This window comes from Fusarium tjaetaba (assembly GCF_013396195.1).
Source record: "Fusarium tjaetaba strain NRRL 66243 chromosome Unknown NRRL66243_c0000150, whole genome shotgun sequence".
NCBI lineage: Eukaryota > Fungi > Ascomycota > Sordariomycetes > Hypocreales > Nectriaceae > Fusarium > Fusarium tjaetaba.
In genome coordinates, this window is record NW_023501346.1 from 1 (window position 1) to 65527 (window position 65527).

General features: G+C 49.6%; 17 protein-coding genes across 17 annotated transcripts; 8 read left to right on the forward strand and 9 right to left on the reverse strand.

Annotated features, from left to right (window-relative positions):
- Nucleotides 1-545: 545 nt before the first annotated feature.
- Nucleotides 546-1250, forward strand: FTJAE_7376 (orotate phosphoribosyltransferase; the record flags this gene model as incomplete). The annotated part of the gene is made up of 1 exon (XM_037354086.1): nucleotides 546-1250. The coding sequence occupies one exon, from the start codon at nucleotides 546-548 to the stop codon at nucleotides 1248-1250; it is 705 nt and encodes a 234-aa protein (XP_037205498.1).
- Nucleotides 1251-1508: 258 nt separating this feature from the next.
- FTJAE_7377 (acetyltransferase) lies at nucleotides 1509-2634 on the reverse strand (the record flags this gene model as incomplete). The annotated part of the gene is made up of 4 exons (XM_037354087.1): nucleotides 1509-1613; nucleotides 1664-1750; nucleotides 1804-2214; nucleotides 2284-2634. The coding sequence occupies 4 exons, from the start codon at nucleotides 2632-2634 to the stop codon at nucleotides 1509-1511; spliced, it is 954 nt and encodes a 317-aa protein (XP_037205499.1).
- Nucleotides 2635-4846: 2212 nt separating this feature from the next.
- Nucleotides 4847-7046, forward strand: FTJAE_7378 (DNA damage-inducible 1; the record flags this gene model as incomplete). The annotated part of the gene is made up of 3 exons (XM_037354088.1): nucleotides 4847-4851; nucleotides 5655-6253; nucleotides 6313-7046. The coding sequence occupies 3 exons, from the start codon at nucleotides 4847-4849 to the stop codon at nucleotides 7044-7046; spliced, it is 1338 nt and encodes a 445-aa protein (XP_037205500.1).
- A 339-nt stretch (nucleotides 7047-7385) lies between these two features.
- On the reverse strand, nucleotides 7386-8867 carry FTJAE_7379 (ribosomal RNA-processing 8; the record flags this gene model as incomplete). Its single annotated transcript, XM_037354089.1, has 1 exon — nucleotides 7386-8867. The coding sequence occupies one exon, from the start codon at nucleotides 8865-8867 to the stop codon at nucleotides 7386-7388; it is 1482 nt and encodes a 493-aa protein (XP_037205501.1).
- Nucleotides 8868-14454: 5587 nt separating this feature from the next.
- FTJAE_7380 (UPC2-like regulatory protein) lies at nucleotides 14455-17460 on the forward strand (the record flags this gene model as incomplete). The annotated part of the gene is made up of 6 exons (XM_037354091.1): nucleotides 14455-14593; nucleotides 14664-15572; nucleotides 15626-16247; nucleotides 16299-16361; nucleotides 16414-17062; nucleotides 17116-17460. 6 exons carry the CDS (start codon nucleotides 14455-14457, stop codon nucleotides 17458-17460), a joined length of 2727 nt encoding a protein of 908 aa, XP_037205502.1.
- A 413-nt stretch (nucleotides 17461-17873) lies between these two features.
- FTJAE_7381 (proteasome component PUP2) lies at nucleotides 17874-19080 on the reverse strand (the record flags this gene model as incomplete). Its single annotated transcript, XM_037354092.1, has 3 exons — nucleotides 17874-18047; nucleotides 18102-18640; nucleotides 19017-19080. 3 exons carry the CDS (start codon nucleotides 19078-19080, stop codon nucleotides 17874-17876), a joined length of 777 nt encoding a protein of 258 aa, XP_037205503.1.
- A 388-nt stretch (nucleotides 19081-19468) lies between these two features.
- FTJAE_7382 (spindle pole body component alp4) lies at nucleotides 19469-22356 on the forward strand (the record flags this gene model as incomplete). Its single annotated transcript, XM_037354093.1, has 3 exons — nucleotides 19469-19859; nucleotides 19920-21877; nucleotides 21934-22356. The coding sequence occupies 3 exons, from the start codon at nucleotides 19469-19471 to the stop codon at nucleotides 22354-22356; spliced, it is 2772 nt and encodes a 923-aa protein (XP_037205504.1).
- Nucleotides 22357-22972: 616 nt separating this feature from the next.
- On the reverse strand, nucleotides 22973-26521 carry FTJAE_7383 (helicase-like transcription factor; the record flags this gene model as incomplete). The annotated part of the gene is made up of 3 exons (XM_037354094.1): nucleotides 22973-25803; nucleotides 25856-26377; nucleotides 26509-26521. 3 exons carry the CDS (start codon nucleotides 26519-26521, stop codon nucleotides 22973-22975), a joined length of 3366 nt encoding a protein of 1121 aa, XP_037205505.1.
- A 1649-nt stretch (nucleotides 26522-28170) lies between these two features.
- On the forward strand, nucleotides 28171-30161 carry FTJAE_7384 (signal recognition particle subunit SRP68; the record flags this gene model as incomplete). The annotated part of the gene is made up of 3 exons (XM_037354095.1): nucleotides 28171-28361; nucleotides 28421-29563; nucleotides 29615-30161. The coding sequence occupies 3 exons, from the start codon at nucleotides 28171-28173 to the stop codon at nucleotides 30159-30161; spliced, it is 1881 nt and encodes a 626-aa protein (XP_037205506.1).
- Nucleotides 30162-31624: 1463 nt separating this feature from the next.
- On the reverse strand, nucleotides 31625-33774 carry FTJAE_7385 (heat shock 70 kDa; the record flags this gene model as incomplete). The annotated part of the gene is made up of 3 exons (XM_037354096.1): nucleotides 31625-33432; nucleotides 33489-33687; nucleotides 33748-33774. The coding sequence occupies 3 exons, from the start codon at nucleotides 33772-33774 to the stop codon at nucleotides 31625-31627; spliced, it is 2034 nt and encodes a 677-aa protein (XP_037205507.1).
- A 1691-nt stretch (nucleotides 33775-35465) lies between these two features.
- FTJAE_7386 (wd containing protein) lies at nucleotides 35466-37488 on the forward strand (the record flags this gene model as incomplete). The annotated part of the gene is made up of 3 exons (XM_037354097.1): nucleotides 35466-35533; nucleotides 35586-37352; nucleotides 37404-37488. 3 exons carry the CDS (start codon nucleotides 35466-35468, stop codon nucleotides 37486-37488), a joined length of 1920 nt encoding a protein of 639 aa, XP_037205508.1.
- Nucleotides 37489-37794: 306 nt separating this feature from the next.
- Nucleotides 37795-39215, reverse strand: FTJAE_7387 (FAD dependent oxidoreductase; the record flags this gene model as incomplete). Its single annotated transcript, XM_037354098.1, has 2 exons — nucleotides 37795-38934; nucleotides 39114-39215. 2 exons carry the CDS (start codon nucleotides 39213-39215, stop codon nucleotides 37795-37797), a joined length of 1242 nt encoding a protein of 413 aa, XP_037205509.1.
- Nucleotides 39216-39805: 590 nt separating this feature from the next.
- On the reverse strand, nucleotides 39806-40926 carry FTJAE_7388 (FAD dependent oxidoreductase; the record flags this gene model as incomplete). Its single annotated transcript, XM_037354099.1, has 4 exons — nucleotides 39806-39939; nucleotides 39990-40422; nucleotides 40480-40739; nucleotides 40797-40926. The coding sequence occupies 4 exons, from the start codon at nucleotides 40924-40926 to the stop codon at nucleotides 39806-39808; spliced, it is 957 nt and encodes a 318-aa protein (XP_037205510.1).
- Nucleotides 40927-46973: 6047 nt separating this feature from the next.
- On the forward strand, nucleotides 46974-49478 carry FTJAE_7389 (peptidase family m20 m25 m40; the record flags this gene model as incomplete). Its single annotated transcript, XM_037354100.1, has 1 exon — nucleotides 46974-49478. The coding sequence occupies one exon, from the start codon at nucleotides 46974-46976 to the stop codon at nucleotides 49476-49478; it is 2505 nt and encodes an 834-aa protein (XP_037205511.1).
- A 959-nt stretch (nucleotides 49479-50437) lies between these two features.
- FTJAE_7390 (uncharacterized protein) lies at nucleotides 50438-51130 on the forward strand (the record flags this gene model as incomplete). The annotated part of the gene is made up of 1 exon (XM_037354102.1): nucleotides 50438-51130. One exon carries the CDS (start codon nucleotides 50438-50440, stop codon nucleotides 51128-51130), a length of 693 nt encoding a protein of 230 aa, XP_037205512.1.
- A 640-nt stretch (nucleotides 51131-51770) lies between these two features.
- FTJAE_7391 (positive regulator of purine utilization) lies at nucleotides 51771-54877 on the reverse strand (the record flags this gene model as incomplete). The annotated part of the gene is made up of 4 exons (XM_037354103.1): nucleotides 51771-52532; nucleotides 52588-53509; nucleotides 53566-54408; nucleotides 54534-54877. The coding sequence occupies 4 exons, from the start codon at nucleotides 54875-54877 to the stop codon at nucleotides 51771-51773; spliced, it is 2871 nt and encodes a 956-aa protein (XP_037205513.1).
- Nucleotides 54878-58457: 3580 nt separating this feature from the next.
- On the reverse strand, nucleotides 58458-60423 carry FTJAE_7392 (tetracycline resistance TCR1; the record flags this gene model as incomplete). The annotated part of the gene is made up of 6 exons (XM_037354104.1): nucleotides 58458-59121; nucleotides 59173-59700; nucleotides 59761-59800; nucleotides 59851-59909; nucleotides 59961-60270; nucleotides 60324-60423. The coding sequence occupies 6 exons, from the start codon at nucleotides 60421-60423 to the stop codon at nucleotides 58458-58460; spliced, it is 1701 nt and encodes a 566-aa protein (XP_037205514.1).
- Nucleotides 60424-65527: the final 5104 nt, after the last annotated feature.

The following is a 65527-nucleotide window of genomic DNA, read 5'->3' on the forward strand; positions in this document are numbered from 1 at the left end:
GAGGGGGGATCAAAAAGGATATAGAGACGGACGGAGAGAGAAAGTGTCGCTCGTCGCTCGAAGAAGAGGTATCAGAGATGGCAAAATTTAGTTGGATCGAATATTTTTTCTTAGTGGGTCGTGGCGGTCAGTTTGATTTCTTATCGATAAGAGACAAGTCACTTTTTGTGTGATGGACTCGGCAGTCCCAGCTCTAGAGGAGTGATGCTGGCCTCAAAGGATATAGTAATGTTTATACAATGTTATTGATTCCTCACGTGAGTGTTTATTGAAGATAATTGCATTATATTGAACATAAAATCATGTGCTGATTAACTCGTTCCCATTCTCTCTCTGCTAACCGAGACTTTTTAATGGTACTTCTTTATCTGCATCTCCCCCACCTCAACCCCGCCGCCATACATCGAAGGGTCCAAAGCCGGCTCCGGGCTCAACACCACTGAGAACGAGACCTGCAAGAGGGGATCGCAAACTTTGCTTTAGAAACATTCACTCCCAATCTTGACCTCGTACCAATTCATATATAACCACATAAATACCTAATCATGTCTTCTCAACTCGCCCCCTACAAGCAAGAATTCTTGCAGGCCGCCATTGCTGGCGAGATCCTCAAGTTTGGCAGCTTCGAGCTCAAGTCAAAGCGCATCTCACCCTACTTCTTCAACGCCGGCCTCTTCCACACTGCCCGTCTCGCCGGTGCCATTGCTACTGCTTTCGCCAAGTCCATCTCTGAGGCTCAGAAGGATACCGGCCTTGACTTCGACATTATCTTTGGTCCCGCTTACAAGGGCATTCCTCTTGCTTCCTCCATCGCTGTCAAGCTCGGCGAGATCGCCCCTGAGAACCTCGACCGTGTTTCTTACTCTTTCGATCGCAAGGAGGCCAAGGACCACGGTGAGGGTGGCAACATTGTCGGTGCGCCTCTGAAGGGAAAGAAGATCCTCATCGTTGACGATGTCATCACTGCTGGAACTGCCAAGCGTGAGGCCATCGACAAGATCCGAAAGGAGGGCGGTATCGTTGTTGGTATTGTCGTTGCCCTCGACCGCATGGAGAAGCTCCCTGCTACCGATGGCGATGAGTCCAAGCCTGGTCCCAGTGCCATTGGCGAGTTGCGAAAGGAGTATGGCATCCCCATCTTCGCTATCCTGACCCTCGATGATATCATTGCTGGTATGAAGAGCTTTGCTTCAGAGGATGACATCAAGCGAACTGAGGAGTACCGTCTCAAGTACAAGGCCAGCGACTAAGTGCAGTATGGAAGAAAAGAAAATGGTGAACGGATGAGGTTATGATATCAAAGGGTCACAAATAGACGGAACGGGAATTAAAAAAAAACTTGAACGCGCAAATGCGGTTTTTATAGACCAGCTATCTCATTATTTTCGATGATGCGGCTACTTTGATGATATCTTGGTAATGCGAAGTGAGATGAAGCAACATGTGCTTCTTGAGAGGAGACTCGTTGAACAACTGCCAAAAAATGCTAGCAACAAGCCTGTACAAGTCTATGATGGCGATTTCTTCGCCTTGGATGTTGGAGAATCCCCTTCCTTATTCCTCCGTGTAGGTTCCTCCTTGGTCTTTCGCTTAGGACCATGGAGTTCAAGCACCTAACCATATGTCAGTGGCTTTCATTTCAGGCCATAGAGGTATTACTTACCATAGCATGCCAGCCTTGACCAGCAAGGGCTTCTGTGCTTGGGCCAAGGTCTTTGAAACTGAAGCACTTGTAGAACTGAATTGCGTACTGCAAAATATTAGCACAACGCAGTTTTCAAGGTGCTAGGTGCAGTTACTTACCGGTTGGCAAATTATGGCAACTCGATCAGCCATTCCGGATGCATTCATAAGCTCGAGATATGACTTCATCACTGTTTTCCCAATGCCAACTCCCTGGACCTCTGGGCACACGATGAAGGAATGGAGACAGATTGTCCTCCCCGACGATTGATGGCCTAGAGGTGAGCCTTTGCTTGCTTTCGAGTCCCTCCAGTTCTCGGGCATGGCCATATCGGCATCAGTTACGACTGGGTAGGTTCCAAGTGTAGCAAGGACGTGCGCAAACATGACATGTTTGGCTCCATCACATCGTCCTGACTCGATAGGCCGACTGTGTTGCATAGTTGTGAGGGAGATCTTCTTGACATCGCTTGGCCTCACAGTATTGAACAGGCCGTAGCAGACTCCTGATTTTCGAATACGATATTCGATCTGTTTTCCTAGTTAGCAAATCTGACCTGAGCTCGTGGTCCGATTGCCGCCCAAACAACGAATTGGAACCCATATATCATGACTTGCCTTTTCACGTGTTGATCTATACCTCGCTTCTGAAAGTGCGACATTTTCAAGAGTAACACATGTGTCGATATCGTTCTCGGTCAGGGGCGTGAGCATAGGAGCCCAGTGAAAAGGAATGACCTTCTTCAGAAGGCCAGCTTCTGAGTTTCTCTTCTGGATTCTCATTTGGCAGAAGTTCCTTTTAGAATTGACCATGTCCTCATCGGCGTCTCCGTCGTCGATGGCGCCGTCAGAATCGTCGTTGTCCAGGTTTTCGAACACGCCGCCAGAGAAGATCATGTCTCTGGCGGCAGAAGCGAATTCATTGTTTTTCTTCTTTTCCATGCTTCGCATAAGGGTTTGAGTTTCGGTTGCCACGTTGAAAGATTGAGCCCTAAAAGGGTCTTGAGCTGGTGATGGTTACTAGAGGTACTACCTCAGTATAAGTCGTCGGTCGTCAGAATAAAGCTGCAGGTGAGATTTGTGGGCCTTTTTCGAGCAGTGAGAGCTATCGCAGAGATTCTTTCTGCTTCGTCGATTGTCTTGTGTTGAGATTATATTGCAAATTTGATGTTGTCTCTTGATGATATGATTATGATGAGACGAGAGGAATTAAAGCTCACCCGTGCACATTGAGCGTTGGTATGAGGCACAGGCGTCTTGAGGTGTGAAGCGTTGAGGGAGGTTTGTACCTCGTTTGGCTCAAAATCGGGTGAGTTTTTGATTACTGAATCACACAGAAAGATTCAGACTCATTTGACAGTGAATGAAACGTAATGGGACGACGGGTTTTGTTATCCTGTTTGCCCATTCAACTTCTGGTGGACCCACGAATGCCGAGCGATCGGATGATGCAGCGAGGCCGGCGCCGCAATGGGGCCAGTTTCAATCTGTGGGTATAGGTGACAATGGCTTCAGGGCGTTGTAACAGTTGGTTCCAGAGCTTGTGAGAGTGCTGTCTAACTGTCAACGGAGTCACAAACAGTGAAGATGGTGTTGAACCGACCTTCAAAAACTGTATTTTCCCCCAACTTTACCATTCTCGTCCCGATGGGTTCATGAGCGGGGAGAGCTTGTTCCGTCTCCATCGCCAGTGGTAGCTTGGGTCTGGCACATGACACATCAAAAGTCGCGTGACCTCAACAAAGGAGAACAAACAGAATAGGGAAGTCACGGCAAATTGCAGATGAAAATGGGCCAAGCAGCTGCCAGGTCAATAAATATCAAGAAGGAGCTCATTAATGTGGTGATGGTAAGGAGATGCGATCTCAGGTGTCTAGGGTAGTCTGAGTACGAAGACCAGTATCCAACAATTAGTCAATTGTGAACAAGGTTGTTGCTAACCTACCTTTTCAACAGACTTATCAAAGAAGATAAGCATTGACATTGTGTAAATTCGGAATATTAACTGGTCAGGTAACAAGAGTACAGAGCATGGCGGCTGAGAATACTGTACTCGTATGAGAGCTTACACGGTGACTGTCACAGGTCTGGATACCAAAGTAGATAAACAAAGATCCCAACTTGACCTCAACGTCAATCAGTTCACGATAACGATAATGAAACCATACTAGCAGCCCTAACAGTGAAAAAGCTTGCTTGGCCCAGGCAACGGGACACCGGAGCAGCGAGCCTACCTATAGCATGCACTCTGTGCCTCCAGGTGGCAGTCCTGCAGGAGATCATTCTGTGCCTCCCGGGACGACCTCCCTGTTGCTGTAACCAAGACGATCAGCAGTTGGGGGGTCCCTGAAACGGCAGCAGCCGCATGCAATCCCGGGTTCCTTTATCCTGGTATGCCACGGAATCGCCAAAGCATATCCCACACACGTTCTCTCCCCAGTGAGGCCTTCAATATCACAGGAGCGGTTGGGGTTAAGTTATGTATGTAGACCAAGGGGATTATGCATGATGCCTTATTTGGAAACAAAATCGTTGCATTTCGCCCGATCTGGTTACCAATGCTGGATCTGCGAGGACAAGGAGCCTGGGCGTGGATATGTCACTCTCAGGGAGCAAGAAAGCTGCAGACCTTGAACGAGGCGCCAAAAAGGATCAGTCCAAGGCCTGCCGTGCATATAAGAACCCTAACTAAGTCTTTTTTGTCACTTGGGATAGATGTGCCATATTTTATTGCGTCCTCTTCCACGGTCACAACTCCATGACCTACAGAGCGCTCTGTCCCCTCTGCCTGGCTGCATGAAGAGCACCTATTCGTCATCACCAATGGCGCCTGGTTTCTCCGCAATCATGTCCGAACCGAACTGCACTGTAGTCAGCATCCATAGGCTTCCGTCGGCTTCCAGCATTTGCGTGGTCCTTAATTGTGAGCGAGCGTGCGTGCGTATGTGCAGCTGTGCCTAGCGGTACATGAGGGATACAATGCAAGCCCGCTGACTGCGAAAACAGGAAAATATCTGGCCAGAAGGATTGAGATGGGGGTTTTTGAGGTAACCGTAAGAGAAACTTGAATATCCATGTCAAGATTGCTCTTATTATATGGAACTTGGTTGGCTGATGGCCCTCTTGGCCCGCGCTACGGTAGGGCAGAATGGAGGGGTGCAATATGATGTAAGTCGATGACTGGTACTGTTACAGGTACGATGAACCGCAAAGCAACTAACTGTATACCTGCACCGTTACCCTGTGTTCTTCCTCAATTGGGGTAAGCTTTAAAAAAAAACTCATTGTTCTCATGACAACATATGAAACCAGTGCAAAGCTGAGTGATCCCTATAATTCTTGCGGTTGTCTCGTAGGTATTGCTCTTTATTAATCAAGCGGCATAACTACCCCTCCGGCGGAACCTAAGCGGCAGCGGAAACGGCCCCTCCTATAGCTCCAACGTTAGAGGTTAGTAGCCAGTAGCTTGCTTAGAACTTTATGTGCAACTGCCTGCACCAGCCTGCACCTGCATCTATCTCCATCTTCATCTGTTCTTTCTTCTCCGATCGTTTTTTTTACACCAACCAACCTCGTGCACTAAATTCACGATCTTTTTTCACTTCAATATTCTTCAACTAATCGCTAACCACGTCAACTTGCTTTTCTTAGGCACTTTGGGCTCCTATTTTCGAAGATCCCTAGTGGGTACCTCACCTCAGGAGCTGTTACAGTCTTGTGCTTAGGTAGCTAGTTGTCTGGGCTTTCTTTTCTTAGCCACCCTCGTGGCCACGCCTACTCCTCTCTTCTCACGACCAGCCACTTTCTCGAGAGCCCTCGACGACTTTCTTTCGTCCTCTCTGGCCAAAACTTAAACATTTCAAACATACTCACGGAAAATATCAGACGAACAACAACAGACACCACAATGTTAGTTCACTGCCCGGCCACATTTACGTCATCTTCGGCTATTGGATGCTAACTGACAACAGGCGCATCACCCTTAACATATTTAACCCCCAGGCTGGGGAGCAGGATAGCCTGCTCACCCTCGAGATCTTTCCCGACATGACACTCGCTACCCTTCGCGAGTCTATTCAGGCAGAATCGACTGTTCCTCCAACCTCGCAGCACATCTACCACAACGGCCGCCTAATTTCGGATGATACCCAGACCATGGAGCAGCTGCAGATTGTGGATGGAGAGATGTTGGCTGTACACGTCAGAGATATGCGAGGAAGCACTGGTGTACCCGAACAACCTCGACGCCCTCAACCTAGGAGACCGGCTCAGAACGAACAGGACCCTGAGCTCATCCGCCTTCAGATTCTTGGCCAGCCTGCCCTGAGACAACAGCTCCAGTCACAACACCCAGAACTGGCTGCTGCAGTTGACAACCCTGCCCGTTTTGCACAAATCTTCCGTGACAGCCAGAATCGAGAGCAACGCGAGCGTCAGGAACGACAGCGGGAGATCGAGAGACTGAACGATGACCCTTTCAACGTTGAGAACCAGCGAAAGATCGAGGAGATGATTCGACAGGAGCGAGTCATGGAGAACTTGCAAAACGCCATGGAACACAACCCCGAAGGTACGTTCTTGAAATGACAGCTACCTATGAACTGTAATATTGACATCATTCGAACCTAGTTTTCGGAAGAGTTCACATGCTCTACGTTGATGTAGAGGTAAATGGCCACCCAGTCAAGGCGTTTGTTGACTCCGGTGCTCAAGCCACCATCATGTCGCCCTCTTGTGCTGAGGCCTGTGGCATAATGAGACTGATCGATACTCGATTTGCTGGTGTAGCTCACGGTGTCGGAACAGCAAGAATTATCGGCCGTGTTCATTCCGCCCAGATCAAAATTGGAAACCTGTTCCTCCCCTGTAGCTTTACTGTCATGGAGGGCCGATCAGTTGACCTTTTGCTCGGTCTCGACATGCTGAAACGACACCAAGCGACTATTGATCTGGCTAGAGACAAGCTCATTATCCAAGGTGAAATGATTCCCTTTTTGGGAGAGGCTGAGATCCCCAAGGCGGAAGAGGAGGAGGCTGCACAAGAGCCAACTTTGCCTGGTCCCGATGGCACAGCAATCGGACAACGTACCGGAGCCATTGTGCCTCCTGGCCAGCACCAACAGCAGATCCCTGCCAGACCGCAAGCCGCTCAGTCTGCACCATCCCCTGCTGCAGCTGCAGCTCCCGCCCCCTCCGCCCCCCAAGCGCCTCCTGCTGCACAGCCTGCTCCGACAACAACAAACATCTCGCCACAAGCAATCGAGAGCCTTATCTCGATGGGTGCCACTCGGGAGCAAGCCATCCAGGCCCTCCAGGCCGCAGAAGGTGACCCGGATGTTGCTGCTGGGTTGATTTTCTTCTAGGGACATGGAGGCAACACACTGGACGGTGACAGGGAACAACGAAGAGAAAAAATACAATGAATAACATGGAGGATTATAATGATAGATGAGTATCCAACTCTCCCGTGTTTTAGCGGGCGGATAGAAAGATTTCATGTCTACAAATGGGATAGGATGGTTAAGGAACAGGTATGACCATTTCGCTATAATGCGGCATGATACATTGGAGTATTCAAGATTCAAGATTCAAACGTAGTTATGAAGTACAAATTGCTCATTAGCTTTTGGTGCGGGTATTGTTCGTCGCAGTAACTAACTTAATCTATGGAAAACCCTCCCCTCTCCCTTTGCTGGATGCCTTTACCGGATCTTGTAGACGCAAGGCTTGAGGACAGAAGCCTCGTTAACTTCAGGCTGCTCATCGATGGGATCTATCCTGCGAATAATGCCCCTCTTACCCTTAGGGGCCTCCTGCTCCTTGACATGCTTTCCCTTTGTGGGCGATGCTCCTTTAATAAAGTGCATCTTGACAAACATCTTGTTGGACAGATCGATGGCCTCTCGATCGCCCTGAAGAACAAAACCGCGTGACCTGAGCACTTCGACGAACGCTGAAACGTCTGTCTCACGGCGACGATCATCCATACCGTCGACCTCTACGGCCAGATCTTCATCATGCTCAGCATCGTTATCAGCACCCTTCTTGCCTTTCTTGCCGGCCGTTGCGTTCTTCTTGCGGTTGCCAACACTGTGGGTTACAGGGGCGTTCTTATTTCGAATGGGACCAAAGCGGCTCTTGATCTCAGCAACCCAGAGCTCACCCTTCCAGTGGAGAATACGGTAGGCCTCCTCAATGAAATCAACCCAGTTGGTGCCCATGAGAGCAAGACAAAAGACAGCGACGTTGACGGAGCCATCAGCAAGAGGCAGGTTGGCGATATCAGCCTTGGTGACTAGAGAACTTGGGCTCTGGAGATCGTAGCTTTTGACATTGACCTTGAGTTTCTTGCCATCCGACTGGAGAGCCTCTGCAAGACGAGCATCACCGCAGCCAAGATCAGCGATAGTACACTGTTGTTGTGTACGAGGTAGCGGTGTCTTGGGCAATGGCGTAGGAGGAGCTCCAGGCTTGCCTTTGCCTTGTTGGCGAACCTTGCCGCGTGTGCGGATATCCTTGAGGAAGCTGTCGACGGGGTTCTCAGGCCAGACCTTGACCTGGCGACGGAAACCTTCATGGTACTCGTCGAACATCTCGGGGGACTCATCGAAGAGACTGAAAGCCTCCTCGGAGGGGCGGGTGTAGAGTGTCTCATTGAGGTGGCGGAATCGTGCTGAGATGAGCTTCTCTCTCATAGAAGCTTGTAGGGGAGTGAGCTTGGGAGGAGCAGGAGGCAGAGATGCTGTCTTTGCGACGACGGCCTTTGCTGGTGAAGTGGTGGTTTCTGTTGAGTCCTCGGTAGACTTTTGTTTTTGCTTCTGCTTTTTGTCCTTCTTCTCCTTCTTAGGTTTGGGCTCCTCATCATCACCGCCCTCCTTGGCCTCCTTAACCTCCTTCGTCTCATCGCCCTCCTTCAGCTTCTCATCCTCGCCATCCTTAGCCTTCTTCTGCTTCTTCTGCCTCTTGGCAGCCTTTTCAGACTTGGGCTGCTCAGTCTTCTTTCCCTCAATCACAGACTCCCAAAGATCAGCGACAGTCGAAGCTGTGACATTCTCAGTAGCGTTGTTGTTGTTGCGCTTGCGCTTATTGGACTTTTTGCTGGGCGCGCTGTTATTATTGTTTTTGCCGGGGGCCTCAGACTTGAGACCTTCCGCTGAGACGGACCATCCTGGAACAGCAAACATTTTTTGATTGGAAGTGATTAAATGTTTGGTTGTGGTTGATGAGTGATGCTGATGAAGTTTGGCTTTGATAAATTTCGTAGGTAGATCTGAATTTTTTGCTGGAGGTACGTACCTCAAAGTCTGGGCACCTCCACTCAGATCCGCATATGGCCCGTGCACCTGCCATATTTGGATGCCAACGAACCTCACTCAATAAGGCAATATCATTCAAGCTTGAAGGACAGCGACTTCTATTTTGATATATAAGATGGATACTATATGATCGCTATGTTACCTCTTAAGAAGATTTTAAGATACCTAGAAATAGTTGTTTAAATTACGCACCCATATATCGATGGTAGCAGAATCTTCATTTTTCTAATTGAGCATCCTTAGCTGACAGGAGTAGCAGAACAATTTACCAAGTTCTGACTTTTCTCAGGACCAAGACATAATTTCACGAATAGATCTCTTTAGAAATGTCTCATTTACTCATGTAAACATGGTGTCTTCCGAGCGGGATTCACTGTCCGTATCCCCGATGCTCAAGGTCCTCCACCCAAAATGATGGAATGCTCGCTTGTGTAATGAGACAATATGATCCGCAGTCCCCATACGGTTTTGGGGGGTTGAAAGCTCATAAGTTACTTACTGGAAGTTGGTAAGACTGTGAAAGGCAATAATTCGAGTGGTGCGGTTGTAATTCATGCTGACCAACAACACCCCAGCCAACCAATACCCTACGAAGCATCAATATCCACGGATTCTTAGTTCTGGTCTGAGATAAGCTATGATAGTGAAAAGAGGCCACAGAGTCTTGCAACGGATTGGCTCTTCCAACCTTACGCCTGTCTTTGCGCACGAATCATAGCATCAACTGCATATTGTGTCCTTCGACAAAGCGGCTATATGCAGATGTTGACTCGCAGCTGGTATCATTGCATTATTTAGTCACAGGACACAGTAAAAGAGCCTCAAGACACACATAGGGACACCGAAGCATTGCGGTCCGCCCTGCGTCTGCGGCATTGAATATTTCGACAAGTCCTTGAGTGCATGAGTTCCGACCTACGACTACGCCCAAGGACATGCAGTCCTGTGAATACACGATTGCGGTGATTTGTGACGAGCGAGCATCGCTAACCCCGGGCTCCTTTGTGAATGCCTCATCTGAACACGAGAAACATGCTCAAGAGGCATCGGGGTCGTGGTTCGCAAGATCAAAGGTGGCGCTGTCCACTTTGAAGATTTCAATGGGCACAACAGTTTCATGCCGATGAATAGAAGGCTGCGATGCCGTGACATCAAGCCTAGAATAAGCTGTGCCAGAAGCGCTCACAGTTAATGATCAAAGAAAGCTGATGCCGTGATGATACTACAGATCAACAGCGTGTTGCGGTCCCTTGATCCGATTGCCTGAATACTGAACTGAGGCACCATAGCACCTACAAATTGTCCTTAAGGACTCTTGCGTAAGGCCAGGTGCACATCCAAAGTTCGTACTCGTGGAACGAACACGCAGAGCATGAGGCACAGGTATACCTAACCGTAGGCCTCCAGAGACCTTTGTCGTCACGACGTTATTTTAGAGGCGCCTGTACAACGACTGCAACAGCGAGATAGAGACACTTTTCAACGCCGAATTCTACTCAAGAGTCTTAGACATGTCTCTATCACTGGTCGCAGACAACTTTAGTCGATTTAGGGCGAGGACCTCCACGGGGTTCAAACACCGAAGAAACGAAAGTCCAGCGCCGGGCATCACGGCATGATAGGCAACAAGGATGAGCTTCCAATGGCGATCAAAGCCGGAATGAGACCAGACCTATAGATGATGCAGAGAACCTTGAGGCTACGCAAAGGCAGTGCGTTCTACCGTGCAATGATGATTGTCGTACCTTGGTGAGAGACATAAGAGACTCTAGACAATAGGCAAGACGGGAAACGAAGGGTGTACAACGCCGTGCTCTGCTTGTGTGACACCAAGGTCCCTACCTTGGTTAGCTGATATTTGCGTCAAGAGTTGGCCCATGATCACAAGGATTGGATGTTAATGGGTGTTGGTTACAATTGTACAGAGAAACCCAGAGCCTGGTATGGATGGACTGGGCAATCGAGAAATACATACATGACAGAAACGTTCACCGACCAACGGTTGGACTCACCTGACGGCCCAACGGGCTTGGTATCGGTTGATATCGGGAAAAGGGAGAGGCTTAGACTGTTGACGCTGTGTAACAAACATGGAGATGAAGTTGGTAATCGTATCCATCGCAATAAGGTTGGATTTCCGTTATGGCAGCCGTTCGTTCGGAGGCTTCGGCGGACGGGAAGAGAGGAACCGTCCGAGAAGAGCCCGACCGTAAAGTTAACGTTAGTCTAGAAGAAGGAGGAGGAGGATTTTGGGGACGAGATTGCAATACCAAGTTAGATTGCCCCCTTTTCCACAAGTCATCTCCCATTCAGTAACAAGAGCTCAAGGGGGAGGGATGTTTAGGACGTACGTGAGAGGGTGTGATGGACGGTAGCAGCCAGGTCATCATGGTGAGCCTCAGGCTGGGAATGCCCAAAATAAGAATGGAAAATGGCTGAGCTAGATACGATAGAGTCAGACCCAGCCTGTGCCGTAGGCTTCAATCGTACTCAGAATCTCAGATAGGCGCGAGCTGTCAAATACGAAAAGATCTTGGAGTTCAGCTGAGATCGGAATTGTCGGGCGTAATAGAGTTGATGAGACTTGAAGCTAAACGTTGATTTCTTGACAATAGCGTCTTTTTTGGCGTTGTTTCAACTGATATCATGGTTTAGTTGACGTATGTATTGTCTCCTTGACAACAAACTGGTTGATATCATGGAGTGGCCATTCCCTGTCTGTCCAGTTGATGAAGTCACTTGTGATTAATGAGATATTGAGTGATAGATGCTGGCATTTGCATACTCTCCGTTCCACGACGGGATTTGCACTGGACTAACTGAGTTCTGCAACTCACAGGTCTTATTACACATTGGAAGGAATCCACTCCCACGCTAATTTATAAGACAATTTCTGTTCTACCGGCGGTACTTGTACTTGTCTCTTGGGAGCAAAATAGGGAACGGTGATGGGCTTTTGGTGTCTTGGCCTTTTTAGCGCCTGTGCCTCATCAAGTCCAAGTCCAAGTCCAAGTCCAAGCCATTGGAAGTGATATGATGAAGCGGCAGTTCCCCCCCCTAAGCGCGGCTTTGAAACCCCTTCTCGATGCTACAGTACGGCACAGTACAGGAGCGTATTTGGTATCGGTCGGCATCTGGGACATCTCACCCGGAAGGTCTTGTCCTTGTTAGCCTCTTGAGATGACTTGATCTGTTTGGCTCAGTGATGATCCCTGTCCATTTGCTAAAAAAGCAAACTACCTCAGAAGAGAGATGCCGATGTTGATCACTTTGTCTGTGCCTGTGATTGCTGCAAGGACTTGGGTAGTTTGCTCTCTAACTAGACTCTTGAGTAGGTATGTTTGCTACTGACATGATTTATTACAGATTTCTTTGTCAGTTCTTCTTCTCGAGTGGTGCAACAGTGTCCTTTTTCTCTCTCTTTCATTTTTCAACTCGAGATAGCATCATCATTACAGAAACAGGGCGGACTCAAGTTCTTTGCTGTGCCTCAAAGGTGTTGCTGTTGATCATCCATCCTCGTCTATAAAAAGCAAGTTGATGATGATGATGGTCACCGAAAGAACCTAGGACTTTTTGTACGGAGTATGTTGGATCATATTCAGGCAAAACTACAAATTTGGTGTCTCTCCATCCATTGCATTGCATTTGCATTTGCTTCTCCTGGTGATACCCACCCCTAGACTAGACGGACTAATCCTTACCCTTGACCTGTTGCTTTGACTCTGCTTTTTCTGCCTCAGACTTCATCAGATCTAATTTTGATCTGGGGTAAAAGGCAGAATTAGGAAGTTGCCGGCATTTCCACCGGGGCCCTCGGCACCTTTTTCTCTCTCCTCTCTCTCCACTGAGTCCACTCCATGGATCTTTTATCACCTTTTGGTCTGCCTCTACTGTAGCTACTACTGTACGGCTACTGCATTGTACCCTGCTATTCTTTTACTCCGTGATAGGTTCATCACCTGAAGTAAAAGACCTAACGGAGCTTACCAGCACCGTAAACCGGGTTCTTGTATTCTAATCTAGAGCTTCCTATTATCTAATTGGGCCCCGGCATTTGGGGATCACTGCACTGTGTAAGAAGACATGGAAGTGCGCTATGAGACCTCTAGACTAACGTTAGAGCCTGCCAATTTACCTATGCCCAGACGCTATCACCCATCACCGGAAAGAGCCCAACAAGGAGCCCCCCCCACTAGAGTACACTACAACACGGGGAGAACCACCACAAACATCCATAAACCCCATTCATCCACTCCACCACCGTCCGACCTGGTTACCACATATAGTTATCCTATCTTTGACCTCTCTTTTCGTTTAGATCCAACTTGGCCCTAACAAGCTACTTCTCCTCAATCTCTTGTCGGCCTCGGCACTTTGGTGACTTATCTCCTCCAGTATCTCCGGCTTCCGTGCTGCGCTGCCCTTCCTCGGCCCTTTCTCGTTCCTCACCAAATCACTTTACTACAAACCTGGACACTTTTGGGAAATCATCATTTACTACTACAGTCGAACCAACTGAACCCCTCTTTCTTCCACGCGGCCAGACGTAGATGATCTGTTTGTTTGTCACTTTGGCTATAAAAAGAACCCAAGGGAGATAAACCATACAATATCTATTATAAGAGACAACGGGTCAAACTCAGAGACAGCATATCCTAAGCTCACTGTTCACCTCGCAGATGGGCAAGACAAAAGCACTGAGCACAAGTTCGTCATCTACCTAGTTAGACCTGGCCCGCAGTTGGGAGTGAGTCCCTGTCGCCGGCCATACTTCAACCCACAAGGGGACCAACAACAGAACAGAACGGACCCCAGGCCATACCATACCAGACCAGACCAGACAAGTTCTCGCTCCGACGGCCCAGTTGAATTGGCAAACCGCCGACTCTCGAGTTACACAAGCATGTTTCAGTCGCTCCATTACCTGCCTCCAGAAGCTTCCCCATAAGTCAACTGATAGACGGCTCACAGGCCCTGGGCCGCTGTCTTGTTCTACTCTACGCTCTGCTCTGCCTCTGCCTTCTCTTCTGGCTTTCTTTTCTGCAATCCTTGGCCGACTTACATCACTTCTTCTCCCCCCTTGAGTCAATCCCATTGTATGCAACCTCCCGTTTCCTACTCTCAATATCCCAAGTTATATTTCTGCATCCATTTATATCTCCCGTCCCTATTTGTAATTCCGTTTCGTTCCATTCGCCATTTCCTTGTCCGTCCTGATCAATTTGACTCTAACTTCTAGCCAACAGCGTCTAAGACCACTTCTGTCGGCATTCCATTGTTCGTTCCTCTGCAAAATACAACTAGTGCCGTTCGATAATATGGCTTAAGATTCAAGCTTGAACCACAGACTTTCACACTCATCAACGTCATGTAAAATTGCCACTCAACATAGACTTGTGCGGATCGAGAATTACTTGGAACCTGTGTACTGTGTTTCCTCCCTCCCCTCATCATGGATCAAGAAACTGGATCGTCGTCTGCATCTGCGAACCAAAAGGTCCCTGCAAACTCCAACCAGCAGGATGAATCAAGAGAAGAGACAGACCGCAAAAGGAATAATATTCGCAAAAGGACAAAGACCGGATGTCTAAGTGAGTCGACCCATCTCCCCCTTGTAAGTGTGACTCGAGAACAATGATACTAATGCAAGCTTGACAACAGCTTGTCGCAAGCGTCGAATAAAATGTGACGAAGGAAGGCCGATATGCAACAACTGTATCAAATCAAAGCGCCATTGCGAGGGCTACAATCAACGTGTTGTCTTCAAGGACCCTATGGGTGCGATACAAGGAGGCCCTTTTGGACCTGCTTATTATCCTCCTGGATCTGCGCATCTTGTCCCCCACTTACAAGCGAAGACGTCTCAGGGCCCATTACCCATGATTGCTCCTAAGCCACCTGCCTTTGGCTATCATGGACACCAACCGGCACCCTACGGGCATTATGCTCATGCACAAGGAGCCATGCCTCCAAATCCCTACGATTTTAACGCCCCATCAATGCCTCATCCATATCACCAACCGAACGGTATGATGCCTCCCGAGCCTCCGATGGGATATCCTAGGCCACCCCCTGACGCTCGACAACACTATGAGGGACCTCCCTTCGATGGACAAGATGGTATCCCCTACGCGAGTAGTAACCAGGTGGAACCTGTTACCATTAAGAGAGAAAGGATGGAGGAGCTGAACCACAGAGTACCTGAACCTGACTTCGACTATGACGACTATGAAATGCCGGAGGATGATGCTTCGATGGGTGAATCAGATGATGAGATTCAAGATCCTCGCCAAGTTCTTGGACCTGTGATGAAGCAGTTCAATGGAACGTGGGACACAAACGGCACACGAGTCCGAACCTTTTCGACATTTGCTCAATGCAATATTCTCTCTGATTATACAGCTACAGCTCGAATAACGGAACTTAAGGATCCTGCAATGTTACAAATCTTTATGCACTTTATCCAAGTTACTGGCCCAAGCATGTCATTGTATGAAAGGCATCCTTTTGATCATACTGGCGAGAACTCGTTCGACCCTACCCCGAAAGGGGCTAATAATCTTTGGAGTTGTAAGTCATCTCCTCTTTGACAGCATTGATATCTGTTATTAACTATTACCAAGACACCTTCCCCGTCATATCTTTGAACCATCCCGCGTTGCTTCACTCTATGCTTGCCTTGGGTGCCTTGCAAATAGCCAAGCTGCAAAACATACCAGCCACGGCTGCAATGAAACACTATCACTTGGCAATCCGCCGAATAGCTCGAAACGTCAACACACCCCTCAGACGTACACAGCCTGCAACGGTAGCCGCGACACTGCTGTTGTCGTATTTTGAGGTGTGGTCTTCGGATCATACTAAATGGTGCAATCATCTTCTTGGAGCCAGAATCTTGTTTAGCGAAATACCCCTTAGACAAATGTCACGGAAATATCTGCCAGTCAAGCGTTACAAGCAGGCAGAAAAAGACGCCCAGAATCAGAACCAAATGGACAGCTTCTTCCCGGGTCTGAGTATCCCCTCTCAGAGCGAACTCAATGACCTGGATTACAGCCTGTTGCAGGCAATTTCGGGCCAGCATATGACGGCAGAGGATTATGGACTGGGAGAAAAACAACCAATCGACCTATCTCAGACGGTGACCGATAGAGATATCGAGCACTATGAGAACATCCGAGATTTATTCTGGTGGTATTGCAAAATGGATGTGTATCAGAGCATGCTGGCAGGTACCAGACTCTTGTAAGCCCCCTTCACGCGTTCCTTATTCGATCTTGAAGCTTACTGTTACAGCATGAACTACGAATCTTGGTCTCAGTGTCCTCCCAGAGCACCAATTTCCAAACTTGAAGCTATGTAAGTGGGATTCACCGTATATACCCGATTGCTGCTAACGCGTGGTTCACAGATATGGATCGTATGATCATCTTATGCTTTTACTTGGCAGGCTTGCAGATTTCTCTTCAAAAGATATTTCAAGAAAACGAAAAGCAAGTCTCGCCAGGGGACCTCCTCCTGGAGCTGGTGGCAGTTCACCACCATCATTCCCTGGTATTGTTCCTACGGATGGAAAGTTCCATGTCCCAAGAGGCTTTACACCACCTCGTGAGACATCACCGCAGAGTGACTCTACAGATGATCATGATGCAGACGCAAGCTACCAGGCTGCCCTCGAAGAGTGGGAGTCCATCAAGCGGGGCTTTGAAGCCTATGAGAGCAGCCTAGGGCCAGAGTTTCAACCACTCAAACCAGAGTTCTCAGATAAACGAGACTCGCCATTCGGAATGACGATGCAATATCGGACATTTTCTGTTGCTGGAATCTGGATGAACTTTTATATGGGCATGATAAATCTTGTCCGATGCCACCCTTCGATGCCTCCTGCGGCGATGCAAGCAGCTGGCATGTCAGCACGACAGACAGGTCCATATTCGAACAAACTGGGCAGGATAGCGGCCGGTTTGTCGGAGGATGTCTCACAGGCAACGGAGATCACAACGCTTGTCAGTGCTGCGTTTATCGAGAGTTGCTTCTGCCTTTTCGTGGCAGCGATTGAGGTATGTTTGCCAGCCACAGACGTTTGACAAGACAACTTGCTAACACTTCTTAGTACCAGGATGAGAAACAGCGGCATTGGGTGATACGTCACTTACGGGGCATCACTCGACTGACGGGCTGGCAATCAGCAGAACGTATCGCCACTGGATGCGAATCCTCCTGGATTAAAGCGGCGCAGCTTGGTCGTGGTCCTCCGTACCAGCGTGCCCCGGAGACCGAGCCAGTGCCTGTCGCAAGGTGGCAGAACCCGCGACAGATCGATCGATTCATTCACGAAGTCGAGACAGGCGAAGTTCGTCGTATCTCAATACCCAAGGCAGAAAGGGCTTCGCTTGCGCTGGGCCTGCTCAGTGTTGAGCGAGATCTTGAATTCCTCGACCTCAAGGATGACAATTAAAGCTGCGTATGGCATAAACTGGCGTGTTATATACTATGGATACCATGTTTTCTGGAGCTTTTTGTAATGCAGCGTATGCTCTGCTTTTTGATTAGTGCCTTGAATATCAAATTCAGGTATCATTTAGCGATCTGGAAAATCGGGGAAAAGGGATGGAAGCAATATTCACGATATTCGTCTGACTTCAAGAAACGTTGGAAGTGTGGCGGAACCGCAGTTAGCGAGTGCCCCTACTACATTAATGATACATAATTCCGGCCCTCTTCTCGTGAGGCCCTCGATGTTTTGGTCGAAATCTCTGCGAAAACATCGTCCAAAGAGCTAGACTGGTGGTTTGTGTGCTCGTCAATAAACCCGAAAGTGGGTTTCTCTTGTGTCTATTCGTAATTTCTCTTGATTCATGAGTAACATCCTTAGTTGGCTGGCAGTCGCTCCACGACTGTGGCCATCTCCTCATCTGTGTATATTCTGAAGCCCTTCTCCTTGGTCACGCTGGCCAGCTGCACGTTCTTTGCATCGAGCTTCTCCTCCATAACCTGCTTCAACGTCTTGAGAACAAGGGTCTCTGCGTCTGTGAGCGTCAAAGACTATGAAAATGTCAGTTTCGCTGCCTCTAAATGATTGGATATCTCTAAAAGTACCTTGTGGTATTCGTTCTGTAGCTCAGCCTGAGCGCCTTCGGAACCAGAGCCGATAGCCTTGGCGTCGTAGCGGTAAAAGGTACCACTTGGCTCAGCGTGGAACAGTTGAGGACCATCCTCATCAAAGCCAGCGATGAGCAGGGCCACGCCAAAGGGGCGACTCATGATAGTCTCCTCACCATCAGCACCCTCACCGAAGCGCAGGGCAAGATCGCAGATGGCCTGGGTGCAGCTCTCGACACGGAGGGGCTCGTTGTAGTTGAAGGCGTGGGACTGGCTCTCGACACGGGCGTGCTCGACCATGGAACGGGCATCGGCCTGGAGACCTGACATGGCGCAGCCGATGTGGCGGTCGATCTCGACGATCTTCTCGACGGAGGAGGTCTCGAGGAGGGTCGAGGTGACTCGCTTCTCGACGCCGAGGATGACACCCTCGGATGTGGCTACGCCGATGGCCGTGGAGCCGAGCTTGATGGCCTCGAGAGAGTATTCGACCTGGAAGAGACGACCTTCGGGGGAGAAGGTGTTGATGCCTCGGTCTGGCGCAGATGTTAGTTTTTGTTCTGAGCGTAGAGAGCATTCATTCGGCTTCAGGAGGAAGAGGTGAACATGCCGTATTCAGATCTTGCCATAAACATCTTGGAGGTTTGTGTGTAGTGGTGATAGCTAGGCTAGAGGAGGGTGGAAGATTTCCTGGTATATGAAGAGACCGAGTTCGTAGGTAGAACTGTCCAAGCCGATATAACGAGTTGAATTCGTGGACGACAAGTCGAATTGCCTGCTGAGTAGTCGAGAGTGGGAAGGCTGAGGCTGAGGGAGAGAGCAAGTCAATGGATGAACGATGGGAGTGAGGATGTGAGCTCTGGTGGAGTTGCAGGCAAGCAGTCCGCCTACGTAGCCGCGCTGCACACTAACTAACGTTTGGAGCTGGAGCCTTCTGTAGTTGCTGAGCCACAGTTTCACCGCCACAATTGAACATGACGATAATAGTAGAGGGCTACTACTGTTATAGTACGTATAGCTACGATCTATATCTTAGCAAATCTCTATCTGGTTATAGTGTTGGACTGCTAATATGGTTACTTGATAGAAAGACATATACGGAGTATTTTATATAATTTAAAGTATAACAGCCACTTATACCTGTGCTTTATTGTTTAGGTAGCTGTATACCCCACGTCGCGTCGGAACTCGTCGCGCAATTCGATTGGGCACAAACACTTACAGCTCCCCCAAATCAACAACCTCTATAGTACTAGGCCTGAGCTGACTAGAACTACCACAACCACAACCAAACTCTTTCCCAAATCCTTCGCAAGAGAAATATCACCACAAGTTTCTCTTTTCAGATGTAGCCCGGCCATACAATGGCTTCCGGCGCACCACGAGCATCCGGCCGAACCAGCGCCAACGATTATCGCGACGAAAGGCCCCGCGTATCGAACAACCTCAAGGGCGAGCGCTCCGATTCTCGCAAGGGTCCTCCTTCGACGACCCAGTCCAATTTCTCAAATGTTCATAAACGATCTGCTTCAGGGAACCCGAGGACATCCAGTCGCAACGAGGAGGAGCGCCGCTTTGAGACGAGGAGGGTGACGGAGCGTACTTTTGAAGCTCACCTCGAGCGTGCAGTCCCGAGAAATACGAGTCCAGAACGATCACACCGACGAAATGCTCCTTCAGAGAGTAGGGCTACATCGAAAGCACCTAGACATGACACTCCTGAAGCTCGGCAGTCGAGAGCTGAGACTCCACTGGGTCTGTCTCTACTCTCCAAATCAAAATCAGCCTCAAGGCCCTGAAACTGACAATCTGAAGCACCATGGAACCCCGAAGTAACCCTCCTACCACACACAACAGCTCCTCTAGCCTCACGAGTATCAATACCTCCTCTAGCGTCGACCGTACCTCAAGCTCCTCAACCGAAACCTCTAGGCGAACTGAGCTTGGAGCTGCAAGAAGCTGCTATAGTGGAGGACCTACTCTTTGTATTCATGGGATATGAAGGACAGTACATCAGATTCGCCAAAGGATACAACCCGAATGAGGAGAGAGACAGATTATCTGGACCAAGCTTCAGAACGTTACCAGGCCTTGACCCGAGTCTGCAGGACCTGACACAGTCAATGCTCAAGATGGCAACATATTATTCTGCCCTAGAAGCTTTTGTCGATGTTCAGAGTCGAGAAGAGTTTGGTGCAGTGAACCATGCTCTTTGCGCATCAATACGCAAGTTTCTACATGACTATCTAGTCATGATTGCACAGCTCGAGACGCAGTTCCTCACCAGCGACACTTTTACAGTTCATGTGCTCAACATTCATACCATGTCCACGAGCCAGATGATGCTCCAGCTGTACTCACTCGCTCATGAACTACTTAAAAAGAACGCTCTTCTCGATGATGAAACCGATGAATCTGAAGATAGTGCTGACGATTTTGAAAACATCCTCGAGACACTTCGAGACGGAGGCGAGTTGGTACCAGGCAACATGACAGGCAAAAAGATTTGTAAAGGTGGCGTGGTTCTCGGTCTAATCACAAAACGTCTCGAATCTTTATCAGGCGATCCTTCAGCTCGAGCGTTATTAACGACACTATTGCGGGACGCCAGCAAACCTTACATGGTTATGCTTAACGAATGGCTTCATCATGGTGGAATCCATGATCCTCACGCTGAGTTTCTCATCAAGGAACAAAAGAGCATAAAACGTGAGAGATTGGAACAAGATTACACTGATGAGTATTGGGAGAGGAGATACACAATACGGGATCACGATGTTCCTCCGCAACTCGAGGGTGTCAAGGACAAGGTCCTATTAGCGGGCAAGTATCTCAACGTTGTCCGCGAATGCGGTGGCGTCGATGTGAGCAAAGTCTCAAAAGATGCCCCAGCTTCTTTCGACGACAACCGCTTCCTCGAAAACGTCAACAACGCTTATGCTCACGCCAACGAATCTCTCATGCAACTCCTCCTCACAGCTCACTCTCTACCTGCTCGTCTACGCTCTCTCAAGCACTACTTCTTCCTCGATCCCTCAGACTACTTCTCCTATTTCCTCGAGCTGGGCGCCTCAGAGTTGCGCAAACCCGTCAAGTCTGTTAACACCGGCAAGCTGCAATCTTTACTGGATCTCGTCCTGCGTCAGCCCGGCAGTCTTGTCTCTCTTGATCCGTTCAAGGAGGATGTCAAGGTTGAAATGAATGAGATTGTTCTCACAAAGGCCCTGCAGCGTGTTGTCAACATCACGGGTATCGAGCAGGGAGAGGCACTCCAGCCTGTCGCTAATCAGCCTATTGAGAACGATAAGAACGCTGTTGGCTTCACATCCCTGCAACTCGACTACTCTGTTCCTTTCCCTGTCTCTCTCGTCATCAGTCGAAAGACAGTATGGCGATACCAAGCACTCTTCCGTTATCTCCTTTCACTCCGTTATCTTGAATCGCAACTATCAACTACATGGCAAACACAGACTCGGGGTATCAGCTGGGCACACAAGGGCGCTTTGCGGAAACTCGAGATCTGGAAGCGACGTGTTTGGACACTTCGTGCCCGTATGTTGGTATTTGTACAACAACTCCTATACTTTTGTACGGCTGAAGTCATCGAACCAAACTGGAACAAGTTCATGTCACGTCTAAAGACAAAGGATGAGCCCGTGGACTCGAGTTTAGGTGTACCGACACGGACTGTCGATGAGTTGATGCAGGATCATGTCGACTTTTTGGATACATGCCTCAAGGAGTGCATGCTCACCAACAGCAAGCTTTTGAGGGTAAGTCTTTCTCATGCACCAGCCACTCCTCGTCCAGTATAGCTAATATTTTCCAGATCCATTCCAAACTCATGCAGACATGTACCATCTTCGCTGCCTACACAAACTGGCTCACCCGTGAGCTCGAAAAGTCAGACCCAGACCTATCAGGCAATAACAAGCCCCCTACTATGACAGCAGATCAGTGGAAGAGATTCCAGATGACAAAGACGGTACAACGTGGCTCAACGTCAGCTCATCATGACACCTCTGCCGCCTCGGCTGGTAACGCCGAGGTAGATGCTCGCATTGACAATCTGTTCGAGATTATTCGTAAATGGGAGGGCAATTTCAGTCGACATCTGCAGATCTTGCTTGATGCACTGAATCACTATGCTGCCACTGAGACAGTGGTCTTGTTGAGTCTGTGTGCACGCTTGAGCACTGCGAATCAGGGGACAGAGTATGCTGGACTACGGCAGGAGGATGAGTCAACTTAGACTATGAGACTTGTTAGACAAAAGGTGATGACAAAGGGGCGTTTATAGGGACCAGTAGATTAGGATCATTGTCAAAATTAAGATACCACCAAACAACTTTTCAACCCTGACATGCACCTGATAATTCCCAAGGTCAAGGATCTGCTGAAAATCTTGATTTCATTGTCTATATCGTGAGGCCCCATATTCCCATTCATCTCCCACTGAAAAGCCTGTTTCCCCCAGGTACGCCATGCAGCAAATCCCAGGGTTGTATTTTTGTAGTACCGCAACGCATGCCACTCGACGCTTGCCACTCCATCCCATTCCTATTCCCAGCCCATAATCCCATCCCGTAATGCAAAACAAAAATAAAAGCCATCTCGTGAGAGCCAGGTTTATACCCTTGCCCGAGAACGAAGAACAAAAAAGAAGTAACCCATCCCATGATGCCTGAGCGCTCACACTCAGGTTGATGCTACTCGAGCCCGAAACGACTCACTTCCAGTGAGTTGAGAAAAGGCCTCGCGAGAAAATAACTAAGTAGATAAGGAAGAAAGAAAATAAACCGAAAACTCCTGTCTCATGCGGTCATTAATGCTCCAGTGCCCAAATGGGACTGAGGTTTGTTCGTCACTCATTTGAAAAGACTACGCAGATCCATCAACTTTTGCCGAGCTGCCTCCGCCTTGTCTAAGCTCCTGTTTTGGCCGTCCATGCTCAAGCTGGCCAGCTTCATCTTCTTCTCCTGAAGCTCCAGCATCTTCTCTTCAAAACTGTCCCGCATGATATATCGAACGGTACGGACAGGACGCTTCTGTCCCAGTCGGTGGACACGGTCGATAGCCTGAGCCTCGGCGGCCGGGTTGTATTGCGGTTCCATCACGTATACGCTGTTTCCAGCAGTCAAGTTCAGACCCAGACCACCGGCCATGATTGATACCAAAATCACATGCACAGTGTTGTCCTCGCGGAATCTGTCCATGGCGGTAGTTCGTTGAGTGCGGCTCATACTGCCATCGAGCCTGGTGAACACAATGTCGTTGGCGTTGAGTGCAAGCTCAATGAGGTCCAGATGAGAAGTCCACCCTGAGAAAACTACCGATTTGTACGGAGGTTCAGACGGGTTTGCTTCACTCGCTGCCTTGGACCTTAGGAGATCTTCGATGAGAGCCCGAGTCTTTGTATGCGGGCCGTCATACTTGTCGAAATTTTTGACAGCATTTCGTGACTTGGGCTTGGCTGGACCGTCATGCTCCGCGTCCACCTCCCTTCGGTGAAGCTGTACGAAGGCATGTCTCACGTAGGCATTACAGACTGGACAATATCCACTGTTCTCACCCTCTGGCATCAGAGCCTTGGCCCGTTCCTGAAACGTTTTGATGCAGTTTCGGCAAATGACATGGAAACAAGGCGTCATGAAACCCAAAATGTCATCCTGACCTTCTGTTTCGATATTAGAGCTCTCGTTGGAGCTGATCCTCCTGCTGCATTGAATGCATGCGTCGTTATTGGTCTCCTGCATCAATGTAAACATCTCATGCGCTTTCTGGTCTGAAAGTGCTGGTTTGTCATAATCGTCGTCATCATCAATATCGATTGCCATCTCTGCCGACATTCCCTGCAATGTGTCCAAGTCGGCGTCATTGAGTAGATCTTTTCCATGCGCGCAGAGTAGTCGAAGTCGTAGAATTGCTTTGAGAATGTGAATGTAGGTATTGCCGCCAAGTGCCTGGCCATTATTAGTTCCAGCGAGCACCTTGACTCGATCCTGAGCATTCTTTGCGAACAAATCGTAGATACTGCGTTCCTCGGGACTGAAATCAAGTCTTACTACAAGGTCCTCTCGGGGAGGCAAGTCGATCTTGTCTTTCAGTCGACGTAGCGTGATTGTGTCTACGAGGATTCGGAGTTTAGGCACAATCTCAGGATCGCATGCCTTGAATGGCTCCACAATGTACCGAAGGAATTTGGTTCGATCGTGGAATGGGTGAAGCCGAAGGAAGGCCAATAAGGCAGCAAGATCGTCCAACCGGTTCTGCACGGGTGTTCCGGTGACGGCCCAGCGTCTGTCTGCCTGGAGTCTACAGATGGCCTTGAACTGGAGAGTGCTGTGTTCGCGAATCATGTGAGCTTCATCCAGCACGATTCTGAACCAGCCAATCTGCTCCAATGGATATTGGCCATCCTTCTTCTTCCGACGAGAACTGAGTTCATTCGATACAGAGCCATAGGTGGTGATCACAAGGTCAAAGTTTGCGAGTCTTGCAGGGTCCTTGATCCTGTTTGGACCATGGTAGATGTGGTAGTCGAGAGCACCAGGCCGAATGTGTTGCTTGATCTGTTCCTCCCAATTTGTTACTGTACTGAGAGGACAGACAAGCAAGGTGGTCTTCGCGTTCCTCATCAACGGAGTCAAGGCAAGTGTTGGCTGCTGAGATAGGACCTCGTGCTTCGTCGGTTTCTGCTCGGGCGCTTCTGGCTGGACGGGTGCTTGTCGTTCCCACTCATACGCAGCATCGGTGGATGTCGTGATCAGGGACAAGATGCTAAGCGTTTTTCCAAGACCCATCATATCAGCCAGAATTCCGCCCCGAGTTTCAGCTGGCGGCCTGGCCTGGTTCTGGCCAGTGATGACGTTGAAGTATATCCGCTGGCCAGCGGGGCCATACTTGTCTTGCCAGAAGGAAACCATAGTCTTTTCATAGGCCTGTGCCTCACGGGGCTTTTCTCTGGTCATCATGAAGAACAGACCTTGCTTCTGATGCTTAAGCAGAGGCGTCAAGATATTCTGACTCGGTTCCATCTCTGGCAAATCATCGTTTCGTGTGAGGGAATCGAAGACGCCCATAACTTCTGAACGAATCTCCTCCACGGTTCGGTTGCTGAAGGTGCTGGTGTAAGAGGCATGTTGCCCATCGTTAGTAGGCGCGGTAGAATATACCTTTGGAGGTGGGGGACGGTATTCAAGAACATGAGGGTTCTGAACACGAATTCCCTTCTGGACGAGATAAGGGGCCAGCAGCTTCAGGCCAAACTTGCTCAGATGAGCGCCTACGTTCCTAGCGTACTTGAGGGGCCCATACATGACGATGTCGAGGGTATAGGATCGTGAGGTGGGCTGGCCGGGCTCCTCGCCAGCCTTTTTTGGTTGCGGTGGGATTCGGCTGTCCGTTCTCAGGTGAATGTTTGAGTCGAGAAGAGGCGCAACGGCACGAGCACCTTGGTTCTCTACCAGGCCAATGATCTGTCGTGTGTGGTCGTAGGCTTGTATCTTGAGCGATGTATCACCTACTTGCCTCTTGAGCACAACTTTGATTGCGGGCTGGTAGTTTGGACCCCAGACACTCTGTTGGGTGCCTGGCTTTGGCGAAGGAACTCGGGTGCAGCCCAATGAAGCCTTAATCATTCCGTAGCAAACCTCTTCCTCGCGGGGATCTTGAAGGACTATGTCCTCGTCGTCATTTCCTGGTTGTGTTAGCAACATGCATTGCATAAAGTGACTCTGGACGGGACTTACCACTAGTCAGATCAACTGTCATGGCTGGTGACGCAGTTGAACTATTGGCTTCTTTGCGCTTGTCTGTAACATATTGACCCAAAATTCCACTTCCGCCCTGTGTTGCTGGAGGAGTCATAAAATTGTGAACTCCTTCGCTGTCTTCAGTTCTCCTTCGCTTTGGTTGAGGAACGACAGAGCGATGCTGAACATTATTCGCACGCTCGATGAAGTGGCCTGCACCGTTGAAACCATTGGCATAACTACTGCCTGGAGTGGATGAGCGACTGGAGGGGCCAGCAGATGGAGTGTCATTAGGACTGGAGAACTGAAACACCATGGAGTTGTTGTGCATGTTCATGTTCATTTGAGGTCTGGGCTGCATTCTCTGAGCTGGGTGACCATGATGAAGAGATGGAGATGGCGAGAATTGGCCCTGCCCGGAGTTTACGAGGTTCGGAGTTGAAACCGCCCTCTGGTTCGGCTGCAGGAGAGCAACTGGATTCCATGGTGGGACACCGTTTGCAGAGTGAGATGGTTGACCTGGATGAAGTTAGCACTGATTCTGATTGTGAATCTGATTCTTAATCATGATGAATGAGATGGAACAGGATGAAATGGGAATTTGTTGGTTGGGGAACTGGGAGGAGATTGATTGGAGGAGAGTAATATACCATTTGTAGCCATCCTTTATGAAGGCCGCAGGTGGCAGGCGGCTACTTGCAGGATGCAGTTCAAGAAGGGTGTTGTGCGGGTTGGTTTCATGAGAAGAGGTACTCGTTCTCATGAGAAGTACCTTATATACCTAGCAGTTGGAGGGGGGATGAGTGCTCAAAAACGGGTAAAAAGAGAGTGCAGAGTGCAGTGAAGAGATATTTTAAACGATCACGTGCATGCACTCTCAGTTGAACGTGATTGAGGTTGAGGTTGAGTTGAGTTGAGTTGAATGTGAAGAGGCGAGACGATGCAAGGCGATGTGATGCGATGATAAGCCGCCGGCCTCGTTATCAAGGACGGAGGGGGCAAAGAAGAGAAGGAAGAGCTCCAGTTTGTAGAGATGACAGGAACTGAGATGGATATTTAGAGAGAAATGATATGGCCCTTTTCAATGACCAGACTCTAGGAAAAGAGTCAAGTTTTTGGGTGAAGCACCAAAAGATACCTGCTTGATCTTTTAGTTGGGCTGTACTGTAGATTTGGAAGCACGTCCCCTGGATGGCGCGTGACAAAGCGTGACTTTCACTGAGAGGAGATGGAGATGCAGTGGTCACGCAGCCAAAAGAGCCCACGCTGGGCGCCTAAAACTAAACCAAGACGGGTGAAAGGTGCCCACCTTTCTTGTCAACTGCGAGCACATGATCAAAAGACGGGACGCAATCGAGGCTTTTTCCCTCTCGATTCTGACTACATCTACGGGCTGTTTTATCAGATCTATCTCCTACGGGCCAATAGAAGATTAAACCATCAGGAACAGCCCCAAGCTAGTCGAAAAGATGGTCTCATAACAACCAAGAAACAACACGTAATTCCTGATGCATCCCAATATCCCACGACTAACACGAATCAACCACTCACTCACTCACTCTACCAATATTTTGGTTTCAAAAGCTTCGTACTAATTCTGCATGTGGCTGTTTTGATCCCCGATAACCTCTAAAACAAATACGTTGGATCATGTGAAAGAGGCCCAAACACAAGCCATTGCTTACTCTCCATACCAACTAACAAGACCTACTTTACCTATCGCCTATATCCGTGCTCCCTACCATCATCAGTCCATAATGGATCGATATTCATGATACTGATAGGACAACCTAATAATTCTATACTGAGTGTTTATAGGAAGGTGTATTAAACCTTTTACAAACTTAGAGCAGGGCACATAGCATTGTATGAGAATTATAATGAGATCCTCCCACTATTAAACTCGTTGATCTGTTGTTTAGAAATTATTAGCCTCGCTTTTGTTGAGTCCTTGTTTCTACATATCAATAGAGAATTAAAGTCGAATTTGTACCTATAACAGGGTCAGTGAATAAAGTCGAGATATGATGCAGACTGCGCCGCCACTAACAATTTACTACACCTCAATTAACTTAACTCGACCATGAAATTTTTGTGGATGAGCAAACTGCCCCGCCATTTCGCCCACCTTCCTCTTCCTTGCTGTTGGATCCCCCGCTGAACCTCCACGTCGGGCAAAGCCTCATCAGCCCTTAATCAATCTCACTCCAAAGGCCATCGCAACAAATCTACAGGGCCTCTCCCCTTGCATCGTTAATTGCACTTCTCCGTACCAAATCAGGGCCGTCGAATCGCCCTCGTCACCAGCAGCCATGGATATCACCAAATTCGTCGTCCAAGGCCGCGACCAGGCTCTCCTCTACGGCGACTACTCGACTTATCACAAGAGCTTGTCCAAGAAACTGCTAAGCTGCCGCAAGAAGCTCAACATTGCCACCAAGAATCGCGGAAAGTTTCACGACCATGACAAGGTCACTGCGGAAAAGATCGCAGAGAACCATGAGTAGGCACATTCCGAGACTCGAAATCCAAAAAAAGAAAACTAGCCTGACATGGTACCAGATATGTCCATCTACTTCTTCTGACAAGCGAGCGAGCGTGGGCTCATACCATGAGCATGAAGTCCGGTCATACGAGCGATACCAAGGGAATCACCGGCCGAACTCGATCGCATATTGCCTCTCGTCTCACCAAGGCCACACGTGCTGCCGACGAGCTTGTCGAAGCCCTCTCTCAAACCGACGTATCTGGCGCCTCCCAAACCGATCTCCTCGAGGCAATCGCATACGCTTCTCTCATCCGTGGTACCGCTGCATTCGAGAAGCAGAGCTGGGAACCGAGTTTGCGCAACTATGCCACGGCACGTGTCATCTACAGTGCGCTTGCAACTGCAACCAATGGCGATCTATACAAGGACCTGCTCACCGAAACCATCGATCCGTCTATCCGATACGCCGCCTACCAACTCCAGACACCTCGAACTGTCCCTATTCCCATCATTGCTCGAAAGGCGTTCCCTCAATCTGACTCAAACCTCGTCAAACAGATCAACGATATCGACCCCACTATTCTCAAATCAGACGAAGCAAAGGCCAAGGATGGAATCGCCAGTGCTGAAGGCGCACCCAAGACCCTGACTTGGAGGTCTCGGGAGGTCAACATCGAAGATGCGCAGATTGCGATGGCGTGGGGTGCCGTAATCGCTGCGAAGGATCGATTGGCCAAGGATCTTGCTGAACCCAAGGGGCGAGGACCTTACGAACTTGCTGGTGCCTATGACGAAATTTTGATGCTCAGCCAGGATGCTGTTGATGCTACTAAGCAGGCAATCGACGAGATGAGGGCTGAGGGTGTGGAACAGGGTGATGCCAGGATGCAGAGTCTGCAAATCACACGCACCGCCGTCAACTTCGAGACAATCAGCTGGAGAATTGGCCGCAGCAGAGTTTTGACAGGAGAACACGATGGCGCCCCTGAGGAGTACAGCGTGTTGAGGAAACGAAAGGGCAAGCCAGCTCCAGAAGCAGCCAAGCCTGTAAAGGAAGTTCCTACAGGCAAGAAGCTGGCTAAGCTGAAGGAGAAGGTTGCTCTGTATGACGGTATTCTGCAGAACATTGAGTCCATCACAGAACTCCCTGGTGTGGCCAACGATCAGGGGCTGGCTGAGCAGATTGCCGCCTACGTAAAGTACTTTGAGGCTCTTAAGTAAGTCACATCCTCAACCTAGCATTTGCTTGTTTTCTAACAAAACTCTAGGGCTCTGGCAATCGCTCGCTCACATGCCATCTCTAGCAACCTGGCTGCTGCTCTGGCTCTCATCAACCACGCAGACGGTCTTGTCGATGAGTCTCAGTCAAACATCTCATCTTCTGGCGGATCATCAAGCCGCACCCCCCTCAATCTGACCGTGTCCGCCGAAGACGTCGAGTATCTCCAAACTCTCCTCAACGGCGAGCTTCAGCGTCACCGAGCTATTGTTCACGCCGATACCCTCCGCAAGTATCACGAGCTGAGCACTTCAGATGCCGTGAAGCAACCTCTCATCGGAAGTCTGCATCAGTACCCCGTTGGTGGCGCCAACCTGTCGCACATCGTCGAATTCCCCCCTAAGCTTGCCACCATCCCTGTGAAGCCCATCTTCCTCGACGTGGCATGGAACTACATCGATTATCCCAACAAGGCGCCCAAGCAGCAACAGCAACAACAAGCGGCAGCAGCAGCGCCCGCTCAGGCGGATACACCTGAGAGGACAGAATCACCAGCTCCAGCGAAGAGAGGATGGTTCGGTTTCGGAAGGTCATAGTCAAATATATTCTGCAAAGCGATTTATTGACGTCGCGGATTCCTTAGCACGTTTTCCCCAAATGTCCTATCCACTTTTTGCTAATGGCCGAATTGGTTGTGAAATGTCTTATATATCCATCCCTGTTCCTTGTTGTCGACTAGTTCATGGTTGCTTGGTCTCATTCTACTCCATTCCTGTACAAGACAGGACCTTGGTTCTTCGCCGTAGCCTGCTTCGTGACTGATGGGGCCTTGTTTGTTTACTCTTGAACATCTCGTGATACTTGTAGTGATACTTTCATCCTTCCGTTTTCAACTTCAACTGTGCTTCACCTTTCAATCTTGATCGCGAGATGCTTGTTGGGCCTCTATACCAAGCGGTCCAAGCTCTCTGATTTTTCTTAGCCTCACATTCATTTTTCACTCAGGCTCACATTCTCTTGTCTTTGTTCTCTTTTCTTTACTCACTCTCACTAAGTACCTATTAAAGCTGCGCAGGATGGACCAAGACCCATCCTTGGAAGCGCCATCGCGAAGCTGGCATCCCAAGCACACCTCGATACATCCTTATCCAGCGACTATCATCGCCATAATAATCGTTCTCGCCGTCGTATCTCTCTTCGTTTCAATCCTCCGTCAACTCCTTGAGCGTCGCCTTTCCCAACGCCGCGGCTGGTTTCTCGACACCACATATCCCCCGCCCTCACCAACACCATCGTCATCAGGCGGAAGCAGCAGAAGAAGCAAAAAGAAAAGAAACGATCAAAAAGCGAGACCAGTTTCTGAGGTCGAGATCGAATCTCGCCAGCTTCTGTTTGCGGATACTGCTTTCCGTGGTGAACGAGTACCGCTTCGAAATCCTAATAACCGTGGGTCACTTTACGATACTTTCCAGTTGCCAGCACCACAGACATCAAGGTTAAAGCCTGCGCGTTCGATGATGGAGTTAAATGGAGGGAGTCCGCTAGAGAGTGTGGGGGATAAAGAGGGTCAGAAGAAAGCGAAAACGATTCACTGGCATGGTGTGAACAGACTCAATACTGCTTGGGGATGGATGTCATGATATAACACGATCACTACTATTTCATTGAATACCAACATATTTAACACCATCATAATCATAAGCAGAGAAACGTGCGTGCATGAAACATCAAGTCATATTATGTACCATCAAGGTAAACATGTTTTGAGGGGGGATGTGCGATTAGTCTACCTATAGGCAAGTCATGATACAGATATACAACATGATCCCCCATTCCGTGACATCATCTCAAAAAAACAACCAAAGATCTCTCTCAATAGAGGTTTTAAAGCTCCAACGCCAGATCCGCCAACCCTGAAACATAATACGGGTAAAAAGTGTAAAAGCGGCTAGGCGGGATATGAATACAGTGAAATACAGGACAGGTGGGAGATCTGAGCCGCACAGATCTCCCATCCTCAGATATTGTAACAAGTTTTTATAACACAGAATCAAGACTCTTAAGGCTTGTTCTCATCCTTCTTCTCACCCTCCTGAGACTGCTCGGAAGAGGAAGACTGCTCGCCGCTGCTCTCGTTGCGGGCCTTGTGCATCTTGTCGAAGAGGTTCAAGCTGGCAACCTGGAGCTCATCGGTCTTCTCCTTGATCTCAGCGGCGGTGGCAGTGCCCTCACCAGAGAGGTTCTTGGCGACGAACTCACGGAGAGTGGTGATCTTCTCCTTGATAGAGTCGGCCTCAGTCTTGTCGAGCTTGTCAGCATACTCGTTGAGAGCACGCTCGGTATCGTTTAGGACACTGTCAGCACGGTTGGCAGCCTCGATGGCACCCTTGCGCTCCTTGTCGGCCTCAGCGTACTTCTCGGAGTCCTCAACCATCTGCTCAATCTCGCTCTCAGAGAGACCGGAACCGGAAGCAATGGTGATAGACTGGTCCTTGTTGGTGGACTTGTCCTTGGCGTGAACGTGGACGATGGAGTCAGCATCAATGTCGAAGGTAACCTCGACCTGAGGGACACCACGGTGGGCAGGGGGGATACCAACAAGCTGGAAGTTTCCGAGAAGCTTGTTGTCCTTGACGAGCTCACGCTCACCCTGGTAGACCTTGATCTCGACGGCAGTCTGGAAATCGGCGGCGGTGGAGAAGACCTGGGACTTCTTGGTGGGGATAGTGGTGTTTCGGTTGATCAGACGGGTGAAGACACCACCGAGGGTCTCAATACCGAGAGACAGAGGGGTGACATCGAGGAGGAGGAGATCCTTGACCTCACCAGAGAGGACAGCACCCTGAATAGCAGCACCAATGGCAACAGCCTCATCGGGGTTGACAGACTTGGCGGGGTCGCGGCCGAAAATGCTCTTGACGGACTCAGCAACCTTGGGCATACGGGTCATACCACCAACGAGGATGACCTCCTGGATCTCCTTAGCGGAGAGGCCAGCATCCTTCAGAGCCTTGCGGACGGGCTCGATGGTGCGGGTGATGAGAGGGTCAACCATCTTCTCAAGCTGAGCTCGGCTGAGCTTCATGTTGATGTGCTTGGGACCGGAGGAGTCGGCAGTGATGAAAGGAAGGTTGATATCGGTAGAGAGGGAAGAAGAAAGCTCGATCTTGGCCTTCTCAGCGGCCTCACGGATACGCTGGATAGCCATGCGGTCACCAGACAGGTCAATGCCAGAGGTCTTCTTGAAGTCCTGGACAAGGTGGCGGACGAGGTGGATATCGAAATCCTCACCACCAAGGTGGGTGTCACCGTTGGTGGACTTGACCTCGAAGACACCATTCTGGATCTCAAGTATAGAGATATCGAAGGTACCACCACCAAGATCGTAGACAGCGACAACGCGGTCAGCCTCCTTCTCCAGACCGTAGGCAAGGGCGGCGGCAGTAGGCTCGTTGACGACACGGAGAACGTTAAGACCGGCAATTTGACCGGCATCCTTGGTGCTCTGTCGCTGTGAGTCGTTGAAGTAAGCGGGGACGGTGACGACGGCGTTCTTGATGGGCTTGGAGAGGTAGGCCTCGGCGGTCTCCTTCATCTTGTTGAGGACGAAACCACCAATCTGAGAGGGAGAGTAGTTCTGGCCACGAGCAGCGACCCAGGCGTCGCCGTTTGTGTGCTGGACGATCTTGTAAGGGACCTCCTTGATATCACGCTGAACCTCAGCATCCTTGAACTTGCGTCCTATTAATCGCTTGGTAGCGAAGAGGGTGTTCTCTGGGTTGACGACGGCCTGACGCTTGGCAGCGACACCGACAAGTCGCTCGCCATCCTCGGCGAAAGCAACAACTGAAGGAGTGGTTCGGGCACCTAATTGAGCAATGTTTAGTGGTTGTCCGTGAGACGAATTGGCAAGTAAAACCAACCTTCCGAGTTTTCAATGATGCGGGGGACCTTGCCCTCCATGATAGCGACGGCAGAGTTGGTGGTACCAAGATCGATACCGATCACGGCACCCTGGACCTTGCCGTCAGACTCAGTGGACTCATAGCGAGCGAACTTGGCAGCCAGAGGAGATCGGGTGAAAGCAGCCGAGCGAGCGGCGAGAGGGGAAGCTCGGGGAAGCTGATGCGATGGTCAGTACAATGTGGGATGAAGCGATTGCGGTGTAAGAGAGACACTTACAGCCCTCGACAAGCGCGAAGCCAGCATTTTGATTATGGGTATATGGGTATAGAGTACAGGAAAAGAAACAGGATGAAGGCGCAAGTCGGAGAGTAGATGGGAGGAGGTGGTGTTTTAGAGGATTGAGTCTGAATGGAGATGATGGAATCGAGAGGAACGAATTTTTTTACTCGAAAAAAGCTCTTTCCCCGGTCGGTCATAGAAGCCAAAGGAAAGAGGCAAGCACCGGGTTGTCTCCACTGAACCGGCTAGGTTCGGACCATGGTTATTCCTGTGGAGGCCCACTCCGAACCTACTTGAAAGATCTGGTAGAATCAACGGAACGGCTCCCGGTAAAGCATATCATTATCATGAAAGTCAATTGACGAGAGAAGATTTAGAGTACCTAACGGCTATCTATGCTTAATATGCAACTTTGCACCATGCCTACTCGAACTCCTACGCTTCTCAATTCATGATACAAAACACCCTCTCTTCTCGACCTTGTATCCCGAATATGCGGAGCCAATGGGGATCGGACGCAATGAGAAGACCCGCGCTGCACGCTAATGAGAAGTGCTCCTCTTCCCCCAGAGATGGCTGAGAAAAGCTTCACCACACGTGATGGATGCTTCGGTGTTACCGGAAAAGTAACGGATTTGGCTCGGGCATGTCAAGAGGTTCATAACTCGGGGCCTTGTACGAAGCTGTCTGTCATACGCGAGTCAGCTAGTCTAAGATAGATTGATACTGGTGTCATGATAGAATGCTTTCAGTAAGTATTATACGGTAGCTAGCTGCAAGGCTGATGACGGCATGGAGACAGCCTACCTAGACAGCTTATGAGAGTCAGTGTTCGATGGCTTCACATTTCACCAGTTAACAGTCCTATTCTTTCAAACAGGGGCATAGTATATTCATAGATAAGAATTCCTTCTCAGTTGTTGTCCGTTCTCGTTGGCTATCTCCATTGCAATAACCACCTTCTAATATATCTGGTGGTGACAGGAAGTGATATAATTCATGATGTTTGATGGCCTGTGCGTATTCTCCATTAGAGACACCGAGAACTAGCTTCATCTTAGCAGAACCCTGGATTGAGATGTTTTTTCGTAGTTACAATTCCCAATACTACGGTACGTAGTAAATAACGTTAGCCTGGTGTATCAAGGGTGTTCAAATATCTTCAACTAAGGAGAAAAAAGTGATTTAGTTGACACTGAATCGAGCTATACCTGATCTTGGCTGATCATTGAGTTGGGGTCGGTCCTGAAATTATCCCGTAGACCCTCGCCCATTAAATCAGATCAAGCCAGACGTCATTCGCGCATGCAACCTTCATAACCCACATCAGTAATCGCCCGACTCGGCCAACGACATTTCTTCTATTACGCTCCCGTAACCGTCATTTCACATCGGAAAACAAATACACAACTCGATAGTCTCGCACTCCCCATCATCCGCAATCTGCCTGTCGCATTGTTCGCCATAACCGTGCCGCTCGCGTTGCGCCCACTAGCCGCCGGCGAAATCGAGAGCTCGACAACTCATACGCAGGACAAAGCCTCATCGTATCGATATCCAGCCACCCGGTAGCTCGTAATTCTCCGCATTGTCGCTCCCTTTGAGGGGCGGCGTGGTCCAAGATGGCGATAGATGAGAATGAGTATGGCGACCCTTATAGCCAACGAGCTTATCAATCATGACCATTGATTGTATCAATACTAACATCGTCCAGCATGTACCCGACCGATGCTCTCGTTTCGAAGCATGCGCGGAAACATTATCGTATCCCCGTGCGCTCACAGTATGTCATAATTCATCTTGTTGTGGCGCCATCATGCTCATGATATCTCCAGACATTGGCAGCTACGGTCTCTCGTTAGCGCCGAGAAGCAGGACATTGTCTATTTTCCAGGTGGCAATGGCAGTAACCATGTCCAACGACTGAACACGACAACCCGAGAATGCGAAACCATCAAACTCCTCACCTTTGCGCCTCGGTGCCTCGTCGCCGAGAAAGGATGGCTATGCTGTGGGAGCGAGAGTGGCGATTTCGTGGCAATTCGACTCGATGAAGGAAACGATGATGGCCAAGGAATCTTATCAGAACTCGATCCAGACACTCGACTTAGCCTAGGGCTCGATTCGTCCCGTGATGACCCTATACTATCTCTTCTGAACCGCGCGAGACGGAACAACAAAACCCTGATCGCGAAAAGCATGAAGTTGGCCAAGGACCGGGTAAACTGCATCACACTTTGGTTCCCGCCAACAAGGATGCCAGCACATGATAAGGCGTATAAAGAGCCTGTGGCGGTATTGGCCAACAACGACCGTACTGTTACACTCGTGAGCCTTAACGATTTTGACCAGAAAGAGAAGACAGAGGCATTGGATATCATCACTTACCCAGACTTCGTGAACCGCGCACTCATCTCTCCAGACGGCCGGCTTTTAATCGCCATTCTCGATGACCCATATCTGTATGTCCATGAGAGAGTTAGGAGCGTTGCGGAATCTCCAGCGACGAGGTCAAGTGAAAGCCCTACATATTCATGGGAACAGACACAGAGAATACTTCTCAAGAGCCAAAAGAAAGACGACAGAACAGATAGTCGAGGAAGCTTTGCCGCCTGTTTTTCTGAATCCGGAGCATATCTCGCTGTTGGGACCCAACATGGTACCATCTCCATCTTCAATGCTGCACTTCTGGCAAATCCTAATGCCGATCCCCTTATCACAACTTTCCCGTCCTCACGGCCACACAGTGGCCCTGGTGCTATTCGAGATATGGCCTTCTGTCCCGGACCATTCGGAATGCTTGCGTGGACAGAGGACAGAGGCAATGTTGGTATCGCTGATATGAGGAGCAATTTTTATGTTCGTCAAATTGTGAACATCGAAGAACCGGTGTTCGAGCACATCAACATCCCTGATCGAAACACCATTGATCCGCGGCTTTTGGATAGCCGCCGCGAGAGAAGAGAAGCTGCTCTCGGATCAGGCGCTACAGAGACTGGGAGACGCCGAGATGTGATCGACAGCCTAAATACTCCTCTGTCTGCCAACGAGACACTTGTACTCGAGGCTATGCAGCTTGGTAGGCGTAGTCGTGAAAGAGCTGCTCAGAGAGTGGCGGCGGCGGCGGACGAGAGGGCTACAGGTGGTCCGACTAACTTCTGGGCGGCCAGGTCAGCCCGTCGACCTGTTGGTAGCGATGACAATGAGCGGCCTATGCCTCGGAGGAGCAGTAGTATCGGTCGTGCCATGGGAGAGCTGCTGGGCAGCAATTACAACAGACGTCCAGTGACAAGAGCTCCACGTGAAGCCTCCGACACCGCGGAAATTGGAAGAAGGCCAGATCGGTTGATGGAGAGTCTTGGTGAAACAGTGGCCATGCTTCGGGAACAACGGCAGCGCCAAGATTCATCCTACCTCACTGTGCTTGAGATTCTCCAGGCACGAGAGCGAGATAACGACCGTGACCCCGACGATACAACGATCATAGTGCCGCTTATCAACCAGGTGGTGAATCGATGGGAGGATGACCACGGTGTCTTCGAAGTCCCGCCTTCGCCGGACAACACTGCCGGGTTGGCGTGGAGCGAAGATGGTCGCACACTGTAAGTCTGCTTTTGGTCATTCTGTATACGCTTTTTGCTAACATGACGTAGCTTTGTTGGTGCACAGAACGGTATTTACGAGCTCCACGTGGACACCCAGAGCAGGAAGTTCTTCCCGAGCGTTTCGATGAGGTAAAGAGCCAGGATTCAACGAGGGGACGCGAACCTTTGTGCTGGCGCAGGTGGTTTTTAATAGTAGCTTTGGGGTGATATCTTGATATACCAAAAGTGATGACCAGTGACGACGGTTCAGTATTAGCATGGGCAAAGGATACCTTGAGTACATTCCTACCTCTTCTTGACATGGCGTTTGCGATGTTTTATCTAAGTCACATTACATTATCTTTCGCTTCTTACATGCTCACTTATAGCTTAGCTGTTATCGATGATGGCTTGAATATAATTCAACGAATTCTAGCTACGACCAACCAAATACTATGCTTTAGAGTGACTTGCTGGACCCGTAGAGCAATTCTTGTACCATCTCAGCGATTGCTAGTGAGCTTGTCAATCCAGGACTTTCGATACCCAATAGATTTACCCAGCCCTCGTAGCCCTCTTCTCTCCTGATGATAAAGTCGTGGAACCCTTTGCCTTTGAGCACAGCGTCTTGGCCAGCTAACTTGGGTCGAATACCAGCATAGTCTGCTACCAAAGCTGAGGCGTCAATACCCGGAAGATAACGCTGGATCTCAGTGATAGCCTGCGGCAGTCGTGCTGCGTTGACAGCTAAATCATTGGGATCATCAATCCATTCCACATCCGGACCGAAACGTAGACGTCCCGCAAGATCAAGCGTTAAATGAGTGCCTAGACCTGCAATGCCAGGCTCAGGAACGGGATATATGAGACGCGAGATCTTGGGCTGAGAGGCAGAATACGAGAAATAGTTGCCCTTGGCATAGTACAGCTCCTGTCGCTTCTCAGACGGGACGATCATGTTGTGAATAACCGCAGCTCCCAGACCAGCAGCGTTGATGAGCGTCTCAGCCGTGATACTCGACGTCTCACCCGTGGCAGAATCCTTAACATCAATCTCCCAACCTTCACTGCCGGGTTTAGATCCGAGAGCTTTGATGTTCACGACGGGTGAATTGAGCGCCGAAACACCACCAGCATCCTCAAATAGACCTTGGAGACACAACATCAAGCCGTGCGAGTCGACGATGCCCGTTGTCGGACTCTCAAGCGCACAAGCAGCATTGACGCCTTCACCGTCTCTCTTGACCTCTTGACCGCTCACCCATCGCGTTGGGACACCGAGGTCGTTCTCGCACAGAGAGTGAATCTTTTCAAGAGTTTCACGCTGTGCGTCGTTTTGAGCGACGATCCATTTGCCCGTGCGGCGGTGGTCTATATCGTGCTTCTCACAAAGCTCGTATAGCAGATTCTTACCACGGATGCAGAGCTTTGCTTTCAAGCTTGATGGTCCGTAGTAAATGCCAGCGTGAATAACTTCACTGTTACGCGAGCTTGTCTCTGTGCCAATCGCATTGTGACGCTCAATGAGAACAGTTGAGGTATCGTCCCGTTGTGCAAGTTGACGGGCCACGGCAAGCCCAACGACACCGCCACCAATTACCTACTGCAATGTTAGAGTCATAGTCTCGAGTTGATTTGAAATACATCGTGGCAACTCAATGGCGATTGTCCCCCGCTCAATACCTCGTGATCCGGCTACGGGATCGATCGGAGACTGAGGCTCCGGGGCCGGAGTCGGGTCATGATACGGGTCTTACGATGACGATGAAGTGGACTTACAGCATGGGTAAAGTCGGCTCTGGCAGCTGATGTCGAACTGAAGCTATTTCTTTGAATAGTTCGTAGAGTTGTGGGAAATTTATGTGCCAATGGTCGAAACATTATGATTGTTGTTTAAGTTGAGTTGTTTGCAAGAGTGGGAGGATATATATCGAGAATTCGGCCAAGATGATGCATACACCGAGCTGGCCAACGACGCAACGCAGACGGGGAGTTATACCATGCGCCGATCGAAACACATACAAATTGACAAGCAAATGTAGGGATATACTCTATAAAGGCTTGTATATCTTTTGGTGACACTATAAGTGTGCAGAGAGCTGCTGCTGAGCTTCATACCCTACAGGCTACTATCAGACCTGACTTCAGGAAGCCGTAGAACTTCAAGACCTCGATCTTATGATACAAACACACTTTAGCCGGTTGAAAATAGCTTAATATGGGATGCTTGTGAAGCTTTTGGAAAATTCAATTTTCATCATATCAAGTTCATATGACTACCTTATTCTTCCTCTCGAGTGATCAAACTCATGATAATATACATAGATAATCCATAACGCCGTATTTGTCTCGAGCTGGTTTTAATTGCCGCTGGAAAACCGGCTCCCATCACTTCCGTCTCGATCGCTTAACGCCATAAGATTCAATGTGCTTCGTGTTCTAAGTATCATATAACATATGAGCCAGCGCCTTCAAGGCTTGACTTCTTCAGCGGTAGACTTGTCCTCTTCCTTATCTACAGTCGTAGAAGATCTTGTCAGGTTTGAGGGGTGAGGTGGCTCATGAGGAGCCGGCGATCCAGTTCCGAGGTCTGTAAGTTGTTTCTCTGGATATGTGTTAGCAATAATCCAATCCAAACAAGCTAATGGTACTTACCTAGCTCTCGTACTCTGTGACGAAGCATCTGGTTCTCACGAACCAGCATCTGTGTCTCAGCCTGATAAAATGCGCTTTCATCGCGGCCACCCAGAACCCAATCCTCGCTATTTCCACCTATGGAAGTTGCGCGAAGTCGTGGGGAGGCACCACTACGACTCGGTGTTCGAGATCGTCGTTGGAGATCGGCACGGGCTAGATCGAACGAACTTCGAGGGTGACGGTAACTATTAGAGCGAGAGCCAGATCCGCCGGTTGGAATAGGAGGGATTGCAACATGAGGGCTGGAGGCGTGAGGGGTTCCGTGACCTGACCGCTCGGAAATAGCAGAGCTATCCTCTACAGCTGAGCTCTGGTTCTGGTTATGGGGGTTGGCAGCTTGAAGGCGCTGGAGTTCGAGCTGCTGCTGTCGGATCATCTGCAAGAGGCGATTCTATCAACGAGAAGTTAGCCATCGCTGTTGCGTATGACATAGCATCATATTTCGTACCACATGAGCTTCTTGCTCTGCCTCAAGCTCTTGATGCAGTTCACCCAGGCTGGGTGCTCTATGATGATGGGGATCACCCGTGAAGGGAGATCCAGAGAGAGGTTGCGGGCTCGCAGTCCGTAGGCCAGACGGTTCGTTGACCATCTCACCCGGCGAGGGCACAGAAGGGTCGTTAAGTTGGAGGTTCATGAGCACGGTGGAACGTCGTCGACCGGTATTTGGGGAGTGTTGGTTTCGAGAGATGGAGCTGCTTGACGATCCTGTTGAGTGTTAGTGGCCGAGTTGATCGTTTAGATACAAATCAGTAGAGGACGTACTTCGTGGAGATTCGTGTTGAAGTCCAGCATTCATGGTCGCGGCTGCTTGCAACGATATCGAAGCTGATCGCGGGGATCTTGTTGGCGAGTCGCTGCGGGGAACAGCGGTGTTGAGTGGTGGAGACGCCATGATGGATGCTTTCCTTGTATATATCACTTGGTCTTGGTTGTTCTTATAAGGTACAGCTAATAAAAGGTTCCAAAGAACGAAGAGAGGCTCAAAAGAAAGTATATGAGGAGAGTCGGTGAATACGTCAGAATTAGGAAGACGTTGTTAAAACGATTGGTCGAGTTACGTTTGTCAGTTTGTTTGAACCGTTGGTGTGGAGGGGTTGTAGCAAACAGGCAGATAGATAGAGGGTATGCATGTACTACAGAGCAATTTATGCGTGCGTATATAGAAGAATACAGGTTAAAATAAGGATTTATGGTTATTTGATAGGACGTGAATACCAGAGGAGAGTTGATTCAGACCCGAGGTCCATCGTGATCACCGAAACCAAATCGCAATGAGTAAGTCTGCGGCGGAGTTGCTGACGAGTGGCCTGCTTGTGTGCTGATCACGACCCTCCAAAACCAAGCTTCCAGGCTCGGCGATAGAGGTCACAGGGCACATCAGTCGATTGCGGGGGCTGGGGCAACTTTGCTACAGTGAACGATTACTCCGCTATCGCTCTCCAGCTTGAACTTGAACTTCCATGAGCTTCCCCATGGGCATGTGCTGCTTTCAGCTTGGTTACACATTCTGTATTCATGATTCCAACCAAAAGGTCACGCAGACATGGAATTAGACTCATTAACCGTGATGACCTGAAATCACTGACGCATTTCGTGGTCGAGGCCATCGTGAACAATTTGTTGCACAAAAGAATCATTTTGTTGATTCAACTTGGAGAGTCGTGATACATGGTTTACTCGCAATGACAGATGACCACGCATCATGATTCCATTCCAAGCCCAAGTCTCACAACTACAGGCTGCCGCATCTGAATCTTCAACAGTGTAAAATAATACCCACGGCGACCATAAAGAATCACAAGTCACTGACAACGGTATAAACTTGTAACGAACCCTCAATACTCTTGAGACAGAAACTAATGTAATCATCCGAACATCACAACACACATGCAGCTCTACTCACTGCACCGACTCATTTGCATGTTTCATGTGAATCTGATACAGAAGCCTGAAGGGACCGACAGTTCTAAGCTCAACAGACAGGACAGGCCTCAACGGCCAGGATTTTGAGGGCGTTGATGATGAAACATGACTGCGTTGAGAACACGCCATTCTCACAGCCATGACCCGCAAGACCCCTTCAATTGACTCAAGGACATCAATTTTTTTCTATCGTTGGTTGAACATGTGTAAGACGCATGTCAGTGGCTTATCTTATGGCTGAAGGGTCCTGCAGGAAAGTTCAGGTACGTTAAATGAGTCTACGGTGGCTGATTATGAAGGAGGGAAGAGAGAGCAAGCGCCTGAGTTAGTACTGAGGCTGAAGATGGTCCCTTTCACTGCCCAGGCTCAGACTCAGGCTCAGGCATTGATGCTATCTTGAGATGTCATCTCGTCTGCAATAACTCACAAACTTTAAAGAAAAAGGATGCCTAAATATGCAACTTTGCAGCTATTCCGGGTCAGGAAATAACTTCATCCCAACCTCTGGATTACACGTCGTCTTTCATCCCAGTGTTACCCTGCCCTACAGGGCCCCTGAAGATGGATAACCCGGTACAGGACGGATCTAGATCCCGCGGGGACTTGTGTATTCAAGACAGAAGCTAATCGGCTGTCTACTTGCTGGGAAAAGTCAAACATATTGGGCATCTTCATCTCGTCTTGCTGTAGTAAAACAAGCCACCTGAGATTCGTAAACCGGTATATCGGTTCGTAATGTCGATCCGCCAGGCTATTCATGCCGGCCTCACAGTCAAGGTGTCATTCCGCCGTGTCGTCCTTGATTTGTTCATCGTTGGGCTAGTATAGGCTGGCCAGACTGGCGGTATTGTCTGTGCCAGAAGCCCTTGTCTCCTGGCTAATATTAACGTCAACTACCGTGGCTTCCGGCACTAAAACCACCAGATCCCTGATGTTAACTGCTCCCGATTTTTCTGGTGGGAAATTAGACTCTACGTGTTTTGTTGTTGCTGGTCGAGAGCTTGTTTGTTTGTTTATATCTGTCCTTCACCGCATCAGATAGAACTTGGTTCTTGGACAGGACAAGTTGGCTGGATGAAGCTGAGACATGGCCTCCAGATTGATTAATTGGTCAAGGGGCCGGGCCGCCAGAAGCAGGGAGAACCGCCCTTGAGATTTGTATAGATGGGACTGTCTTACTCGATACAACTTTCTTGGTTGGATTTGAGGTGAGCTAACCAGAAATTGGGCCCATGCTTGCGAGAAGTTGACATTTGAGCCAGACAATTTCAAGCCTAGTCGAGCCCACTACTGCAGGAACACAGCAAAAAGCAAAACAAGATGCATCTCCTGGTCCCAATTATCCACGCTCCTGCATATTGGCTTGGAATCAAATAAAGCAAGAGGTTAGCGCCTTGTGCCCATCTGATGAGCTTCTGAGGTATCGCTATCGTATTCGATCGATGGCCCCATCCGTATGCTGGGCTGTGGATGACAATTCTGATGACGACTCATTTTGCTGTGATAATGCTGACAAAAGAAAGAAAGAAAAAAGCTGCCGAGAAAAGCAAAATTAACTCGCGAAGTGACTGGCTACGAGCGGAACCGCACTCAATCCTAGAACAGGATTGACCTGGACCAGCCCTGAGATCCACGGATATTCTTGGTTCGGTCGTACAGAATTCATGTTGAACAGCTAATAATGCTGTGCTACACAATAGAAGGATCGGTGAGGAAGAGGTTCGCTTATTACTTCACAGCAATGGTCAGCTCTGCCAAGTTACCGCCTCTTGAGCGTCATATCAATGCATCTGTTAATTGCTGGCGCTTGTCATTCGAGGCACAAGACAAACCCAGCAAAATGACTGCATCAATTGTCCCTCACGTGCAAGACTTGCATCAGCCATTGGATTCTTCATCGACGACTGCAATTTGGCTTTGAGATTTGAGTCATTCCAAAAGGCATCTTTGAAAATGTAGTCTAAGGGGTCCAGGGGTTCTCAGGGCAGTCGAGCAAACAACGGAATCGCTTGTTTTCTACGGAGCACAGCCTGAACCCCCAGTCCCGAAACAACAGCCATGCTCTTCAGCTGGGCGAGGCTTGGTAGTGAATGATTCAATCCCTGTATTTCCGGGTCGCAAAGGACTAAGAAAGTGGGATATCAATCGGACGTTTTGGCTAGAGGAACCGATCCCCGTCTTTTATCGTGATGAGACACTGGTCTTGCAGCGATAAAGCCGGGGCCACACACAACCAAGAGAGCAAAAAATCTTCACCAATTTCTGTTCCTGGAGCTCCTCATGCATAATGGCTTTGTGATAATGTCGATTTACATATTTGTGATAAAAAAGAAAGGTTGATATGTGACATGACAGTTAATGTGATCGGCATATCAAAAAAGATCGTGATCAGCCGAGCGGCAGACTTCACCGTTCCTACCAGAATTTCCGAAAAGTGTGCCGGGACCTGCGACACGGCGGCTTCTGCTCTCATTGGCTGCAGAAGGACAAACAGCAAGGATTACCGGATTGAGAGCAAGAGTCACATGAGGATTCCTACTCCGTACTCGAAGCGATATCGCGCTGTTAGAGTTCTCGACCCTCAAGGGACGGGAGGGAGATTTGTAGAGTCCATGGTGCATCGAGTACGTGTTGCTAGACGGGGGTATTCTAATATTGGGAAATAGCTACTCATCTATTTGTATAATATAGCCAGGCAATTCTTATTATTATAATTCGTAAGCAGCAAAACTGAGGCCCGTCTATTCTTCCCTCATGAGATCGTGACCAGTCCACTGTCACGCTAGGACCGGCTTCTCAGCCCCTGATCCCGGATGGAGTCGTTGAAAACCCCAAGTTCACAGGGTTTAAGCCCGGAGACAAGTTGGTAGCAAAGGAATTTGAGTCTTTTTTGTAAGCGGCATGATGACTGTATGTTGATGATAATCGGTCAGACGGAGGACTTGTATGCTCCATCTTATGAGCTGACAAGATTCAACTCACAAATATCAGTGCTGGTGATGTTGAGATCAACATGCCGAGCAACAAGTTACAACACAGGCCTGTGTGTTTTGCAAAACTGTTCTTTATTTAGGACAAAACAAAGTTTCTCCATCCACATTATCCACACATACCGTGCACCGAATATCGTTGCAACTCGAGATAATTGATCGAGTTTGTAGGCTTAGCAGAGTCGCATCGTGTCGCGATTAAAGCCGCGTCGATGTTCTTGGGCCAATAAAATTGACGCTTAGTAGCATCACACCCACTTGGCTTGCAGACGTTGCGTGTGTGTGAATCTGTTCTCGAGTAACACACGTATGAAAACCGTCATTCCCCGTTGTGCTCTTACCAAAACAGGCCCATAGTTCAACGGGTAAGCCGTTGAACTGGGTCCGAGCACACGAGTCTCACAAACTGTAAGTTTATTTCATATTCGTATACCAGACTCTTGGGCCTTTTCTTACTGCGTGTGTCCGTTTGGATATTCGGTAAAGGAGGAGAAAGAACAATGCCGAGGGTGATGAATCTGGCCTGTCTTGAGTGAATGTGATTCCTGGACTGCCAAAGTTAAACACCAACTTAGGAGCGGGATAATCCCTGACGGCCGTTTTGCAGGTTGACAGGGGGCTCCCCTGCCCCTGGCTCCTCTTGTGCCCTCTGCTCGCCTCGCTGAGTGGCCTTTTGTCGTCCCCGTTCATGTTGCTCCCCCTCAAGAACGGTCCCACTATCGATGCCCATGTTCTAAGGTCATGTCGTTCGCTGACTTGCTGTCTGTATGGGCGCGCTTGTGGGCTTGCTGCTGTCGTATGTACCTGCATCTCTGGACCCATCGAATTGCGTCGTTCGTGCCTTTGGTGTTCCCGTAATAAGAGTAGACGGTTCGATACGATGTGTGCTTGGGCGCTTGCTTCATGAGGTATCTTGGGCGAGCCAGCCATTACAGTGATCGCATAGAATGAGGCTTGAGATATGATGTCGAGTAACTCGCTAGAGTTCAATGTTTCCCTTCAAGGACGCCCAATTAGGAAAAGTTTATCGTGTCCTCCGTTTTCTTATCCTGGAACTTGTTTAATTCTGGCCTCGGGGCTCCCCCTCCCTTGCATGGCTCTTGTCTTCGTGCCTGAGGTGAGCTTAGCTTGCCATTGGATCCCCATAAGGCAGTCCCAGTCCAGTCCAGGTTCAGGACCTTCCCCAGTTCGTGCAGACCACACAGTACCACACCATTAGGTTCAAGAGGCAGGTACTTCATGGCACTTGCGTTTTGCTTGTGGTTGTGCTGGCTTACAAGTTCCTTCCACTCCCACTCCCACCCCCTCAGGTCCCCTTCTACAACCGCTGTTGCTTCTTCTGCTTCTTCTTCTTCTGCTTCTCGACAACCCAAAATACGCATTTGTTGTTCTCTTCTGGTTTTTGTTTGTATACGCGCCTCTTTTCTGGCTCAACTGTTTCTCTTTGCCTAGTCGCTCGCTATTTCATATACTGTCTGTCTGTCTCGTAGGCTTCGGCTTCACACTCACTCATTATCCCGAATCGCTCCCTCAATTGTCACTCTTTGCTGCCCAATACCTACACTATACTTTCGCCACCACCAACGTCCCGCAGCTACTTCTACTTTCCGTTCTGGGCAACAAGCTGTTAACGTTATACCGGGCCTCTTACTGTATGAGTTGATATTTGCGCCATATCAGACGGAACTTTTTGACTGAGCTGCGATCTACGGCATCCAAGACGGGAACCCGCATTTCATCACATCCCACCTCCGGTCAGCCTCGGTCTGGGTTACACATTTTAAACGCACGAACACATGCCGCGCAATTCTTAAACGAGACCTTGTCCCAGGATCATCCCCAAGTTCTGTCATACAAAGGTGTTCAAGTTACCGCCTGCATTTGAGCAGCACGGTACCCTACCTATGCCGCTCTGTTCTGCATATCACCAGCAGACCCTCTCTACACCGACGCCTACCGTTCAACTTGCTGACTATAACGCATTGCCAAGTCATTAAACTTACCGCGCCTTTAATATTTCGCCAATATGTCCTTCAGAGATTCGTTCATGACCCATAGTGGTACTCTAGAAGCGCTTCAGAGTCATCATGCACCAACACGAAGAAGTCGTCCTCCGGATATTGACACAATGGCAGCTGAAGAGAATCGCGTGCCCTTGAAAGCTGAAAGGGCTAGCAAAAGAGAATCGAGGTTAGGACTCCGAAGTTTATTCAGTCGATCAAAGACGCACTTAGCCAGTCCTGAAACGCCATCATCCTTTGGAAGCCGTACATCACTCCCTGAAACGAACCCTTATTTTCCAGCCCAGCCCGATGCTGTGTTTGACGATTTGCCCTCGTCCCCTCGCAGCCCGCGCCCTTTAGCTACCATGTTCGAAAGTCAGCAAAGTCCACCAGCTCAACCACGTCCTGTTGGCCTTGTCAGAAACCAGGGGTCTGGCAAACCTGGGCGTGGGCCACTTACAACATGGCATCCTCCGCCCCTGTTTAAAGCATTCCCACAGGCTGTCAAACACATGACATTACCAGCTACGTCACTGGCACCCGAAGCTATTCTACGCATGCATGAGCGACGAGCTAGCGCACTGCGTGACGAAAGTGCAGAAGCGCCAGATGCTGAAGGGGCTCCTACCGAGAAGGCCAAGGTCAAGAAGAAGCATCGTCGCAATACCTCGGGCCATTTCCCAAAGTTTGAATGGACCAACAAGATTTATGTTCTCGTGACATCCGGATATTTGCTGCAATATGCAGCAGAAGGACCTTTCGACCGGCTGCCTGAAAGAATATTGCACCTGAGCAAAGATTCTGCAGCATTTGCAAGTGATGTGATCCCTGGACGCCATTGGGTAGTCCAGGTCTCTGCAGCTGCCGAGTCTGATGGGACAACATCATCAGACTCTCGTTCTTTATTCTCGCGATGGAATTTCCGGGCTACTGAACGACGCCATGCCTCCAACTTCCTCATGGTATTTGAAACTGCCGAGGATATGGAAGGCTGGATCTCAACATTGCGCCGTGAAATCGAGGCACTAGGGGGGAAGAAGACACTTACCGAGACAGGTAAACCAAAGGCCGAGGACGAAGTTGCACCACTACGAGAGAAACCTAGCCAAAGAACTTTGGTAGTACGAGACCCTAATCGGTTATCACGCATAGCAAGCTCCAGCTCCCAGAGCCCTCAAAGTCCCGACAGCTTTCTGCCTCCACAAAACCTACAATGGCAAAGTCAGACGCAAACCAACCGCTCAGTCACAAATATTGCTGAGCCTGAACCTACAGCCGATCAACCTCTTGATGATATTTCGACGACAAATAGCTTCGTATCGCATGATGGCAGGCAACTGGAGAGTTTGCGAGAAAATTCGAACCGCCTTTCATTCATCTCATCCGGCCAACGGACAGTCGTGACTTCTGCAGGATCATCACCAGCGTCTTCACCAACCGTCGATACCTTCCCTGCAGCTGCTGAGCACAAGTTGTCGCTGGAGGAGGCCAAACTTTCACCAGAGCCGAAACCTAGGCCCAACGCTGCAGCTATTCTAGACCGAAGACAGTCTATGCAAGTTCTCACCCCCTTTGTCGAACTGCAAGGAGGACCCATCAACCTACGACCGCAATCTAGCTATGGATCTGGAGCCGCTGATTTGAAGGCCCCAACACCTAACTTCAGTGTACCCAATTCGTCGAACCGGAGATACTCGTATGCGAAGACTATGGCCCAGGAATTCGGCATGGCGCCTTCGTCAGGTCCACTAGAGGTGCGATCTTTGGGTCGCCGAGCACCACCAACGACGTTACCAATCGCGCGGCCTTTATCCATGGTAGCTGACCAACCGTCGCCAATGGAGGACATCCACGAACGACCAGTGACGCGACATGGAGACGAAACTCAGCCAACCATTCCAGTAGAAGATGATCTACCGTCTCTGCCAAATATTCCTACTTCATATGAAATGACATCGCGACGTTCGAGCCTGGTACCAATAGAAGAACCAATCGTCGAGATCAGCCGGCCAGGCAGCTCGCGCAGACAACCGGACATGAGGCAATGGCGCAAATCTGAAAACCCCAGTGTCATGGGACGTAGTATTCCTAACTCAACTCGGCCCAGCCTGGAACAAAGAACTCGTTCGCGATCTTTTCTTGGGGGAACGGAGGAGGCAGCTCGTCGCCGTGCTTCCATTGATAATTATAGCGATGCACGAAGTGACAGCATGTCAGTCAAGGGTCGGTCACAAAGACGGGCGAGTATCCAGTCAGTGATGTCCGACCGTGCATCACAGTACAGTGCCTCAGGGGACCTCCCGCCCCCGATGTCGCCAGAGTCGCTACCTCTTCCTGCACCTCCACCCACAGTGCCCCTACCCCCTATTCCCGCATCATCGAGCAACCCTCTTTTGAGGCCTGATATGAACGGGAAGAGCCTTTTTATTCGAAGGAGCATGCCTCACCTTGGTGAAGTGCCTCCACCAGTGCCACCACCAACCTGTGCGCTTCCTCCTCTTCCACCCAAACTACAAGTCAAGGCCTGAATGCCTTGATTCATGCTATATACCCTTTCCTTGTTTTTGCTGTTACGAACTTTGACGGAGCGATTGATGTGGATTCCGTGATTATCCGAAACGATACTGGGCGTTTTGGAACACTGTTGCTTTTTATTCTCTTTTGTATCGAGACAAAAATTCTCTTCTGGTCAACACACTTGTAAAATATAGAACGGTCGGGCTGGAAGGAGCATTTCCGGTTATGCGGCCACGTCTTGGGATGATATCCATGTATAGGCGTACCAAAGGAAAAGACTATTCAAGGCTACATATAGCCAATAGTAGTGATAGAGTCATAAGAACAAGTCTAATGTTGTTTTCAAAGATGTTGCCTCGGCACCTGAGTGACGATGATGTAGTGGATGACAGCGACTTTACGTAGAGCAACAGGGAATTGTTGTTGCTATACGCTATCCAAGGATAACTTGAAAGTGAAGAGACGTTCATAAGACAGAAAGCTACTGGTTAGAGACACAAGTTGGCCGATATCGAGAGCAGTCTTTGTTCCTGGGCTTATATGAGGTCTTGAGTGGTCTCCACTTTTCAATGAGACTGCTGCCGATACCAAGATATAGGCAGCGGAGGTATTGGAATGATGAACTATAAATACTTGAAATATTTATATTCTGATGGAAAACATAGAGAGAAACACTCTACTTTGTTCGATTTCTCGCGTTCAAAATTTCAATTAAACGCGTGCAGGCCCATGACGCCCAATTAGAAAAAAAGGACGTGGCTGGGGGGGACGTGCAGCATCTTTAATGGATGGAAATGCCGAGCTGCGTCGTGTTGTCCCAACTACAACACAACAACCTCATTAATTCTTCACAACTCTATCCCTCTCAAAAAACCAAGAGCTATACCCTTTTGCTCTTAGGATCTACTGCCATGCTATTTCTAACCATATAATAAACCTAATATCAACACCACATCAACCGCCAACCAAAATGCCAGCCCTTCCTCCATCGTCAACAATACCCTCAGGGTACAATTCTCTCTCTGTCCGCCAGAACGACGACTCGAGCAGCTCTTTCACCGCTGTGCCAACATCCTACAAGAGCACCGATAACTCCCTCGCTCCCGGTGTCGTCGCCGGTATCGTCCTCGGCTCCGTCGCTGGTTTTCTTCTCCTGCTGTACATCATCTACATGCTCCTGCACCGCGGCCCAGTCGTGAGAACAGTCGATGGCGCATCAACTGTTGTCTCAGGCGGACCTATGAGCACCGTCACGGGCGACACATCGACATATTTGAGTTTCCGCAGCAGAAGAGATCGAAGAACGAGGAACAGATCCCGGAGTAGAGCTACGTCTAGATCCAAGAGGACGAGATCGCGCACGACGGTGAATTCGAGGGATAGGAGTCGAAGACGAACATCGCCGCTTGTGGGCGATAGTCGAGGAGAGCGAATCATTGTTGATCCTCCTGCGCCGCGCTTCGTTCAAGAATCGACTATCTCTTCGGATAACGAGATTGTTGTTGAGGAGGAGCACAGTGTTTCTCCACCACGACGATCACGACGACAGAGTCAAGACCGATATCGTCGAGAGCCGTTGATGGGAGAGGGATATCGAAGGGACTATTCCCCAAGAGATTACTCACCTCGGAGGGAGAGCAGACGGTATAGCCGAGACCGATAGAAGAAGATGTTAGCGACGACGACTTGCGTATTTTATTGCTTCAGTTTGTTTTAATTACGACTTTACGACATATTTTGGACGTTGGATGCATAGATCGATTGGAGTATTGAATGGAGGAGAAAGGATTCACTACGACGTACATTGGAAAGAATGAGTAATATGCACAAAAGGAACAGAAGAGAGGAGAGGAGAGGAGGTCAGATTGAGCGTCAAAATCTTTCGAATCGAGGCTTTCATTTCGATAGATACCCGGATAGTCTCTGCAAAAGCCACTTGTATATAGACAAAAGATTGGTACCATCAACTCATGACCTCCAATTTCATCTTCTCTATGAGCGGTATATCTGCTTCATGGCATCTCATATCTACCCAGTTGCTCCATAAGGACTTCATAACTCACCATGATAGTAAACAGTGAACCATCGACTTATTCATGAATTTTCACCACATCTTCCTGCATCGACATCTACTTTTGTAACCTCAAAACAGAAAGGCACCCTCGCCTTCTGATGTACTGGAACATAACCAAATGCCATAAAGAGCCACCCATTTCACTGAGCAGACCCGCATCCGCAGGTAAGCAAGAAATCAAGCCAACGCGCCGGCAATAAAGACAGAAACAGATCCGACAAACATCTTCCTACATGTTCATGCCGCCATCTTGGCCTCCACCTCCTTGGGGACCGCCAAAGAAGAACGTGTCAAAGGGGTTCATCTGTGGTGCCTCACTAAAGTCATGGTGAAGACCCTCCCAGTTCATGCTTAGACCCATATCAAGCTGCGACTGGTCCATGGCAGTGAAGTCTCCGTTTGATGACGCGCCCAGATTCTGGAGGAACTCCATTGTTTGAGCATCTGGGTAGTCCTGTCCATTAAATTGCTGCTGTCCACCATAGGATCCTCCACCGTTCGGTTGGGACGTCAGTCTTCGAGGGATAGGTGAAGGGGCCATTCCCGATTCGATAGGCGATCCCTCTTGCTTATGACCAGAGTCCGTAGGGCTTGGTCCACCTCGACTTCGCGATTTGAGCAAATACCCCTCTGTTGATCGTGCCATTGGGGGCGATGGCTGTGCATTCCCGTCGCCTGCAACAGACAGTGTAGGAGATGAGAGCGAGTCAGATAGCGACAAATCAATCTGATAAGACGTCTGATCTGAGCCCTGCGGACGGTGACGTCCTTGCCCCGTTCCTTTTGATGAGTCCGGCGGTGTGTTCCACGCAGAACGTTGTCTTCGGGCCGTTGGGGCACCGAAACCGCCTGTTGAAGAGGCCATCTTAATGGTGGCCTTGGCTGTTCGATCAAACGCATCTCGGCACGTCTCGGCGGGAGGGCACTTGTCGATCATATCTGTGAGAACCGATTTGGCAGCGAGGATAGTAAAGTCCACTTCATCCATGCTCTAGATCCACTATTAGCTCATTTCTCCGAGGACTATGGGCTTCGTTAAAGCTTACCAGGCGACTTCGTACGATGGGCGAGTGCCAAATAGCATAAAGGTACGATATTCCTGCCATGAACAGGTGATGGGTGGAAAGATAGGTGTAGCTCACCAACCCACTGAGATGTAGTTGTCTATATATGCGGAGGATCTTTTGGCCTGCCTCTGCAACTTTCAGGTAGATTCGATCCTCGTCTTCACGAAGCTCTGCTTGGAACGCCGTTGGGCTGTTTACCTCATTTGATGAATTGTACTCGCCCTCGAACATAGCAGGAACACTGAGGCTCTGACGATAGAGCATTATGATTGCCTGCCAGTAATTGAGCTCCAGAAACTCGGTTGAAAACATGACACCCGTCTCTTGTCTCGATGGTGCTGATGTCTTCCACTGATACAGCCTTCGGTCGATATCTATGCGCCATGAACGGAACGAATCAAACTGCACCAGGAAGGGCGAAGGGAGATGAATATGCATATCAGGGAACTTGCCCTGCACACCCGCCTTGGCGATCTGAGCCTGATTGTACTGCAACACTTGAAGAATTTCCGATTGCAGCAGCCTCAGTCGGAAGTAATGATGGGCAACATGCTTGTAGCTGGGTTGGAGCTGATCTGATGGTGGATCTATAAGTCCGGTCGGTGTGATATAGTCATCGTCCAACAAGGACGGAAACTCAGTTGTGATGACCTGATCGCTGACGCCGAATGGTCTTCCAACGCATGTGCTAACCAGACGATCGAGAGAGTACGTGCACCACCACAAACGGCGCCTCATATCTCGCACCCACAACTTCTTTCCCCGGGTTTGTGCTCCATTCTCTCGGGATCCAGCACTATCAGTCTGTTCACTTTCGTTAGGTAAGGAATCAATTTCCCTGTCATCCTCGTAGTGCAGGCCGAGATCAACTGCAAGTCGAACAGCAACACCAATAATGTACCTAGTCCGTGTCAGTCAGGTGAGTTCACACACCACATACGAACAATCAGCACATACCAGAGGCCAGGGGGAACAGGTCGAAGCAGAGCAAAATTAGCCAGCAGAAGTACGGCTTGCAGAACTTCTAACCCTCCTCCGCTGTTGCTTAAACACGATTCTAGGTGCACGATCGCGCTCGCGTGATACTCCTCTGGCTCACATCGACTTTTGTTGTCTGCGCCAGCATCGCCAGATGAGTCAGATTTCACTGGTTCGCCAACAATGACACCACAGCCGATGGCGAAGACCATATTCAGCAAATAGAGCTCCCGCGAGCCTCGGGCCGGATCCTGAGTGGCATATATGCGTTCAAACGTCTGCATAAACTCTCCTCTGTGCAGAATTGGAATCTGAGGGTTCGAGTGTTCAAAATATAACCTCACGAGCCGCAAGCCGACTTCTTTACTAGGGAAACTGGCAGGTTTGATAGAAGGCCTGGTATGAAGGCCGAAAAACGAATCGCGCAGCGAAGCTCCATTGCCGCTTGTTTGCCGATGATTCCTTGGATCATTCGGATTCGTTTGACCAGAGGATGAATATTGAACTGCAGCATATACGACCCGGGCGAACGAGACACCAGATGCGGATGCCAAAGACCGCGGTTTCGATGGGCTCACGATGTTGAGGAACCCTGATTGGCCCGACTTCTTCTTAAGCGATTCCACCGCCTGGCTCTGAGGCCTACGGTCACCGGCTTCTGATGGGCCGGAATAACCTGTTTCGGTGGCGGAGTTGATACTGGCGGTGTCGGTGCCTATTCGAGAACACAATTCGAGGTTTTCGGCTGGTGGGAAGGTGATGTTATTGGCGCTAAGCAGGTTCTCAAGCTGCTCGACTCGGGTTTCGAGATAGTAAACATAACTGCGCGCAAGGTCAATATTTACTCATTAATCGACTTTGACGGTTTTGTAGCGCGTCGTCGAGGTCTGTGATGACCAAAAGATCACATCTCTAGACAATCGCGCGCTTGCATTGTCTTATCGTACCTGCGTGGGATTTCCTTCTTTGTGATGGGATCATAGCCAACACAAGCAACCCCTGCCTTGGCGCAACTTGCGCAGCTCGGTAACTTCTGATCACAACGGTTTTTACGTAGGCGACAACGGTTACAGGCGCTGACGTTGCGAAAGTTACTGCTCTGGCCTGCCTTGGCCGCTACTGAGGGAGAGGCGGTAGTGGAAGATGCTGAAGCGCCGTCGGCTTGGAGACGGTCGCGCTCACGATCCTGGGGGCTCGGCTGTCCGTTGCGCGGCGATTCATCGTCATTCGAGTCTTGTCGCTGTCGCTTTGCGGGTTGCGAGCTCGGGGACGGAGGGCCACGCGCAGGCATTGTAACGGCCCGGCGGGCAACCGAAGACGGCGCCGATAAGCTTGCGACGGGGTCGGAGATGGAGAGAAATGGCTCAGGCGGAGTGACGCAGATCAGCCGGAGAAATCGATATCCAAGAGGTCGGTCTTAGGTATAGTAGGATGTCGTCTGTGAATTGATGATGGAGACGGAGAGAGTGGGTTTGAGCTTGCTTGAGCTTAGTCGGGGGACGGAGACGGGGGCGGAAGGTGGCAGGTGAAAGGCGGAACGGTAGATTGAGACTTCCGGTCGGGACTGCGTTAACAATTAATGAAACGAAAGAACGGGCGGAGAAGTTAAAGTAAGGTAAGCGCAGTTCTGAGGATAGTAACAGGAAGGCAGCTAGGTAGCTACTACTCCGAATGGGTGGGATAGATTGAGACAAAAAGGCAGGAGCTGGACAATTGAAGGATATGGATAAGGCGGGAAGGGATCGACAAGCCGCTGTAGCCGCTAACGTTTGTCAAAGCGCAAGGAGTTTGTCAACTGTATTAGAGCTGATATCTGATGAATTGGGGGTTCAAAGATATGAGAAGAAGCCCAGCCGAGCCCAGAGATCAAGTGGTTGCCGAACTGCCTAAATCTTCCAGGAGAGAATTGGCCACCCAGATTATCAGTCAGTCAGTCGAACATGGAAGCAACAGCTTTCTTTGCTGACTATTTGTTGTCTGCGGGGACCAACCAAGCTTGGCCCATGACTAGACCCCCAAAGAACAACGATTCTGGCTGTCAACGTCGTAGAGAGTCGAGACTAATTCGGGGCATGGACTAAGCGAAAATCATGGCAAGTGGTCCCTGAAAGAGGGGACCTATCAACTGTGCATACAGTTCCTCAGTATAAGGAGGCAATATCTCGTGGTGGAGGTGACGGTGGTTGATGGCCGTTTCTGGACGAGTCTGCGATGATGATAATTGTCACGATTGTTTCACGGAGAATGGAGACAGGCAAGGGTCTTGAAGTTTCCAGTTGTACATAAGCAATTAAAAGTTTTCAACCAAATTATACGGCACAAGGATCCATGTAGTAGTCGACGTCAAGATGGTTCAGATAATGGCTTTGTTAAAGAGTATAAGATATGATCCATACAATACTATAAGATACTAAAGACTCGATAACAATGCATTATCTCGATTCTCAAAACTGCAAACAAGCCACAAGAAAAAAAGCAAAGAAGGAAAGACCCTCTTCGTTGGCCAAAGTGCAAGTGCTGTCAATAACCAAACAAGGGTCCTTCCAGATTCATCCCAGTTTGAATCCTGTAGCGAGCAGGTGGGAGAAGGATGATTTCTCTACGAATTGAGTTCTTGTATTGGCCAATTTATTCGTCTCTCAACTCATCATTTCTTACAAAACACAAGGAAGAATGAAAGCCTTCAAAGTCAACTGCAAATCTGGGAATTAATATTCTTGGCATGCAGCATCTTAAAAACGCCTTGTTTATCATCCTGTCGATCCTCTCCTGCAAACCAGACTTGCAAGTTTGAGGCGCATCATGACAGCGAATCATCTTATCAGTGCTTGCTCTTGTCTTGTCTTCTTTGCCTTTCTTTTTATTTGCTGAAATAGTCACAGTGATCGTGATTTAAGTCTTGCATCCGAACTTGTCCGGCTTTATAACCGGTCCCCCTTCATCCTGCTCTCAGCTTTCGCCGCCAGATACCGCATCGGGGCATTGACAGCGGCACAGTGCAGTTGTATACATGCGACATCCCGTTTTTCAGTCTTTGATTTGAATATGTATTGCTTGTAAGTGAGAAGAGACGACAAAGAGGTTACTTTGAGTTATACTCGAATTCCTCTTATGTACCACGATCTTTCTACGCCGAAATACACTACTTACCGTATCATACTCAGTGAATATCTCGCTCGTCCGGCTCCGTTGACCTGAACCTTGTCAGCGGGCTTGTCTCTTGGACCGGATCGGATGCAGCCTGGCGGTTGGCTGCATCATCACCAACACCAGCCAACATCTCTTCCGATTCCCGATTTGAGATGCCGGGTCACCGTATTCGTACATAAGCTGCACGAACATGAATAAGGTCACGAAAGAAATTCCGAATTCCTGGGAACTCGGTCCATATCTCTTTATTACCGCTTCAACTATCTACCGATATATCCTCACGCAAACATTAAAGCGTCACACATGGAGGATCTATACTAATAATCTCCCCTACCACGATTTGTCACAGCCAAATCAATCACATCTCCCTCCTGCGATTTCTCTCTTTCGAAAGGTGTTCAAACCTCCTCAATTCGCAGCAAGGGTCCATCCTCTCCATCATTCTTAGCCTCTCTCCACACCACCCAACCTCACTTCAAGCTCCTAACATCCATTAGAGCGCACGAATAAACTGAAGCAGAAGATTTTGAAATTGATTAAACTCATACGATTTCCACCATAACTCTCAAGCAACTGCGATTCCCGACTGTAACCATCCAATTCAGCTTTGCGCGTATAGATTCGCCGCTATGAGCAGTTCCCCGTGTATCATCAGATCATGGGGTTTTCTTGGGCAAGGGTAAGGGTATTGTTACCTCATTTTCCTGTCCTCTTTTCTCGATGTCTTTCTGGTTACCGACATACATACATGTGAGTCTGTCTATGTATATCCTCTATAGGAAATTCACTTGCTGGCTGCCTGATGCTACGCTGCGGTTGCACGGGATATATCACGAGGTCAATCACAAGGTCTAAAGCAACTACATGCGACTACATGCATACTCAGGTACCTCGATTACTATGTGAAACTCTGTCATATGTATCAAAATAAGATGCATTGTTGTCTTCGGCCATGCCGTGTTACGCACGTTCCGTTCTGCACTTTGGCCGCTGCCATTCCAGCCTGCAGCATGCGTATGCGTATGTATGCGTAAGCATATCGAGCATCACCGTCTATGTGTATGTCTATGTATCTCCATGTCACTCAGGCACCGCGCAGAATGTAGTTGCATGCATATATCTTTGTTCAATGAGACGGCAGTCTTGAAATTACTGCCACTGACACTATCCATCCTTTCTTACACCGCCAGTTCCGCCCCGTGAGGTAGCCTGAACTGAAAAGCACAAACTCTTAAAAGTCTGAAAACAAACGCTACCGACATCTGCGAGGCCACCAGGATCCCCCATACCGAACAAACGCCTTCTAAACCTCCGGGGTCCTGTCGTTGACGATACGGCATGGGCTGGTGCCGTCGGCCGTGTAGCAAAATCCATTACAAAAATGTTTCCCTTCCCAAAATATCAATCATCCATCCTTCTACTTTGTCGTTGAATCCTTCGTCCCTCGAATGAATCCATAGTCTATGTTTCGTGAAATGAGTTCCCAAAGTTCATCCGTCTTCTTTTTTCCCTCTTGTTGTAAAACGCCTGTTCCATGCCTGATCGCTGTGTTGGAAGAAAAAAAGGGGGTATTTTTCCACATGGGCCTCGCATGCCCTTTATACAATTCGTCCCTAAAAGAAATGACGCCAGATTGTTTCGATTCTTCGCTTGCTCGAAACATTCAAACTCCGGTGAAAATCCAAGCTGTATGTTGTTGTTGCTTCATGCTGATTGTTTCCTTAAACGCTCTCCTCCTCGTCGTAGTCGGTGAAAAGACCCTCATCCAAGAGAGGATCCTCCTCAGGCAGCACATCGTCCTGAGGTCCGCCCTCCGTAATCTGGGAGCTGAGATATGCTCCAACAATGGTGATGAGTCCGCTGAACCACCAAGCCAGTCCAGAGTATCCAGTCTGAAGACCCCAAGAGTAAAGAAGTCCAGACAGGGTTGGGCCCAGAGCACGGCACAAGCTGGCAGTTGAGGCTGCAATTCCGTTGATCGTTCCAAGGACCTGCTTAGATGGTGCCGAGTTGGCCAGCAGGATTGCGTTGCTGGGGTATGCCATGGTGGAGAAAGTGCACTTCCAGATGACAAGGAGGTAGATAGCCGGCATTCTCATAGATTCGGGGAGCAGCACAAGATAGGGTGTGACCAGGTAGAGCGCAAAGTACGAGAATGCGAGGATTCGGAAGAGGCGGAGAGATCCAAGCCGTCGGGTAACTGGAGGAACGATGAGATAGTTGGAGAAGAGTGAGTAAAGTCCTTGCACCGACATGATGACACCGATCATCTTAGTCTCGAGGCCGAATCCATCGGTAAACTTGAAGGGGAGGTCGTGAACAGGGTGTTCAGGCCGCTTAGTGCTCAGGAAAACAGGGAAAAGCTGGTCAAAAGTCATAGTGTGGCTGTGATATGTGTTAGAGACTGCATGAAGCTTTCAGTGAGGCGAAACTTACAAGGCGAGAATGCCATAAGAGATGATGTTCATAATGACAGGCTTGGTGAAAGTCTTTGACTTTCGCACCACAATGGGTTCTAAGGGGGCTTCGTTCAGGGATTGTGCGTCAGGCTGAGGAGCAAGTCGGGGCGAATTCTCTTGGCTTCGGTAAGCAGGCAGGGCCTCGTCAGAGTGAGCAGAGCCAGGGCGAACACTGGTCGAGAGATACTGGACGTTTTGCTTTCCGTCAAGAAGAGCCTGCTTCTCGGGAGAGCGGCCTCGTCCGTTGCAGCTCGCAACTCCACCGAACCAGCTGGCGAGGTAATCTCCAATCTCACGTCCACGGTCTCGCTGGGACTTCTTCTCAGCATGGGTCTCATCCAGGAAGAGAAGTCCAATGATGACTCCGAAGAAAACAGTGGCGGCGCTGAAAAGATTAGGGAGGAGGTAGGGATATCGGTCCCAGATGGTTCCACGAGCGAAGATCTCGGGGTAGCTGATGCATGGTCGTGCGAGAGCTCCTCCAATCATAGGCCCAACGATCGATCTAAATAGGTAATCCAGTCAGCAACTGCTGTCAATGACTGCATGAATATGTATGGCTTACCCAATGCACCACACCATGGGCATGATAGTATAAGCTCGGGCTGGATGATCTGTTAGCCAAATTCTCATCTGATCTTAAGATTCAACTTACGTTGATGTTCCTTGACAGTGACAAGCTCGGCGACAGTTGTCTGAAGAACGCCAATGTTGCTGAAATATGTTAATTGAGCATTCTAAGTATCTTTCCCGAAAAAAACATACCCATTGAGAAGACCTCCGAGAGCGCGCGCAAAGAGTGCGACTGGCAGACTGGGGGCGAAACCAAAAACCAAGACACTCAGAGCAGTTCCCAGCAGACCAAAGAGAAGCACTGGCTTTCGGCCAATCTTGTCGCTAAGCCGTCCCCAAAGAACTCCTGTCGAGAATTCGGCCAATGTGAAAGCGGAGGTGACCATGCCGGCGTAAACTGAAATCTTGTTGGAATCATCGGTAATGTTGAAATCTTGGATCATGTAGTAGATGTAGGGGAAGATGGACATGAAGGCGATCGGTTCGCATATTCTGCAGCAGGCTGCCAAGTGTTAGACCCAGTGTCGCAAAAGTCATGTAAGCTGAGCTCCGTACCTAGAACAAACATCTGCTTTGCGGGGAATGGGGGAAGCGGCCTCTCATTGCGGCCAGCGGCTTCACGGTTGGCCGCAGTCATTTGACGACTCCTCGCCATGTTTTCTAGTTGTGATCCTCCCGGGAGGTATCGTCTTGTTCAATGGGTGTCCCCTGGTAAATCTATGTTCAACTTTTGGTGAAAATGGTGGCTCTGAACTATTCGCAAGTCTGATCGATCCGTTTCGTAAAGTCTAAGAGCATGAGACAAGTGGCTTCGGTAGGTTGCTGAGTATCGTCGAGTATGTGAGTGTGTAAGTGATGTGGTGTAGATGTCCAACCCAAGTAGCAACAGATTGAAGATGTTGACAAAGACTCAAGCTGAAGTGAGAGATAGAGAAAGAACACAGAATAAGAATCAAGGTGGCAGAGGGAGAAGGGAGACTAATTAAAGGGTTATAGAAGGTTCACGGAAGGAAAAGAGAAGGACCAAGATGGGGTGGATACACTTATAAGAAGTGTATGGAGTATGGAGAATGAGTAGGTGAGGTATGTATGAGGATGGAGTGTTGGTAGTGAAAGCGAAGGTGAGCAACACGCCCTCAGACTGACTGGGACTGGGACTGGGGTACATGGACTTGTCACAATGATCATCTTCTGGAGCAGAATAGAATTAATTACTAGACCCGAAGCTTGGAACCAGCGGTGACATGAGCGCGCCAAATGGGCAAAGGGCAAATCTCCTGTCGTGTCCGCGCTTCGCTGCGCTGCTCTGTGCTGTGAGATGCGGCGAACGGCCAAATTCTTGGGCAGTGGGGCTAGCTTTCAGGGCTCCCAGAGGCACCAGAGTTAGAACACCACGGGCAGCCATCCCAGTTTGACAGGGCGGACTTGGTCTTGGGCTGCAGGGGCTGGGTCCCAGGGAGACGGAGACGCAAAGGAGCCCTGGGAGACTAAGCGTATGTACCCAGCAAGTACTTCTGCAGGGGTATCCTTCTTCTGTCTCTGGTCCCCTGTAAGCCACTGGACGACGCCCACGGGGACGTGTGTCGAGCAAAACGCCATGGACTGACGGTTGGGTTCGAGCTTAATTGTTGGGTGCGAACCTGAATGGAGCTGGAAAACAAACCAAGCCAAACCAAATACCAATGCTAATAGCGAATAGTGCCGTCCCTAACTGCACCCCGGTATTTCCGCTGTGGCTAAGCGCATGTCCGAGTGTTCCCTTTCGTCAAAAGTCCTGTCTTTCCATGGACACATCATTCTGTTGTTTCGAAACTGGCTTATGTGTGCAAAACATACATCAGCAACCTGAAATACGGTCAACTGACTTCCATGTTATCGCATTGGCTGCATCAAACAGCACTAACCCGCACAGCCGCTGTAGAGGACAGGACAGCAGCGGCAGGCTTAGGAGGCGGTGAACGCAGTACAGTGAGTAATGAGCAACGGCCCCCGGGGGCTCGTCACACGGAAATCATCCCCGGGGTCGCCTCAGCCTGGCTGTGGAGCGATAATGTTACTAGGGAAGACCTCCCGGAAGGGGACCACACCTCTCATCCTCTTGGTGACGGGCAGAAAGTAATGAGATCCCAGCGGAGCCGACTTCCATCAGTCAGTCTAGTCAGTCACAGTCACTCAGTCAGTCAGCCAGCACCACCAATTGTCAAAGCACATGGCATGGCATGCCATGGGCCGTTATTCCAGCCTTGGCGTTGCGGCGTGCGATTTCGATGCGGCGCCTAATGACGTCGATTCGAGTAGAACAGAATCAGATATCAGTCCAGTGCCTGCTGTGATAGGAGTTGCGATGTTTTTGTTGTCTCTTTCATAGGTAGGTTGTTATTGTCGTCCCCCACGTTCCCAGCCAGCTCACCCGTCAGTCATAGCCAGGCGTAGGCATCCGTCCATCTTACATGGTATTTTCCTTGAATAGCATGCTGGCTCTGATGATGTGTTATTCGCTTGGTGTTTCTTTGTTCTTCTCTCACACCCACCGCCGGCCATTCGTTCCGGGAAGTCTGGAGCAAACATCTTATGCCGTACCTTGTAGCTCCTGTGGTGTTTTCCAGAACGATGGAGCACATAGTCAGCAGACGACTTCCATGCATGAGGGAGTCATTCGGGATCTGCCTGCATTGCCAGCAACGTCGATACACCGCAGCCTTGTCATACCTCAACCATGTTTCACTGCCCACTGCATACGAGCTCGAGAATGACGCGTAGGACAAGGACAAATTAAGTATCATGCTCTGATCGGTGTGCAAGACAGAGTTACCGGGATACTGACCAAGAGCTCGATTGTGATATCTTTAGATATCGCGAAAACGAGCTGCAACTCCAAACCTATCTTGTGCTTGTCACGAGGTCAAACTTACACAGGAGATTCCACCTCGGAACACGGAGTAAAAATTCCTTCTTGCATATCAGTCGGCCGAGAAAGGACATGACTAGGCCGAAAAGCCTAGGTGTAAGTGATGCCAAGGTCGCAGGAATCTGTATGTAGAATGTCGAACCTACTTCGTGACCGATACGGACACCATCCCCAGTCGAGCAGGGCCTCTCACCTTGGAAATTGCAAGGTTCCCCGACAGCGGCTCTCATGAAAGCTTCCCGACAGGCAAGGACAAATTGAAAATCTCAAACATGTTGCAGCCAAAAATTTTCAAGCCTGACTGACATAGGCGTGTCGTCCATCTGTCAGACACGTGGCTGATGTTGATGGTCCTGTACTAAGAAAATTTTGAATTTAGAGTCATATATGTCGGTCTGCCGCATCGTCATCGAAAATTTTCCCCAGGTGCATTAACGTCATACAAGCCAGGCGCCAATAGAAGCACACGACATATTTCTTTGAAGTGGAAGCCCTCGTTGACATCCCCGGAGCCCCATAAAGTAGGGTTAATAGAAGGGAGCCACCCACGGGTGAGGGAGCAAGGGAATAAACAATCGAGGTGTGAGATTTTGATCAGGAACCCGAGACATGGTCACCGCCATGGTGCACCGGACCCTTCGCCTACTGCTGGCACGTGGAGTAGCTGCTCCGGCGCGTAAGCCACACATTGTGAGCCCAGCACGGAAGACGAAACTGGCGGTGTTGGGCTTGAAAATGCAGCAATCAATGCAGCGGTTTCAAGTCAGGGCTCTCTGAACCTTGAAGCTGTAGGGTACAGTCTCCCAGTCTCCAGCGGCCCACGCCAATATCTGCGGCAAATGGATCTGACTCGACTTTGAGCTCGTCAGAGCAAATTGGCCCACTCGCACCCAACCCGCTGGGCCGTAAGCCCCGAGTAGCAAAGACTGCCGGAAGTGCAGCCGACTCCACAGATACAATTTAGATCGTCTTTAATTAGTCTGCAAACAGCTTCGAATGCTGGATGCGATCCTCTCGGGAGTCGCCCTTTTGTTGCAATCGTGCCTGTCCCCGTATATATGTACACCGAATGTCGGCATTTGAGTCTTGAGACAAGGCACGGGGCTGTATACTGCCGACCCGGGGAGATGCAAGGCAAGGCAAGGGCATCTTGACTTGTCAACTTTGTGCCAGCTCGCAGTCCAAGTCAAGGTCCGACTTCGTCTTGTGTCACAAAGGAAGTGGCTAAAATCTAGGCCTGGGCCCCCACTCGAAGCTCGCGGCTCCCTGTCACGGAAGCGGTATAGCACTGTATCACTCGCCTGTTTCACACGCGCCCGCGGCTCCTTTTGATATGTATGCATGATGTGCAGTAGGTGATTGAAAATAGACTCCAATGGTTACCGACGACGTGGACGCTTTCATCCGCCTGCCGAGTAGGTGTCAGATCCGCCTTGCATAGATGCAAGTCAAAGTTGTTGGAGTCATTTCGTCGGTGAAGCCTGAGACAATCATGACAAAAAATTTCTTCTTCTTCTTCCCTCCCCTCTCCCCGATAGTTTCACAGCTCTGGACCACCACCCAAATTGAACAACCTCGGCTTGGCTCAAATGGTTCGTCGCTCGCCCGCAGAAGAATAAGGTGTCGCGTCGGGCGTGGGTGAGTTGCACATCCATTGTCGTCATAGTCGAGCCCGGCGCTTCTCAGCCATCCAATAGCATTGGGTGCCTTTTCCATTTTGAATCCCTGTGAAGTCCCGGAAGGACTTCCTGGCTTCCGGCCTCGCTCAAGTGGATGCAGGGCAGTTTGCCGGTACAGCTAGGCACGCCGCGGGAGGTCTCGTGCTACCAGAAGGCTACTTTTCTTGGAGCCTGTCGCATGGCGCCCCGCCCAAGGGGAGAAGCCGAGTGGCCACGAGAAAAGAGCCGGACGAGCTGGCCTCAGGGGAAAAAGGGGGCGGCGGACAAGCGACCCGGTGGGCTGGGTTGATCTGATGCATCTCGTCGATTGTACAAATGAGGTAGTCTCGGTAAAGAAACCTCCCTTGTCGTTAGACTACGCAATGACAGATGGGCTAAGACACCCCCGCCTGTCTGCTGTCCAAGGGAAGAGAAAAGTGAGGCAGGCAGGCAAAAAAGAGAGAAGGCAGATGAGGAGCAGAAAAACCGAGTAGGGTGTGTTTCAGAAAAGCAGTGTGGGCGATGTCAAACCCAGCAGGCCGGGTGGCCCGATCCAAACGAATCGCTCAAGGCAGGGAGGGAGCCAGATACGATGCAATGTCTTGGAATTCGCTATGAAGTATCCGTATCGTCACATCCATCCATCCATTATCGCGATGGTGCACTTTTAAACCACCGACATGCAGCATCTGCATATGTAGGTGCATGTGTGTGTATTGTATTGTATTGTATGTATGTATGCAGCCGTATGTATTGGAAGCATCTGCACGACGGTTGAAAACGCTCTGACGTCTCGGGCGTTGGTTGCAGCTTGTTTATTGACGCCGCTTTCGGACCAACACCAAGTTTGTGTGTGTATGTATGTATGTACAACGGCGGGCTGGAGAGTGCGTTGGGGGATTGGATTGGATTGTCGATTGTTCCCTCAATCATGGAAGAAATGAGAGGATCCATCCGTCATCTCGTGTTGATTGCCATGACCCCGCAAGCCTTTCGGCGTCGACCGTACATACTGTACCGTCAGTTTCGAGGAGAGCCAGCGAGCGCACGCACCCTCTGAATACTTGACTTGACTTGGGTTCCGGGGATCTCAAGTGCCCTTGTCCCAGTACGGTTATGGTCGTGGACAGAAGCTGAACCTGTCGCAAGGCAAGGGAGAGCGAGAGAGTGGGAAAACCTAGGCAAAACAAGGG